The sequence below is a fragment of the Euprymna scolopes genome, chromosome 39, assembly GCF_053919585.1.
Source record: "Euprymna scolopes isolate OS-2025 chromosome 39, ASM5391958v1, whole genome shotgun sequence".
NCBI classification, from domain to species: domain Eukaryota; kingdom Metazoa; phylum Mollusca; class Cephalopoda; order Sepiida; family Sepiolidae; genus Euprymna; species Euprymna scolopes.
In genome coordinates, this window is record NC_136520.1 from 38,107,916 (window position 1) to 38,180,004 (window position 72,089).

The following is a 72,089-nucleotide window of genomic DNA, read 5'->3' on the forward strand; positions in this document are numbered from 1 at the left end:
CTTGATACGGACCGAAAACAAGCAAGTGGATATCTGAAGAGTTTGAAGAACTAAATTTGGGACAAAATAAAAGATGAGGGTGTTGGTGGTATGTCACCCTAAGTTTGGGGGAAAGAGCCAGAGACGAAAAAGAAAAAAAAAGTGGGGTGGGGGTGGGGGGGATCTGGGTGTACTCTATCGGGAGAGGAAGGGGACCGTTCGTTCACTAGGTTAGATAAGGGGAACAAGGCATATTTCGTTCTTAATAGAGATTGCAAATAAAAATTTAAAAGATTTAAAAATAGATAAAAAATAAAAACAGAATATTTCAAGGCTTTTTAAATAATCATTTGTGATTTTTTTCCAATCAAAATTTCAACGATAAAACAAAAAGCTTTCAATTAAATCCAAAAATGTTCTACAAAGACTGGAGGCTTTTACAGACCGGATGATATTGGCTCGGTGAAATCCAATAACGAGGTTCCCAAAACAGAAAACGAATAAGCACTTACTGGATATGTTTCACAAACCACAGAGATTAGAAAAAGTGGACAAGCAAGATAAGTTACTCTTCTACCTAGCTGAATAAGATTTTAGTAGTTTTAATCACTTTAAAACGTTTATTCGCTTCGAAAAATATATAGTGTCGCGTGACAGGTGATAAGAAAAATGGCCGCAAGAATTGATACCTAAATATTTAAAGTCTTGAAAATGACTTAAAAGCCTATGTTACAATAACATATATTGAGTAGGTTTCTAACAGTATTTTGTATAGCTTTTTTTAGTTTTAACTCATTTTCCGAAACTTACATATTCAACACAGTCCGCCGCCATTTGCATTTTTCGGCACTTGTACAATTTAGTCAATACATTAAAAAATGAAAATATCGAAAAAAAGGTTATATTGTACGTATCCGTTTTGGACTGAAGATCTTCGAAAAAAAAAAAAAAAGGGTTTGTATTACTGTACACAGATTCGAAAAAGTTGTAAAAAACAAATATATAACAAATAAATGTTATCAAAGGCAAGATAAGTTACTTTTCTACCAAACTGGATGCATTTTTATTTGTTTTTATTCAATGTAACATGTTTATTTAGCTCGAAAAACATGCAGTGTTTACCGATGTATTGGAAAATTCAAAATGGCGCCTGCGCCTGACACTCTCTTTAACATGGTAAGTTTGGGAAAAGGTGTTATAAATAATAAATTAGACAAAATACTATTAAAAAACACCGAATATATGTCAACTTATGTCACGGTAACATATAATGAGCGAATTTCTAACAGTATTTTGTCTAGCTTATTATTTATAACATCTTTTCCTGAACTTACAGTGTTAAAGACAATGTCGGGCGCCATCTTGAATGTTCCAATACATCGGTAAACACTGTATGCTTTTCGAGCTGAATAAACATGTTACATTGAATAAAAACACGAAAAATATATCCAGTTAGGTAGAAAAGTAACTTATCTTGCCTTTGATAACATTTATTTGTTATATATTTGTTTTTTTTTGACAACTTTTTCGAATCTATGTGTACAGTAATACAAACCCCAAAAAATTCATTTTATTTAATCGAGTAGTTTTTTTTACAGCGGAAAAACACGTTCTTATGAGAGCGCGTTGAAGTTAGCCATTGTGAAATTTGCTGAACCTGAACAGAACAGCATGCCACGGGGAGATAACACGGGGAGTTAAAGCACTGACACTCCCTTCCCATCTTTAATTCTAGCTTTTCTTCCTAAAAATCGAACCTTTTGCTCGGTATCATAACAAACTATTTTTTCGCTGTAAAAATAAACAACAAAAAACTACTTGATGAATTTTTTTCCCGTAGAACTTCGTTTCATAACGGATACGTGAAATATAACTTTTTTTTTCGATATTTTCATTTTTTAATGTCTTGACTAAACTGTACAAGTACCCATTTTTCCAATACACCGGTAAACACTGTATGTTTTTCGAGCCGAATAAACATGTTACATTAAATAAAAACACCAAAAAAATATCCAGTTAGGTAAAAAAGTAACTTATCTTGCCTTTGATAACATTTATTTGTTATATATTTGTTTTTTACAACTTTTTCGTATTTATGTGTATAGTAAAACAAACTCCAAAATACTGCTGAAAACCCACTCAATAAATTTCACCTACGCCCCCCCTCCCATTAAATTAAGACCAAAAAAAAGAGGGGGGGGGGCAGATTTGAATTCTCCCCATCCTCACCTCATAAAAAAATAGCGAGAAAATCTAAAAAAGAAATAAAAATAAACTGTCCTTGCGAGGACTGTACTCTACAATGAGGACCTCCCCCCCTTCCACAATGAATTAAAAATGGCGGCCGACTCTTTCTTTGACACGGCAAGCTTGGGAAAAGGAGTTATAAATAAAAAAAAAACTAGACAAAATACGGTTAAAAACCCGCTCAATATATGTTACCGTGACATAGATCGGCATATATTCGGTGGGTTTTGAACAGTATTTCGCATATTTTTTTTTTACTCCTTTTCTCAAACTTACTGTGTCAAAGAGAGAGTCGGCCGCCATTTAAAATTTTCTAATACATCGGTAAACACTGTATGCTTTTCGAGCTGAATAAACATGTTACATTGAATAAAAACACTAAAAACATATCCAGTTAGGTAGAAAAGTAACTTATCTTGCCTTTGAAAACATTTATTTGTTATATATTTGTTTTTAACAACTTTTTCGAATCTATGTGTACAGTAATACAAACACAAATAAAGTAATAGTTTAGAAACGTTAAAATCATTTTCGAATTGAACACGCTGAAAGTACAGAGGCTCCGGGATCTCTTGATAATAGGCGTTTCTAAATAACCTTATTTAGAAACCCATAGGGAGAAGCTAGCTTCGTTAACTATTCGGTAACATGACCATCTTCCTTAGCTACTTCTTTTCTTGGAGGACCTGTACGAGAGTGCCCCACTTTTCCCCAAAAACAACTTTTTTTTCCGACAATTATCATAGTTAAAGCAGAATTATTAGCAGAAAAAAAAAAATTTAATGACTTTTAAGAAGGAGGTTCCACTTTCTTATAACGTTTTACTTCATTGCTACCTGACTTACTGTCCATTTCTTTACCGACGTGTCACGTGATTAGTCACATGACCAGTGAGATTTCCTTAAATTCCCTTACACCACGGTGGTAATTGTGGCCTGGTAGACCAACACAAAACCTTACTTAAAAAAACAAAAACAAAAAAAAACAAACTTGATTTCGAGCAGTATTTCACAATACTGAAAAGATACTTTTCTGCATGCTTCATGTAGTAATATACGCGGCGGCCATATTTGTAAAATTTTATTTCCACCTTAACATTTTTCTTTAAAATGACTTTTTATTTTTGGGTATGAAATGAATACCGCATTTAAATTTCCGCGAATAAGTAGTCTTCCGGATATTAAGTAATGTAATTTTATTTTTTTTAAACAAGGAAGTCAGCACTTATCAAGGCCTGAAGGCCACTCGGGGATAAGGGGTATTGCGTGTGCAGTAATCAATGGGATAATATCGTAGTAATCGTTAGTAATGGAGATTTGATAAAGTGTCTTACTTAAGGGGGCGGTTAATCAGGAACTTGTTTATGTTGGACATGAAGATATCTAAGTTGTAGTCAGGTGGGAAACAGGCAAAGAGAAGAGAGTTCCACAGGCGTGCACTTCTAAGAAAGAAGCTTTGTTCAAAGAATCTACGTTTTGATTTAGGCACAGATATAGAGTGGGGAAAATTACTGACAGTGGTTTCAGCTAGACGGGTGTTTTTTGTGAAAGATTGGCAAGGGGGGACCAGAGATGAGCACTTTCCATGGAAATAACAATAAAACAACGACAGGCCCGCAACCTCCCTTCTGTAGGAGAGAGGTTGCAGGGAAGAGAAAAGGGCATCCCCTACTAGGCTACGAAGTCTATTTTGTACTCTGTCAAGACAGGATAGGCTGTTTTTAGCAGCTCCTGCCCAGATATGGCAGCAGTACTCCATCCTGGGACGCACTTGGCTTTTATATAGAGAATTGCATTAGCAATGAGATATCTACTGGATCAATAGAAGGATCCCACCATTTTTCCAGCGACCTTGGCAACTGACTTGATGTACATGTTCCATTTCAGATTAGGAGTAAAGGTACATTCCCAGAAGCTTGTTAAAAACATGGAACCTCCGTAAGATGAGTCATCCATTTCAATTGATGCCAGATGGTGATCAGAGCATTGATGATGTAAAGATAGCTTGGTTTTAGATGCATTAAAAATAACCAGCCACCGCTTCCCCCGTTGTACCACGTGCTCAAGATCAGAGGAGAGAGAATCAGAGAGAACTTTGTCATTTATGGCCTTTGATGTGTTGCCATAGATGGTCGTGTCATCAGCATAGATGTCAATGAATGATTTAAGTATGTGTTTTGGGAGATCATTGATGTAGATCAGGAAGAGAGTTGGGTCCAGGATGGACCCTTGAGGGACACCAGCATTAATAATGTGGGCTTCTGATTTCTGCCCATGAACCACTACCCTTATGAGCCTATCAGAGAGAAATGATTTAATAATTGAGAAAACATTTCCAGTTATACCGTAGCTGGAAATCTTGTGAAGTAGGCCTTTATGCCATACTTGATCAAAGGCTTTTTATATGTCAACAGCAATTGCCCTAGAAAGGAAGCCTTTGTCGAGAGATTCACTAATCCTATGAGATATAACCGTTAGCACATCTGCTGTAGATCTAGCAGAACGGAAACCATATTGCATGTCACTAAGAAAGTTATTTCTGCTGAGGTGGTTGACTACTTTATTTAATATGGATTCCAGCAACTTATTCATGACACACAGGAGACTTATTGGTCTGTACTGAGAGGGAGATGACCTGTCACCTGAATTCTTAAATACAGGGCATACTGATGAGGTTTTCCAGGGTGTTGGGAAGCAATTCTCCTTAAGACAATGCTTAAACAGTTTTGTAAGTCTGGGGACAAGTTCTGGTTGAAGCTTTTTCAACACTATAATTGGAATGCCGTCAGGGCCAGTTGCTTTACTGGAATCAAGGTTTTTGATTAGCTTGGCAACATCATGCACAGATATTTGTATGTTGCAGAGCGTGTTGGTTTTATAAGTGGTGGCACGTGCAAGTGCGCATATTTTTGCCGCAAAAATATGCGCGCTTGCACGTGCCACCACTTATGACAAAGAATTATAATATGAAGACGCTACATGGTCTTGTCGCTTGGAAACTTCAAATAGTGAATTTTATTTTTTATTAAAATTGTAATCCATTATTTTCTCCATACATTGTATTTAAATATTAGAGAAATTCGGAATCTTATCTTACTGTTTCAAAGGAGGTAACTATTTTACTAAGAATTGTAATTTCTTTAATTATTTTATTTTCATTTTTTTGTTTATTGCATTTTCACCCCAAACAACCCAAGTGCCACTTTGATGTAGGGGACTACTATCTGGGATATAAAATTGCAGGGATACTATGTAGGGAGTTGATCAGCAAGATGTCTGTTTACATTACACTTGAACTTCTGCATGTCAGTTGTGTCGGAGAAGCAGGAACCTGGAAGTCTAGCAGTTCTGGGGAAGAAACTACCAAAGTAGAAGGCTTTCTGACATCTTGGATCTCTATTGTATAGGGGTGGGATTTTGTTGCTTCTCAGGTCTGTTGGGGGTATTTATATTCCGGGGGTACAAGGGCTTGTAGATCATCGGAGTATCTACCATTTAAATACTTGTAAAACAGTGGGATGCAACATTTTGTCGATGGGACAGAGGCTGAAGCTCTGCTGACAGTTTGGTTAGCGACTCTCTTTTGAACTTTATCCAGGAGTGAGAGACTTGTAACATGCAAAAACCCAAATGTGACAAGCCCTTCTACCCCCTCAATACATGGGCGAATTGTGGCCTTGTAGAGGTATAGGATACTTTTAGGAATAAGTAATTTTCTAGCATGGCCAGGAGAGCCCACCTTCTTCGCAACAGCTGTGGCAATGCCCTCGATGTATCTGTTCCAACTCATGTTCCCTGTGAACATTAGGCCAAGGAGTTTGAATAAAGTACTTTCAGGTAATGTATCATTAGTCATAGCTATTGGTAGTTGAGAAGGTTTCTTATGATCATTAAAAGAAATGAGCTTAGTCTTGGAAGCATTGAACGTGACCATCTATTTTGACCCCATTCCACTACAGACTAGAGGTCTTCCTCTAGGGTTTCTGCCATTGCCTTGAATGTGTTCATTTGTTTTCGTCTCGTGCCTGTTATAGAGCATGGTGTTGTCAGCAGATATGCTCATCTCAGAGACAATTTTATCAGGAAAGTCATTTATGAATATCAGGAATAATAAAGGTTCAAGGATCGACCCCTGAGGTACACCTGCATTCATATTATTTGGACATACGACCATTGAGGACAACCTGGATTCTTTTCTTATTTAAGAAAGATTTAATTATGTTAAGTATTCATCCAGTAATATCATAGGATCTGATTTTCATGAGAATACCATCGAAGAACATGTCAAAAGCGTTGGATATATCTAGGGCTACTTACCTCTGCTCCCCTGCATTATACAGTGCATGGTATATACGTTCAGAGATTACAGTTAGGATATCTGCAGTAGAACGGGCTTACCTAAATCCATATTTTTAGTCGGCCAGAAGTTTAGTAACTGTAAGATGGTTGGCTAGAACTTGATTAATTATGGACTCAAATATTTTGGTGAAAAGAGGAAGGAGGCTAATGGGGCAATAATTTAATGGGTCAGTTCTTTCGCCAGAATTCTTGTAAACTGGTACCACAGAAGCAGTTTTCCAGCAGTCAGGGAAGCAAGATTCGTTAAGGCATTTGTTGAAAAATTTGGAGAGAACTAGAGCAACCTCAATGGAGCATTTTTTTTTTTTTTTTAAATAGTACAGTCAGGTGAGATCAGGTACACATTCTTTTAAGATGTCTAGAGTTTTTTTTATGATATTATGTACTTGAGAAGGGATGATTTCCAGATCATCTAGCGTGTTTTTTTTCTGCAAAGTAAAATCAAGGAGGGAGTGGTTTGTTGGATTCAAAGTAGAGTTTGAGGCAAACAGACGGGCAAGTATGTTAGCTTTCCCGGTTGCCGTGCAAACAACCTCATGATTAATTTATTTATTGCGGACTATTATTCTCATCTTTATTTGTTGTTGTTTCACAACATTTCGGCCAACCAATAAAGATGAGAATAATAGTCCGCAATAAATAAATTAATATAAATAATACTCATCTCAATAATGAATTCCAATTAAAATAATAAACCTCATGATTGTTGGATAGTGGAGGAATTGTTGATTGCCCATTATTTACTACACTGTTGTAGATTTTCCAGAAATCACAAGTTCTTAATTTATGTACTTCAATGCATTTTCTGATGGTTTCAGTATATTCTCTGTTATCTGTCATTATTTCTGTATCACAATTACTTCTAGCTTCTGTAAACTTTTGTCTGTTTGTACTGGACTTATGTTGGATAAATCTGCGGTATGCATGTTGTCTTTGAGCAATGGCAGCTGCGCAAGAAGTAAACATGTTTTTCCGCTGTAAAAAAAAAAAAAAAAAAAACTATGTAACTTTTTTTTTTATTATTTTGTTTAGATGAATTTGGAATAAACTTGATATTTGTATCGAAATAATTATACCCCTCAAAAAAAAAAAAAAAAAAAAAAAAAAAAAAAAATTAAAATAAATTATTACTGGTTTCATCGTGTTACATATAGTGAAGGATTGTATTTTTTTTTTTTTTTTAAATGTAAAAGCACACGAACAAAATAATGGATAACCTATTTTTTTTTTTTTTGTTCGATTGAAACACAATTTCAATGCAATTGTTAAAAGAAAAACTTAAAGTATAAGTTTAATTTTGCAGGCGATAGAATATATTTATTTATTGTATAGGGAAAATATAAGCCAAGCGGATTAATATTAATATATATATATATATATATATATATATATATATATATATATATATACACACACACACACACACGCACACAAAAATTCGATAGTAAAAAAAAAAAAAAAAAAGTTATTTCCATTAACCATTATAGTACTGATCAGCATTCGTAGAATTGACACAGAAAATAATGTACACACCAAATGATGACGTTGCCAGTATTGTGTAAAACGTTGGCGTTCCTACACAACTTTGGAGGTGCCTAAATATAGCTTTATTTTTTTCTCATTTTTTCAGCGAATTTTTATCGAAATGCTTTGTTTTCTTTTTTCTTTTTTTTTTTGACCTGTACAATGTGAATGTTATTGAAGGAAAAAAAGTTTTGTAATAGAACCACAAACTGATTTTATATTGTTCTGTAATGAAAACAAACCAATAAATGTCACAGTGGTGTTTATCTGGTGGGTTTCTGCCATTATTTATTTATTTAGGGTTTGTAGATCCGAAAAAGTTGTCAAAAAACAAATATATAACAAATAAATGTTATCGAAGGCAAGATAAAGTTACTTTTCTACCTAACTGGATAATTTCTTTTAGTGTTTTTATTTAATGTAACATGTTTATCAGCTCGAAAAACAATGTTTACCGATGTATTTGAAAATTGCAAATGGCGGGGCACTCTCTGGTAAACACGGTAAGCTTGAGAAAACGAGTTAAAAAATACACAAAATACTTTTAAAAACCCACCGAATATATGTCAGCCTATGTCATGGTAACATATTAAGCGAGTTTCTAAAAATATTTTGTTAGTTATTTTTTAGTTTTAACTCATTTTCCCATGTTTACCAGAGAGTGCCCCATAATTTGCAATTTTCGAGTACATCGCTAAACACTATGTTTTTCGAGCTAAATAAACATGTTACATTAAATAAAAACACTAAAAAATTACCCGGTTAGGTAGAAAAGTAACTTATCTTGTCTTTGATAACATTTATTTGTTATATATTTGTTTTTAACAACTTTTTCGAATCTATGTGTACAGTAATACAAACTCTTTATTTTTGTGACTCTTTGAGCTGTTATCGGGACTTCAAAGGAGAGAATATCATGGCGTTATCTTTGTACCCGGCCCCAGAAAAGAAAACGGTTAAAAAAAAAATCTCCGAGCATAAATGTTACCAAAGGCAAGATAAGTTACTCTTCTGTCTACTTGGATAAGTTTTTAGTGTTTACTTATTTTAAGCAGTTTTTTTTTTTTAAAGTTTGAAACAAGTAGTGCCTAGTTGTTAATTTAGAACAAGATCGCGAAAATTTTCCGGAGTTTGACGAGACGAATGTTTATTTTAGTTTCAAGAACAGCCGACAGATGTCACTTGTCAGGGGTCGATAACTCTTCCTTTTCAAAGTGCAAATTAAAATTATATTTTTATACAATCTTTCAGTAAAAAAAAAAAAAAAAAAAAAAAAAAAAAAAAAAAAATTCTTAAACCTGTTTTTTAAAATTGTTTTCTTACATTTTAGAACCTTATAAAAAAAAAAAAAAAAAAATTCTAAAAAACAATCTGTTTCATGTTTTTATATTTTATTTTCGGTACTTGTACAGTTTAGTCCAAACATTTAAAAAAAAAAAAAAAAGTTATATTGCACGTATCCGTTATGGAACGAAATTCTCCGAAAAATTTCACTTAATTTCATCAATTTTTAAAAATTTTATTTTATTTTTACAGCGAAAAAAACAGGGTTTGTATTACTGTACACACAGATTCGAAAAAGTTGTCAAAAAACAAATATATAACAAATAAATGTTATCAAAGGCAAGATAAGTTACTTTTCTACCAAACTGGATATAATTTTCGTGTTTTTATTCAATGTAACATGTTTATTCAGCTCGAAAACCATACAGTGTTTACCGATGTATTCGAAAATTCAAGATGGCGTCTGATTCTCTTAACACTGTAAGTGTGGGAAAAGATGTTATAAATAAAAAACCGGATAAAATACTGTTAAAAACTCGCTCAATATATGTTACCGTGACATAGGTTAACATATATTCGGCGGGTTTTTAATAGTATTTTGTATAGTTTTTTATTTATAACACCTTTTTCCAAACTTACGGTGTTAAAGAGGGTGTGAGAGACGCCATCTTGAATTTTCGAATACATCGGTAAACACTGTATGGTTTTCGAGCTGAATAAATATGTTACATTGAATAAAAACACAAAAAAATATATCCAGTTTGGTAGAAAAGTAACTTATCTTGCCTTTGATAACATTTATTTGTTATATATTTGTTTTTTGACAACTTTTTCGAATCTATGTGTACAGTAATACAAACCCAAACTATCATAATTAAAAAAACAAAACAAAAAGCAACGAAAAATCGAATCGCTGCCAGCTGCCTATTTTTAAATTTTTTGTTTTTGTTTTTATGACTCCAAAAAACATCGTTAAAATAAGAACAAAAAAAAAATTGTAATTAATTTGTATGAACATAATAAACGCTTTAATATAAGTGAAACCACTAAGAACTTAGCCAGTTAGGTAGAAAACGGACACTTGGAAAATCGATTTTATTTAAAAAAAAATAAATAAATAAAATAATTAAACAAGTAAAAATATTTAAAAAATATTAGGGGGGGCTATAGTCTATTTTAAAAGATAATATCTCCTTCAAGAATGATCATAAAATGTGTTTTCAATCGATATTTATTCAATAAGGGACCAGTTTTCCTATCTAGCGAAAGGGGACCACTCAGTTTTCCGGAGACGAGTTTTCCGGGCACGCCATGAGGCTCATCATGGCCGCTATTCTTTTTCTTGTTCTCGAGGCAGTCATCTTTAGGGTACTTGTACAGTTTAATACATTAAAAAAAATGAAAATATCGAAAAAGTTATATTGTACGTAACAGTTTTGAACTGAAGTTCTCCGAGGAGAAAAAAAAAATAAATAAAAATAATTAATTTGATCGACTATTTCTTTTTTTTTTTTTTCCACTGCGACCCCCCCTCCCAATAACGTTTTTATGACAGTGCGTTGAAGGTAGCCATGTTTGAATTTTTAGAACACGCCAAGGGGAGATAACTCAGTCTAAAGCGCCGACCCCCCTCCCTCCTCATCTTAAATAGCTTTTCTTAAAAAATCGAAACATGGCTACCTTTTGATTGGTATCAAATTGTTTTTTCACTGTAAAAATTACTTAAGTGAATTCTTTTTTTTTTTTTCGGAGAACTTCATTAAACTGTACAAGTACCATCTTGGTAAGTCTCGATACTTTCTCAAATCGGAAATTAAGCAAAATACTGATGGGAATCCACCCAATGTAAGTAACATTTGTTACTCGGTATTTATGCATGGTAATCGTGAAGAAAGAGAGCCTGTTTCCTCCGTTTGACTATAGGTGGCGTTACTGTCTGTCCACCCAGTTATGGAAGCACAAAATGTATATAATGGCAACCTTGAAATAAAAATAAATGTTTTTGTTATACTTTAATTTTAAACGATTTTTTGCAAACATATTTACGTTGTTTTTTTTTTTTTGTTTTTTTTTTGCAAACATTAACGTGTTGTTGCTTGTTTATTTTCAAACATATTTACGTTTTTTTTTTGTTTGCAAGCATAAACTAAATATTTCTTTTTGAAAAGTTTGCTTATGCGCTTACTACCGCGCTATTTTTTTAATAGTTTCAAGTAAGATTATCCTTTTTCAAATATATAAATACTCGCGGAAAAGGTAAAATAAGTGCAGAAAAATAAAAAAAAAAAGGCGGGGGGTGGTCCATAAAAAAGATAAAAAGCGTTGATTTTTTATAAGAGCGTAAAAATTACTCGCGGAAAAACGGTTGTACCCATAAATGTTTAAAAGAAAAATATATCAAAAACGGTGCCCGGAAAACTCGTTCCGGAAAACTGGTCCCCTTTCGCTAGATAGGAAAACTGGTCCCTTATTGCATTATCGATTGAAAACACATTTTATGATCATTCTTGAAGGAGATATTATTTTTTTAAAATAGCCCCTCCTAATATTTTTAAAAAATATTTTTACTTGTTTAATTTTTTTTTTTTTTTTTTTTTTTTTTTAAATGAAATCGATTTTCTAAGTGTCCTTTTTCTACCTAACTGGCTAAGTTCTTAGTGGTTTCACTTATATTAAAGCGTTTATTATGTTCATACAAAGTTGATTACAAATTTTTTTTTGTTCTTATTTTAATGTTTTTTGGAGTCATAAAAACAATAATTAAAAACAAAACCAAAAAATTTAAAAATAGGCAGCGATTCGATTTTTCGTTGCTTTTTGTTTTGGTTTTTTAATTATGATAGTTTTTTGTTATGTTTTTGTTTTCTCTCATACAAAATGCACTCATGATGCGACCATGCGTTATTTAAAATTATAATTTTATCAATTATCAACATTTATTGTCGTCCTGTCAAATTTTGCAAAAATTAACTAATAAATTAAAAACGAAATATTTTTTTGGCGCGAGGGATGCCATGTGCTAACAATCTCTCGTTAACTAATTTTTAATTTTTTTAAAATTTTTACTTCAAAATTCTAAAATCAATCATTAAGAGAAAAAGTAATCACTAAATAAATTTATTAATCAATTTTCGGGTTTGTATTACTGTACACAGATTCGAAAAAGTTGTCAAAAAACAAATATATAACAGATAAATGTTATCAAAAGCAAGATAAATTACTTTTCTACCAAACTGGATATAATTTTCGTGTTTTCATTCAATTTAACATGTTTATTCAGCTCAAAAAGCATACAGTGTTTGCGGTCGACTCTTTAACACGGTAAGTTCGGTAAAAGGTGTTATAAATAATAAACTAGAGAAAATGCTATTAAAAAACAACCGAATATATGTAAAGTTATGTCACGGTAACATATATTGAGCAAATTTCTAACAGTATTTTGTCTAGTTTATTTTTATTACACCTTTTTCCGAACTTACCGTGTTAAAGAGAGAGTCGGTCGCCATTTTAAATTTTCCAATACATCGGTAAACACTGTATGCTTTTCGAGCTGAATAAACATGTTAAATTGAATAAAAACACGAAAATTATATCCAGTTTGGTAGAAAAGTAATTTATCTTGCCTTTGATAACATTTATTTGTTATATATTTGTTTTTTGACAACTTTTTCGAATCTATGTGTACAGTAATACAAACTCATAAATTCTTTTTATATTAATATAAAAAAAAACAAAAAAAAAACGGTCTCGTTTATGAACATACTAACCGCTTTAAAATAAGTGAAACCACTAAGAACTTAACCAGTTAGGTAGAAAACGAACACTTAGAAAATTGATTTTATTAAAAAAAAAAAAAAAAAAAACACATTAAACAAGTAAAAAATTTTTTTTTTTTAAATATTATGGGGGCTATAGTCTATTTTAAAAAACAATATCTCCTTCAAGAACGATCATTAAATGTGTTTTCAATCGACATTTATTCAATAAGGGACCAGTTTTCCTACCTAGCGAAAGGGGACCAGTTTTCCGGAGACGAGTTTTCCTAAATTCAAAAACATTTAGTTTATGCTTACAAAAAAAAAAAAAAAAAAAAAAAAAAAAAAAAAAAAAAAAAAAAAAAAAAAAAAATTAAATAAAAATAAAAAAGTTTAAAATTAAAATATTAACAAAAATATTTTTATTTCAAGGGTGCCATTATATACATGTGCTTCCGTAACTGGGTGGACAGACAGTAACACTAGCTGTATTAGAATTTTTGTAGGAATTTTTGACACCCCTAACACGAAACTGCGAATAAAATATAAAAATCTCGTAATTTCTGTTAAAAGTGGGTTATTTATTTTCTTTATGGATTATACTTCCAAAATAAACTATTACAGTTGTTTTAAAAGTAATAGAAATATATATTTTTTTTAAACAGTAATGAATTTTCCGAACTCAATATTTTTCAATTTTTAAACTTTAAAAATCTATCAAAATTTTTCTATTGATTCTATTTTTACGATATTTTCAGGGTCAATGTGAAATTTTATGTTCTTTCCAATAAACCGAATATATTTTAGACAAACTTTTTTTTAAATTCACGCCCCCCCCATTTGTGTAAGTGTCACACATTTTCAAGTTTCTCTTAAAAAGTAAATAATTTATGTTGAATAGTTTTATATATCACAAATTGAAGAGAAAAGGTCAATAAATATATTCAAATTTAAAACAAAAAAAATCCGTTTTTTTCTTTTAGAAATTTACATGTAAAAAAGTCCGAAGTTTAAAACCTTAAATAAAAAAAAAAAAACAAAAAAACTTTTTTTTTTAATAAGACCTTTGTCCTTGCTACTTTAATTGAAAATAAAAAATTAGGGCTTGAATTACATTTTTCGAGGAGTTATAAGCTTGGAAAGATGGGGTGGAATTATTATTTTCACGAAATTTCTGACACACCTACCGGATCACTCTCTGCACTAGTACCAACCAGTTTACATGTTTATTGCAACTTTTAAAACAGGAACTGTCTTCATAAATACTGAAACTAACGCATTTCAGGTGAAACATTTCATACTTACGTGTCATTCATGATTCAAGTATAAATTCCAGAAGTCTATAAAAATCCAATAGATATGCTACGTTTTAAAAAGAATTATCCACAAGTGGTTTAAAAAATCGGACTGGTAATTTAAGTCAAGGGAGATAAGCAAACATGTTATACTGAATTAGTCGCACAGCTTTCCCCGCATAAAAAAAGGCATAGTGTATCATAGACGTAAGGGGTTACTATTTGGGACCACATTTGCAGGGATGCTATGTAGGGAGTTGAACAGCGAGATGTTTATTTACATTACACTTGAATTTTTGCATGTCAGTACAGTTAGGAAACCAGGAACCCGAGGGGGAATTCCAAAGTCTAAAAGAAATTATTTGAGTAGGCTTTCCGGGGTTTGTATTACTGTACAGATTCGAAAAAGTTGGCAAAAAACAAATATATAACAAATAAATGTTATCAAAGGCAAGATAAGTTACTTTTCTACCAAACTGGATACATTTGTGTTTTTATTCAATGTAACATTTTTTCAGCTCGAAAAACATTGTTTACGGATGTATTCGAAAATTCAAGATGGCGTCTCACACCGTAAGTATGGAAAAAGTTGTTATAAATAAAAAAACTATACAAAATACTATTAAAAACGTGCCGAATATATGTCAACCTATGTCACGGTAACATATATTGAGCGAATTTTTAACAGTATTTTATCCGGTTTTTTATTTATAACATCTTTTCCCACACTTACAGTGTTAAGAGAATAAGACGCCATCTTGAATGTTCCAATACATCGGTAAACACTGTATGCTTTTTGAGCTGAATAAACATGTTAAATTGAATAAAAACACGAAAAATATATCCAGTTTGGTAGAAAAGTAACTTATCTTGCCTTTGATAACATTTATTTGTTATATATTTTTTTTTTGACAGCTTTTTCGAATCTATGTGTACAGTAATACAAACCCGCTTTCCGACATCTAGGGATCGGTCGGTGCACGGGTAGAATTTCATTTTCTAATCTTAATTTCGCCATGACATGCAAGTACGTAAGGTTCTAACCTGGAATGCGTTAGTTTAAGAGATCAATGTAAACGAACATCCACTGAAATCCCCCGGAACACAAATTCATTCAGTTTCAAGAATGTGTCCCACAACTGGTATTTTGACAAAAAAAAAAAAAAACTTTGTAAAAGAAATGTACAGGTAAGTTAAAATTCCTCCCGAAGAAATCAACACGTAGAATCAAAAAGATGGTAATATATTTTATTTTCTTGATACAAATAACTAGTTTTTCTTTGGGGGATATTTTATTTTCTAGAGAGTCCTTTAAATTTCCATTTCCTCGATTTTACATTTTAATTTAATTTATTTTTCTTCATAACTTTAATATTCTTTAATTTTTTTTTTTTCGATAGGCAGATCACAGGGAAAGGGGGACGAACCTAACTAGAAAAATGATTTCACGTTAAAGAAAATATCTAAACGGGCCATGGACGAAGTTTTAAGTGAAGCGAGTTAAGTTTTGTCTAGGTTTTACGTATATTGCTTCTGTTTGTCTTTTTCCTAACAAGATATGAATGAAAGTGGTCAGTATTAGAGTTCATGGAATGTGAAAGAGATATTGTTGTCCTTAGAGTTTAGTATAGAACCGTATTACTTTGTGCCTGGGGTTGGGGGTGGTGTGAGAATCATGTTACCAATGCTTTCAGAGTCTGAATAGGTTTTCTGTAGATATGTTTGTTGGGCCGAAGGGAGGAGGGCAAGGCTTTTCTTCTGTTGTTTCAAGAGCAAGTTCTGGTAATGTTGTTGGTGATGTGCGCTTATGGCCATTGGACTGCAGCGGGGATAAGCAATTAGGGTAGCCTTGCCCTGCAGAGGAGGGCTCTGGGCTTGGAGATACTCGCCACCCATCTCGGGGGCACCATTAGGGGTATCCAGATTTTCGCTCGGAGCTTCAATCTGGTAGTTCTCCATGTACGACGACGGCTCTACACTGTAAGGGTGTCCAGCAGATTGCGCGTACACGATCTCGGGGGCATACTGGATACTCGGGTAGTTGGCGAAATAGTAAGTCGGGTTACCAGCTATATACTGGGGAGATGCTGCCGCTGAACCTAAACCCCAATGACTAGCTGGTTGTAGCCATTGCGTCGCCCCAAGAGGATTATAGTAAGCAGCTGGGCTTAGATAGGCGGCTTGGTGTTGAGGGAGGACAACCGCGCCGGCAGGATAGTTAGAGGCTTGGCCATGAGCGGATAGTCCGTAGTTTAAGGCTTCCTCATTAGATGTGTGAATCAAAGGCATCCCGTTTTGGTAGGCATAACTTAAGCTGTTACCATAGTACAATGGTGTGTTTTCTCTTGGGTCGGCAGTCACAGTGTTCTGGGGTGTAAGATGTCGCTTGACGGCCGGTCCGATGTTCAACCGCCGGTTACGGAAGAATATCGGTTCGCTGTCCTTGGAGAGGAGCCGCTCGGCCTCGTCCTGCTTCTCGAAAGTAATGAAAGCGTAACCGCGAGAGCCACCTGCTTTGTCCATGATTATCTTGGAGTCCTTCACGGTGCCGTATGTGGTGAAGAAAGTCTTTAGTTCGAGCTCGGTGGTGTCGCGGGGTATGCCTCCGACGAACACCCGCTGAGGTATACAGGTTCCGAAGTGCGCACCGGTCGTTGTCACGGTAGCGCACGAACTGTTGTTGGCCATCGTAGATCCCGACGAGGAAGAACTCAGGTAATAATTCGAGCTGCTGGAAGAAGGCAAAGCGGCGACGGGCAGCGACATGGTTTGTTAAAAATAAAATTAAAAAAAAAAAAAAAAGAGAAAGAAAATATTAATTATTAAATAAAAATAATTTAATGTTTTTGTTTGTATGTGTGTGTAAAGTGTTATCCTTCCTGTTTAGAAGGACCGGGTTTGAGTGGGTTGGTTTATATGAGTAACTTTCCTACGACAATGGCTTTATGGGAAAAATAATAATAGTGGTCGTAGTAGTAGTAATAATAATAATAAATCTAAAATCGGTTAATCTATTTTATCCAATCTTTAGCTATGTAATAAGCTGTATAGCGTTTTTATGCAAATTTAGATAAATGTAAACAAACAAAAAACAAATAAAAAAATTAAAACAATGTGCGTAATAAATAAATAAATATATATATATATATATATATATATATATATATATATAAATAAATAATACACGGATTGATGCGTTATAAAGAGAGGGGTTATTTTGTCCCTCCCCCAAAATACGTATTTACGAACTTTTAAAATAAAACAGAAGTGAACACGAGAGAAAAAAAAAAAAAAAGTTATAAAGTAAGTAAAAATAAAATAACCCTACTAACATCTTTACAAATGGCAGTAATATAAGTTATATATATCTCTTAAATATAGGTTTCAGTTATGTCTATTAAGATACCGGTCCTAAGTATAAAAGGTAATATATTTCTTTTTTTTAAACCGTAATACGTACCTTTTTAAAAAAAAAAGGTAATCCTCCGTTGGGTTGGACTCTTGACTAAATGACACGCAAGCACTCAGAGCAGTTTCTCGAAATGATTCACCCTTGGTCGGGTTATAATGAGAATACGCTAAGCAAAGTCCATGTTTTGTATTTATAAACTGCAACCACATGGGTTTCAGAATCAGAAAACCACATGTTCGCAATTCATTCTTTCCTATCGGAGGGGTGGGGGATGAAAGAAAAAATAGTATTGTTTCTAATTATTAGTAATAAAAATTATTCATGGCTCTAATGTGGCCAATTTAAATTCCTTATAAGTTGAAAATATTCAAGTTATTAGAAAACATTTCTCAAAATAACGAAAGCGGTATTGTGTGTTATAAAAGGAAGTCAACAGTGTATGTTTATCGAATTGTAAGGTAGCGCAAAGGCGAAGTAATTAACTATTTTTTTTCATCTTCAAGCTATTCTTAAAAACATTGGTATATTATAATAAACATAAAAAATAATACGGTAACTTACTATATATTATAATTCTGTCCGATGTACTTCTGCAGACTTGAAATTAAATAATAATCACAAAAAATAACCCACGCGTCGACGTTCGTAGCCTCTCGTATGAACTGCCGATAATTGTAACCTACACTTAAAATGTATTTTAAAATTTCCGTTCTTTAAATGTTAGATTTTAATATTAAAATTCTTGAATAATTTTTTATGATTGAAAAAAATATAAAGATATTTTATATATTTGCAATTTTTTAAAACGAATGTTGAATTATTTTGCATTTTGGCGAATTAAAATGCATTTCAGTATTTGCTGCGTGAAATCGTTTTCACCTTAGTGAAAAATGAAGTTGTATCCAAACATGGCGGAAAGCGACTATTTCATTGTTGGCAGCCGAATTTCTTGTACGACACTTTATAATGAGAAGATGGAAGGTGAAGTCGCGGCTTTCGACATTGGCACAAAATTATTAATTATTAGTATCCTTTGGTTCAATCTGGGTGAAATAATCTCCAGATAGCATGGTACATTTGATTTATCGCGTTTTTATTTAAAACCGAGCCGGTCTGAGAAATTGGTGTATGCGAAGTGGACACAAAGTGGGGGATCAGTCTTTAATGGTTTCTCTTACGAAAATTGATCCCCCATGAGGTTTCGGATAAGGTTAATAACGCACATGGTGTTTTCAGATGTCATTTATTTTGCATGAAGAAAAAAATTTTTTTTTTTTTTTTCACAAGTTTTGTTTTTATTTTATTGGTTCCTAGAATTTAAAAATAGATTTTAATGATAATAATACATTAAAGTTTACACGTTAAAACTGTACAGTACACTTGTATGTTAGAAAAAAAAAACTACTCAAATTACAATTGTTTTCAAAATTTTTATGTTAAATTCATATTTATTTTATTAAACTAAATTTTAAGTAATAAATTAAATGAGCGTACTGGCAAGTGACACTTGTGGGTTATTTTAAACTAATAAAACTAAACGTCTAAAAATAGAAATATATGTACAAAAAAAAAAAATACTAGATAAAAAGAAAATAACCTATTTTCGAAATATTTTGTATTTTTTCATTTTTCATTACCAAATGTCCTAAGAAGACTTTTTTTTTTCCAAATGCTAAAAGAATTTTGATTCTTGGACCAGAAGGTCAGAGGTTATGTCGGAGCCTAAAACCTTAGGAACCTGTCTCGATTTAAAAACCCGACTAATAATCGTTTGGTTTTTAAATCACAACATAACAATTAAGCTAAAAGGAGAAACTCCGAATAATACAATAAACAATGTCTATTTGATACTTGTGCAGAATACGGACTGTGCTTTTTTTTTTTTTTTTTTTAATTCAACTGTTACGATATCTATTTATGAAATTGTTAGATGAAAGTATAGAATAGTTAGAAAACGCTCTTCATAACGTCATTATTTCAGTACGGTCCGTATTCTGCATCAGTACCGTCAATTCGCTTAAACAAATTCCGAAACTGGAAAGAAATCACATTTTTGTTCCTTTAGTCAGGTCAGCTGATTCGTTAAAAAAAAAAATGTCCTGAACCACTTTTTTTAAAAAAAAAAAAAAAAAAAAAAAAAAAAAAGATAAATCCAAAAAACGATTTGATTACCGTAAATGTTTATCTTAAATCTTAATTAAAAAAAATGTTTTAACTTTAAAATCAACATTGTCATTAATATTTTATTCCATGTGTTTTTTGTGACCACTTGTCTTTTCTCGCCTCTACGTGGTACGTGACTTATATATTTTTTTCTAATTGAAATAAAAAATTCAATAGCGTAAATTAAGAGATAAAAAATCTACTTGAAAAATAATTACAAAATACAGAATGCATTTCGGTTTCTCCATAAACAGGTCAGCTTTGTTAATATTTTAATAATAGTTAAAATAATTTATTTTATTTTTATTTATTTATTTTTTTATTTTATTTAGCTTTTGGAAATCCAAAATATAGATGCATTTTTACTGTCGGCCTTAACACCAACAGTTTATGCCATTTCTGAAAATTGCATATTTCCCCCTGCTGGCTTTAGTATATTGCTGGTGCTCTGTGCAGTTCTAGGCGGTCCCGGTCCACATTCCCAGGCCTGTCTCCCTCTTCGAGAAGGGATTACGTTATTGCTAATCGCATAAGGCACCTCTATCGAGGAATGTCGACGGGGTTGCACAGGCATTTTTGTTTTTTTTGCACTTGTGCCACCGCGCTATTTTTAAATAGTTCAGGTTAAATTCAAGCTTCACGATGTCTTGCTTTGTACTAGTGCAGTGGTGCAGTGCAGTCAGTGCACTACTGCAGTGCACTTATTGAACCGTGCTGAAATAATAACGTTAACATAAGGAAGGGAGGGTGTTTGGTAAATGTTTATGACGTGCCCCAACGTAGTATAAACATCCCAACCTCCCCATGTTAAAAACGGCTTTCGGAATACCCCCCCCCGCCAAAAAAACTTCGAAAGCCGTTCTTAACATGGGGAGGGTGTTTATTCCGAAAGCCGTTCTTAACATGGGACAGGTCGTAAAAAAATACCTGGTGTTTTGTGCTTACGATTTAATAAAAGCAGATGAGGTTTGTATTACTGTACACATAGATTCGAAAAAGTTGTCAAAAAACAAATATATAACAAATAAATGTTATAACATTTGTTATATATTTGTTTTTTGACAACTTTTTCAACCAGCAGATGTCTAGGTGTATCAGAATTTTTGTAGGAATTTTTGACACATCTAACACGAAACTGCGAATAAAATATAAAAATCTCGTAATTTCTCTGTTAAAAGTGGGTTATTTATTTTCTTTATGGATTATACTTCCAAAATAAACTATTAAAGTTGTTTTAAAAGTAATAAATATTTTTTTTTTTTTTTTAAACACTAATGAATTTTCCGAACTCAATATTTTTCAATTTGTAAACTTTAAAAATCTATCAATTGATTCTATTTTTACGATATTTTCAAGGGCAATGTGAAATTTTATGTTCTTTCCAATAAACCGAATATAATATTTTAGACAAACGTTTTTTTTTTTTTAAATTCACGCCCCCCCCCATTTTCAAGTTTCTATTAAAAAGTAAATAATTAATTTACTCACAAATTGAAGAGAAAAGATCAATAAATAATATATTCAAATTTAAAACAAAAAAAACGTAGTGTTTTTTAGAATTTTACCTGTAAAGTTTGAAGTTTAAAACCTTTTTTTTTTTTTTAAACCACGTTTTTTTTTTTTTTTAATGGAACCTGTGTCCTTGCTCCTTTAATTGAAAAAAAAATTAGGGCTTGAATTACATTTTTCGAGGAATTCATGCCTCCCATTTTGAAATGTCTATTAAAAGTAAATAATTAATTTATGTACCAAAGTCTTATATATCGCAAATTGAAGAGAAAAGGTCAATAAATAATATATTCAAATTTAAAACAAAAAAAAAACTGTTTTTTAGAAATTTGCCTGTAAAGTCCGAAGTTTAAAACCTTTTTAAAAACAAAACCACTTTTTTTTTTTTTTTTTTAATGAAACCTTGGTCCTTGCTCCTTTAATTGGAAAAAAAAAAAAAAATTAAGGCTTGAATTACATTTTTCGAGGAGTTATAAGCTTGGAAAGATGGGGTGGAATTATTCACTATTTTCACGAAATTTCTGACACACCTAGCAGATGTCACAAAACTTTAAACGTGAAAAAATAATGCGGATCAATGAGTGCACTAGCACCCCCCCTTTTTTTTTTTATTAAATTGTTAGGTGGAAGCACAGAATACTTACAAAACACCCTCCCCTTCCCATGTTAAGAATGGCTTTCGAAATAATAACGATATTATTCCAGCAATCCAGCACGGTGACAAAAGTGCACAAATACCGGCCAGAGTGTTCTCTTCCAGGACTCTGGCTGTTAAATCCCATTATCTGACTCTTGCCACATCTGTGGAAGAAGTAAAGATACTTGTGCATGTGCACATATTAAACCTCGCTATTTTTAAATAGTATTCTTTCTTTTTTTTTTTATTATTACATCATTTTCACCCCAAACAAGGCACATTGTCACTTTGGTGTAGGGGGCAACAACTACTGGGGTACTATGTAGGGATTTGGGCAGCAAGATGTTGGTTCACATTGCATTTGAGCTTCTGCACGTCAGTACAGGTGGGGAAGCAGGGGCTGGAATGGAATTCCAAAGTCTAGCGGTTCTGGGCAAGAAACTACTGGAGTAGAAAGATCTTTTACATCAAGGGATCTCTAAAGTGTGGGGGTGGGATTTTGCAACCTGTCGGGTCTGTCGAGGTGTTCACGTCGTGGGGGCACAAGTGCTTGCAGTTCGTCAGAGCATTCACCATTAAAATACTTGTAGAACAGGCAGAGGGATGAAACGTTTCGTTGATGGGACAAAGGCTGAAGCTTAGATGTCAGTTCAGGGCCTATCAGATTTGCGATTCTCTTTTGAACCTTGTCAAGGAGCGAGAGACTAGTAGCCGATGCACCAGCCCAAATATGACAGCAATATTCCATACATGGGCGAATGGTTGCCTTATAGAGGTACAGGATATTTTCGGGTGTTAGTAGTTTTCTAGCACGGTAGAGAGAGCCCACCTTCCTTGCAGCTGCCCTGGCAATGCCCTCGATGTAATTGTTCCAACTCATGTTTCCTGTGAACGTTAGGCCAAGGAGCTTGAAAGACATACTCTCTGATAAAGAGTCGTTGGCCATTGCTATAGGTGGTAGAGAAGGTTTCTTGTAATTATTGAATGAAACTAGTTTAGTCTTGGCGGCATTGAACGTGACCATCCATTTTTGTCCCCATTCCACTACAGATTGGAGGTCATCCTCTAGTGTTTCTGCCATTTCTTTAGATATGTGTTCATTGGTTTTCCTGTTGTGCCTGTTATAGTGTGGTGTCATCAGCATATATACCCATATCAGAGGAAATTTTGTCGGGGAGGTCATTTATGAATATCAGGAACAGTAGAGGTCCAAGGATAGACCCCTGGGGCACTCCCGCATTTATATCATATTGTTTAGATGTACGACCGTCGAGGACAACCTGGATTTTTCTCTTATCTAAGAAGGATTTAATTATGTTAAGTATTCTACCAGTGATACCGTATGATCTGATTTTACTGAGGAGACCCTCATGCCATACCCTGTCAAAAGCCTTAGATATATCTAGAGCTACCGCTCTGCCCTCCCCCGCTTTGTCCAGTGAATGGTATATACGTTCAGAGATTAGGATGTCTGGTGTGGAACGGGCTTGTCTAAATCCATATTGTTTGTCAGTCAGAAGCTTAGCATCTGTAAAGTGATGGACTAGAGCATGGTTAATTAAGGTCTCAAATATTTTGGCAAAAAGTGGGAGGAGGCTAATGGAGCGATAATTTAATGGGTCAGTTCTTTCGCCAGAATTCTTGAATACTGGTACCACAGAAGCAGTTTTCCAACAGTCCGGAAAGCAAAATTCATTAAAGCATTTGTTGTAGAGTTTGGAGAGAACTGGAGCTACTTCGGCTGAGCACTTTTTTAATAGCACAGCTGGGATGAGATCAGGTCCACATGCTTTTCAAGTGTCAAGGTTTTTTATGATAGTATGCACCTGAGCAGGGGTGATTTTTAGATCGTCTAGCATGGCATCTGTTCACATAGGAAATTCAGGTAGGGGGTGGTTGGAAGGGTCCAGTGTGGAGTTTAAGGCAAACCGACTGGCAAACATGTTAGCTTATTCTAAAGTTTTACAATATCTTTTTTTATTAAATTATTAGGTGAAAGTACAGAATAGTTACAAATCACTCTCCTCTCATGTTAAGAATGGCTTTCTAAACGTTATTTCAGCACGGTTCAATAAGTGCATAAGCACAGATAAATAACTTAATCATGAAAACTCTCTTTAAATTTCTTAGCCAATTAAAATTAAATTTGAAAATTTTCGAAACTAGATTCAATAATTGATGGTAAATTTTTTGCGACAAATTTAAATGCTATATTCGTTTTCAGCATACCCCAAAACAAAATCCATTGAATTAATTTTAAAGGTAATTGCTAAGGTGGAAAGTAAGTAAAAAGTGTTAATTTCCATGATGGGTGCTCGTAAAAACTCAAGCTACCGTAAATGGATAAGATTGCTTGTGTAAAGCAACGGAACGGAGACACGAAAAACGAAACCCTATATTAAAAAAAATTACTTTAGTTTTAACACTTGTGCTATTATGAAACATAAAAAAAAGAAAAAAAAATTTGTATTATCAAATAACAAAACAAATATTTTATTCAGAAAAATAATAAAACGTATTTTATTCAAAATAATTTAGTTTTAACACTTTTTTTATGACGAAACAAACGAAAAACAATTTAATTATATAAATTATATTAAGTCTCTAAGTTTTATCACCTAATGTTTGCATAAATAATGTATCATAAAATAAGATAAATATCCTATTTGTTTTATTTGATGATACAAGTGTTTTTTATTTTTTGTTAACACAAGAAGTGTTAAAACAAAAGTAGTTTTTTTTGTTTTTTTTTTTTTGTACGTGACTCTATTCCGTTCAGTTGCCTTACACTATCAACCTTATCCACTTTTGGTAGTTTATTTTTTTTTTTTGGGGGGGGGGGGAGGGGGGATTACTGTAAAACATTATCGTTAATTTAATTATAAACTGTTCTTTGTAAAAAGTATTAAAAAAAATACTAGGGTTTATATTACTATACACATAGATTCTAAAGTTGTCAAAAACAACAAATAAATGTTATCAAAGGTAAGATAAGTTACTTTTCTACCTAACTGGATATTTTTTTTAGTGTTTTTATTTAATATAACATGTTTATTCAGCTTCAAAAACAGTGTCTACCGAGGTATTTGAAAATTAAAAATGGCGCCAGATTCTGCTGAACACAGTAAGTTTGGGAAAATGAGTTAAAACTAAAAAACTATACAAAATACTGTTAAAAACCCACCGAATATGTCAGCCTATGTCATGGTAACATATATTGAGCGAGTTTCTAACAGTATTTTGTATAGTTTTTTATTTTTAACTCCTTTCCCCAAACTTAACCTGTTAAACAGTTTGGCGCCATTTTAAATTTTCCAATACATTGGTAAACACTGTTTTTCGAGCTGAATAAACATGTTACATTAAATAAAAACACTAAAAAAATTATCCAGTTAGGTAGAAAAGTAACTTATCTTGCCTTTGATAACATTTGTTTCTTGAGAACTTTTTCGGATCTGTGTGTAGTTATACAAACCCGAAAACTACATTTCTGATTTATTTATGTAAGAAAAAAAAGAGGCTTCTGCGATTTATGATCTGTGCTAAATTAACGTTATTTAGAAAGCCATGGGTGACTTTAACGGCGATTCAGATGTATATGCGACTCTTGAGTGCAACCATACCCCGGTGTCAGGTGAAAGTCTCGATGTGAAAATGTTTTGATTTACCAAACTGGATTTCCTGTTTTGTGAAAGAAAATATGTTAAACTTTTGAATACGTTATTTATTTTAAATATATTTCCCTGATTTATTTTAAACTAAAACGAAAAGTCCAGTTTGATAATCGGAACATTTTCACATCGAGGTTAGGTTTTCAACTGACATCGGTATAGTCGCACTTAAGGTCACCCATGCTTCTGAATCGTCACTTTAATTATTCTGGGTAATGTCCAAGATCAGTGCTCGGAAAAATCCAGGGTGCTTCTACACTTTATCGCCAAAACTGGAGACGTCATTTTATTTCCAGCACCTCTCGATTAGAATCAGAGGGAAAAATCAGTATTTTAAACTATGGCCGAAGTTAGAAATAAATAACAAAAAAAATTAAACTAGATAAACTTCCGGAAAGAATTATGAAAAAAAAGTGAAAGGGAACATATATCCGTGATTGTGTAATTGAAAATGTTTCTATTAAATTGATGAAAACGGGAAAGTTTTTCATTTAATTTTAGGTTAATGTATTCTTTCCAGAAGTAATCGTTCTCCAATTTAATTTTTGTGTTATTTATTTCCATAGCCATAGTTTAAAATACTGATTTCTCCCTTGGATTTTAACGGCAAGTACACGAAATAAAATGGCGTCTCCAGTTTTGGCGATAAAGTGTAGAAGTACCAAATCCAGCTACCTGAAGTGATTATAGAACATCTATGGAACTGAGTCAAGGCACAAAAAAAAAAAAAAACGAAACCATATATTTATTACTTTAGTTTTAATGCATCTTGTGTTATTATGAAACGAAAAGAAAAAAAGACTTAAACACAAAAAAAAAAAACACTTTGTGTATTATCAAATAATAAAACATTTTATTCAAGTTTAGTTTTAACACTTGTTTTACGACAAACAAACAAAAAATTATTTAATTATATAAAGTATGGTCAAAAAAACAAATATAAACAAATAAATTTTATCAAAGGCAAGATAAGTTACTTTTCTAACTAACTGGATAAGTTTTTAGTGTTTTTATTTAATGTAACATGTTTATTCAGTTCGAAAAACGATTACTGTTGAACGATGCCGGAGAACAAGAAAAAGATGGCTGCGATGTCTTTGAACACTTTTGACAATCACTTTAAAATAAGAAATAAAACAAAATGATGGTAGAAACTAACCTAATTAATGTTCCTATTTACAATGCCTCCCCACGGGACAGTTAGACACCAGGGTCGTTTTTTTTAACGTGGAGAAAAGGAACAAAAATAAAAATTTTCTCAGTCGTGAAGGATTTCTCCTCCACTGACAGAGAACAAGAAATTGAAGTGCAGCATCTGAAGAACAGATACTACACTTTGATCTTGTTTATATATTTTATTGAGAAAGAAAAAATTGAACATAAAAAACGTACAAAAAATTCAATTCAACAAAATTAGGCACAAGGCCCTACAAGAAGTTGGGAGGGGGAGGGTACAGGGTCTTTTTGACTATGTAACAGATGAGACTTTGAAGTCTTACTCTTGACTGGCAACATTTACCAAAATACCTCAATCACTCTGTGGATCCTAATCTAACTAATAACCCCAGCGTTCAATGTAAAATTTAACTATGTACAATTTGTATATTCATTTCTGTATGTTGTGTGTGCATTTTTTTTTTTTTTTTTGTGTGTGTGTGTATGTGTGAGAAAATAAAGTTCGATTTCATTAGAAAGAGTTCTTGAATTAATTGGCATAAAATGTTCGTGGAGTGGGAAAAAACTAATGAAAATGTTCATTTCAAAAATAAGGAAAAAACTACTAATGTGTTGTTAGTAAGACCCCCCTGTACTATTCTATGTGGCTAGATCCCCCACTGTTTTCCGGGGAACCGAAAACAAGCAGAGCATCCCTAATGGGGTTTGGGGAAGTCGCCTTAATGGAGGTGGGAGAAAATAAAGCAACGGATGGAGGGGGTAGGAAGGTGACCTCTGAGTAGGGGGATGACCGGGGGCATCAGAAAATAAAGATGAGGAGCAGGGGGTTTGGGCAGACTCAGAGGTTCTCTAATACCAAAAAATAAAATCAGGAACAGGATCTCATTTGTACCACCAGTCAAGAGTTACTTTACTGAACTTATAATGCTAACCTGCCATGCCTAAGGAGGGAACACGTATTGAAACTTGGCTCCTCGACGGATGCACAAACTAGTGCTGTGCACCCACCTCTTGTCAAATTCCACTCTAGGCAACCTCTTCCAATCGCATCTGATCTTTACTTTAAGCAAATGTTTAAAGTAAACGATCAGATCCCGATCAGGAACAGATGTCCCTTCGTGGACCAACTTGAGGCGCGCGATCCAAATGGTCATGCGCGCTACTGCTAGGATCGCCAGGAAAACCAAACTTTCCTCCCTGGGGAACGGCGGCTCCATGTTGTACACAAAAGTTCCTACGTCGAGATCGAGCAGACACTCGGCATCGATGCGAGCTGTTACCCCCTCGACGTACTTTAATAGGGGCTGTATCCGGCTGCAACTAAAAAACGCGTGCTCGATTGTTTCGGGCTCGCGTTCGTCACAGCACGGACAGAAGCGACTCTTTGATCTTGTCCCGAATAGTGACATTTATTAAAGTAAGAATTCAATTAAAAACATTCAATGTTCTCATGTGAATGATGGAGGACACTTACACCGTTCACAATGCAGCAACTGGAACTAAAATCCAGTAGCTTATCTTTACCTTAACCATATTTTTATTTTACGAAAAAAAGGCAATCTCAGGTTAGCACCACACTTATAAATTAATATATAAATTAATACCTCGGCCATTTACCTTAGTACTACTCGTTAAAGTTTGCTGAAGTCGATCTTTGAGGTACTTTTATTTCCTGAGAACCATCTAGTTACATTTTATTTTTGGTAAATCAAACTCTTCTTTGATTCCTAAAATTGTAAAAAGTGAGTCATTGGTCTCTTTTTCTTAATTTTTTTTTTTTTTTATTATTATTGATAATGTTTCGTATTTAAAGTAGATGTGCATGTTTAGCAAAATTCTTTGAATTTAATGTGGTCTTTTTTTTTTTTTTACTTGGGGGCTCACCAGTTATCAAGGTCCGAAGGCTGCTCTAGGATAAGGATTGATAAGTATTAGGTAGACGTTGAGACAACACCTTGATTAGTAAAGGGTCTAATTATATAAAAGGATGATCCAACAACTTATTTACATTAGACTTGAAAACAACCATGTTATAGTCAGCTGGGAAGCAGACCAACGGTATTGTGTTCCACAGACAGATCTAAAAAAGGAACCTTGCTCATGAAATTTTTGTTTAGTTTTAGATATAGTGATGGAAATTGACAGTTATGGTAGCTAGACGAGTACTTGTTGCAAATATTTTGTGGGGGTGGGGTCATAGAATTAAGCATTCAATGTTTTTAAAGTGATACATCATGGAAAAAATTTTTTAAAATTTTCTTTAGTTATTATTAGGGCTATGACAAGAGAATATTCTTTTCATTATTTTGAATCTTGAGTATATATCAGTTAATGTCTTATGTTTTTTATTATAAAGTGATGTGGTTATCGATTGATTAACTGTTGGATATATACTTGAGAGCCAAAACAATAATATTCTCTTGTCATAGCCCTAGTTATTATTCAATTTTCAGACTCCTAGACTTTGTCCACAAATAGTTAGGTTTAATTGTTGGTAAATATGACCCCCCCTCCTTTCAACATACAATTAATTTAATTACTAGTTAACCAAAATTTGTTGAATAAAATTTGCAAAAATCATTATGAATGAAAAATATGGATGAGGAGTGGGGGAGGGGGTTGCTACATTTCAGAAAGTTTGGACTTTTCAAAATGTTTGCCAAGTGCCCAAATTTCTAGCAGGAATTTATAAACGAGTTATTGCTGTTATGTTTTCCGCTTACCCTGGAGGGTTTGTATTCCTTGACTCAGCTCTCTAGAATCTACGTCTTCGTCTGGTAACCACAATCTTAACGATATGAAATTCATCAACCTGGATTATGTGAAGGATGTTAACATGTTGTCAGATGCCAAAGAATCACCTCCCCACCTGTTGCCCCTCAATTTAGCAAAGGTGAGTTGGAAAGATGCAAATCAAATGCATCATGGGATTTTCTTTTTTCATTTAATCATTTTAATATCTTTTTTTTTTCTTTTCTTTTTTTTTTTTTTTTTTTTTTTTTTTTTGCTCAAATAGACTTCAAAACGTAATATTTTGAAAAGAAAAAAATTGCAATTTTTATTTTAACACTAGCTGTATATACCTGGCATTGCCAGGTAAAAAAAAAAAAAAAAAAGCATTGCCGGGCAGATGGTTTAGTCACATACTATTTAAAATACACCAAATATCTTAAGTTGTCAGAATTTTCCTGAAAGTTAACCATATTTTGAATTTTTGGAAGAATAAAATGAAGACGTTTTCGTCTATGAAATTCAAACGGAAATAAAATGTAGCTTAAAGGGAAATAACTCATAGGTTAAATGGAACTTCGTTTTTTAAACCAGCTGATATTAGTTATAATAATTAAAACTAGATTACATAAATCAACTTTATATAATATTTCTATCCACATACAGTACTATTTCGCTGTTTCACAGCTCGTCAGTGCGGCTAGACAGGCAACTACCTCAAGCCAGGATTGAAACCTGACCGCCTGTACGACAGTCAAGGCTCCTAACCGTTATGCTAATCGGCGAGTCGTGAATTAACAATGTTTTGACATCGTCCGAAATACCTATTGCAGAACAAATATGTTCTATTTTTTATTACCGTTTTTATCTGCTTAGTTACACATATTTCGGTTACTGAATTACTGGATCGTTTAATACGATTCGGTAACCGAAACATGTGTAACTAAGGACATAAAATGGTACTAAAATAAAACATATATATATATATATCATGCAGGTATTAAAATTTATTTGTGAAGCAGTGTACCTTTTGTATATATATTAACCAAGTTGTGAACAGACAGACAGGAATACGACTTTATTTAGCATTACAAGCATATGCTGTATTTTCGTGGACATCAGCAATGTGCTTCAACAAGTCATATCTTTTTTATTTATGGGTCAATTTTGAAAAGAATTACATTTATGGAAAGAAAATAGAATAAGTATGCCAATGATGTTAATTTGTTTTGCTTTTATGTGTTCAATGTTTTTATGCTCCAAGTTAAAAATGATAAAAACCGGTAAAAACTGATGACAGCAAAAAGGGGAAACTGTTTTTTCAATGTTTACGTTTCATACGTGTCGTTTGGATACACATGAGCAGGGTATTGATTGGATATGGCTGAAATTTTATAGGCTATATAAACCTAGAAGTCCATCTCTACTAGACTTTGATTTATATTTTTATGACCACAGGAAGCAGTTACAACCAAGCAAAGTTGAAGAATATTTCAAAATTTATAAGATAAATTGGCATATATCATCAATTTTCATGTAGATAATAGTTTCAGAATTATTTTCATGTATATGTAAATATTTGATAATTATTAATTGTGCTGAAATTTCTTTAAAATGTTATCTTTTATAGAAATTCAAATCAACTTAATGGGAAAACGGCTCACTATGTGCTAATGTGCTGACCAGCGCTGAGCTGACTAAAGTCAGCGCATTAACGAGTTTTGTTTGTATTCTCTTAAAAATAGAAAACTGTTTTTTCTGCTTTCAAAACGAAAGTTTCATTTTTTATTCTGAGTTTGTCAATTTAAAAAAAATTATTTTCAAATTTGATTACCAAACAAGACCAAGCCAAAACTATTTTTTTTTTTTTTTAACACTTTTCGTACATACATTTCTGTTATTATGGCATTTATAACTTCTTACTTAGACTTAAGGTAGAGTTATGTTTTTTAATGGTCAAATCTTAGAAAGTCCAAATTTTCAAAGCAATACAGCAGCTTCGATTGTCATACATTTAGTTTAATAAAAAATGAAAAAATAATAAAAATGAAATTTTTTCTTTTCTGGTTTTATTTCAGACTTTGGGTCTAAAAATGTGTTTTATATAAAATAGTTTTTATAAATTTTTGTTTGTCAAATAATTTACGCCACTAAACTACACATTTACTAAATATCTTATTTATAAAATAAAAATTTGTACTTTTAATTAATATATTTTTTTTTTTTTTTAATATTAGATAAATTTTCAAACTTTATCTCGGTGCAGTAAAATAATGGAAGAGAGATCATTAAAAAAAAAGTGTGTGTGTGTGTGGGGGGGGGCAATTCAAACTCATTACAATGAAATTCTCTACCAAACCAACTAATTTTTAGGTATTACGGAAATAAATGCTTAAAGAAAACATGTGTCAAGGGTTAGGGTTTTAAAATAATGTCAGCCCTTGACACGTGTCCACACTCGCTGTTTTTAAAATCACTTTTTAATAACAAAATATTTGGTTTCCAAACATAAAAATTAGGCCGTTCGATAAAGAATTTCATTGTGATGCATTTTTTTATATGTAAGTGTTGATTTTTTTTTTTTTTTTTTTTTGTCTCTTCTATTCTGTTGTTTTAATGACAATTCAACTATGTAAACAAAGAAATAAAACGGTAAATTTTTACCTTGTTTCCATCTTAACATTTTTAATTAAGGTTTTCGGGTATGCTGAAAACGATTATCGCATTTAAATTTTCCGCAAATAAGTAGCTTTTCAGATATTAAGCAATGACATTTCTTATGTTGGCCATCTTGATACATGCATTTGCGCATAGTTTCTCAAAGTTGAGTTTTTGCACTAGCGCGTACCAAGATGGCCACCAGCGATAACATAAGAAATGACATTGCTTAATATCCAGAAAACTACTTATTTACAGAAAATTTAAATGCAATATTCGTTAAGGTGGAAACAAGGTAAAAATTTACTGTTTTATTTCTTTGTTTACATAGTGGAATTTTCAGTAAAACAACAGAATAGAAATGACAAAAATTACCATCAACTAGTGAATATATAGTTGTTGCTTATCAGGATTCCTGGTATTGTGGAAGCTGCATTCGAGGAGTCATGCAGAGTAGGATTTATGGCTGCATCTCAGAAAATAGAGGTACATTTTTGGCTAGAAATGTAAATCAAGAGTTTAATTGGAAAATTGGACTGGTCCCAAAATACATAAGTTCTGGTCGACTATGCGAATTTCCATCTTTTACCGAAATTCAAAATCTATATGAAAAATTTTCTTCGATTTATTTCTGAGATTAATTCATATCTACTCAATATTTACTTTTCTCCGAGGGGAGTAATAAATACCGGCCATGAATGCTCTGGAGGCATTCAATGGCTACACCCCAGATTTAGCTCTTCTTTGGTAGAGAGGCAGGTAAATACCTACTCTCAATAAAGCTATATTTAAATACTACTATAATACTTAGTTTTGTTCATAAGTAGACACTCATTGTATGATACCATGTGCCAGTTAAAGAAAAAATTGAAATTTGTACCTCTTAATTTATAATTCATGGTTTATGGTAAAGAGATATGTCAGATTTGACTGCATAATCAGAAAGAGCACACAGTTTTACATAAGAGCACCAAGTTTCATAAGAATAGCTTGACAAATAAATAAATGGTGGTGAAATTATTGAATTTCTTGAAATGCAGAGGTCCATAATTTAGCCCACTTTTTCAATAGAAAAATGTCCATGGAAAAGACTAAATTTTGGTACTTAAAATTCTCATAACTTTTGAACTACCGATGGTATTTGCATAATAGTTTTAAGCATCTTTTACACAGCTCTTTTCATGCAAATTGATAAAATAACAATTATCTAAAAAGAAAAAATATTATAATAGATTTCTCTAACAACTGAGCCAGTTTTCATATGGCATAAAAATTGTAAAGTCATATGATTAATTTTATTTCCAATTGAAAGAATCGATGAGTTTTTGAGTTAGTATGTAGACTTAGAACAGTTGCGGTAGCAGGCTAAGTTTACAGAGGAAGGACAAGCAAAACATGAGAGTAAGTGATAAAAATCGACCGGAGAGAAAGGGATTAATAAAGACTTGGCCAGAGCTAGGTTAGTTTTCAAGTAAATTTCTAAAAGCTGTTAAACCAAATATGATGATTGGTGAAATCCTGCACTTAAGCTGCGTGAGTAAAATTGTTTTTACTATCTTGGGATGCAGTGAATGACACTTTTGGTTTTATCAACAAAATAAAGATTAAAACGATGATTTAGTAATTCGATTGAATTTTCCAAATTGTATTTAATAAAATTTTAAAAAAATTAAAAAAAATAAAGTTTAAAAGAAAATTGTTTGCACACTTTTAAAACTTGTACAGAAAAATTCAATTTTATTTTTTAACTAGCCTCGGTGCCAGGCATTGCCTGGGTGTTTGGAAGTGTCTGTTGGGCCAAAAAAAAAAAAATTGTAGTAGGTAGGCTTGAACCCGTATCACGAAGGAGGAAAAGAATGTAAAAAAAAAAAAGTGATGTCTTTGCTGTTGCGTCCATCGCCAAACCGGAAGTGACGTAGGTTTAAATTAAGGCTAGTTTGTCAAAAAGAGGGGATGATTTTCAAAAATACTGGCGAAAAAAAGCAACCTCTCCTTGTTGAAAAGTGCCCAGTTGAGGGTGAAGGAATTAATGTTTTTAGCTAATTTTTCGATATTTGTCGTCTGAAGAGTCAAGCTTCAAAACAATACCGATCTCGTGCAAATCTGTCGCCTGTCGAATGTTTTAGGCAGACATACATACATACAAACACAGGTGAGATTTATATTATAAATAATTTTTTAATTCAAGTTTAAAGGATTAGCAGGACTACCCAGCCTTGCCCAGATTTAAAGTGTAACCTATTTCTATTAAAGCTATCTCTCTACTTTTCTCTTTGTCTCTATCTTTCTCTCTCTCCAAATTCCTCTTTCTTCTTCACCCAGCCCATTCCTCTTTAGCTTGACACGCATGCACACACACACACAGACACCTTTGATATAATAGATTCTTTGAGTAATGAGTCGGAATTTTCTTTCCAAATTAGTACATAACACTAAACGACCTCCCCCCCCCAAGTCCACAAATCCTGGCCAGTTAACCCCCTAATTTTAGATTATATTTATCCAGGTCAATGCCGAGCAAGAAAATATCAACTTTGTGGATGTTTGTTTTGTAGTTTTTTTTACTTTTAGCTAGTAATACAAACATACATATACACAAGCCCTTTATATAATAGAAGAGAAAGAATGTAAATAATATTTTTTTTATAAAAATGGGTTATTTTTCTTGCTATCCCCCCTCCCCCCGGCCCCTTCCTGCGTTCCATCCAGAATGGCAATTTTTAAAAAAATATCAAATTATGTGATTCATAATATTCGTTTAACATTTATTTCACATGCTGGTATGCGATGGACAGCTTTTAGAAATTGACTTCCAAACTAACCTCTCTCTAGGTCTTTATCCCTTTTTTTCTCAAGTCTGTTTGCATCACTTCCTTAACCTTCCCAACTTTTCTACATCTACTAACTGAAGCACTGTCCTCCATTCTTTCAGTGTGACCATACTACTGAAGTTTCCTGTTTTGCATGCATTTTCCTATACTGTTATTATATTGCCAATAACATAGTACAACAATAAGAAATGAAAATGGCTTAGCCAGAAGCAAAGTTTTGTTAGTTGAAATGCTGTTTACGCTTAGCATTTAAAATTTCAGAAATGGTTGAAAATGTTGGCATAAAGAAAAATAATCACCTAAAAAGATGACTGAATGTGAAATGTGATCCAATCAAAGACCTTTGAGGTGTTAAGGAATTTGGGGTTAAAATTGTTGCCACAAGATAGACAAAAGATTGCAGTACTTCTACACTATTAGGACGAAATTTGCGGAAATCTTAATACTGAATTTCACATGAAAATGATATCTACGTATTCCTCGTATTAAGTTGATTATATCCAAAAATTACGAAAATTGATGAGGTAGAAAATTATTTATTAAAGAAAATAAAAATTCAAAAGGGAGGTAATTTTCTGTTTCGATTTAAACAGGATGGCTGCAATTTTTCACCTGCTAACTCGATTAAAGTTTTTTTTTAATACTTCAATAATATTCAGGCAATTTCAACTGCATAATTTGGAAACTACCATTGTAATTTATTAGAATTGACAAAAAAATTCAGTAGAAACAACTTTTTTCTTTTTTTTTTAACCATGTTTTTTTTTTTTTTTTTTTTTTTTTTTTTAAACCATGTTACTGATTTCTACAACTTTTTAGATACTCCTTAGATTATAATATCTACAATTTGCAAACGGACGCCGTCTTTACATTTACTTTGATCGACTTTTAAAAAAATCTCTGGTTCCCTGGGTTTGTTTCTCTTTCTCATTATAAATAAACATTATGGGGAAGCGGAAGCTTAACTGGCTTGCAGCCAGGCATTCATTTCTGTGCCTGCGTGAACGCATTCACTTAGCAGTTAACTTTTTGATTGACATAGCTAAATTTGAACGCTTTTTACTTCCTCTGGTGTCCTAGCGTAGTGGTAAGATGTCAGGTTTTCTTTCACTTTCTTTTCCGCCTTCACGTCACGGGTTCGAGCCTGCCTGCCTTCTAACATTTTTTTTTTTTTTACACACCTCCAAACACCCGGACAATGCCGGGCACACCTGCTAGTACATATATGTATGGCTCAGTCCCTCTCCATAAAGTTAACCTGTAGATTGTATTTTGTTTTAATGGATCATCATCGTCATATCGAATGAATCTGAAGATTCTATTGTTGGCATTGGTTTCCCCGATATTTTTCTAGTCAGAATTCTTTACAGAAAGACATTGGAGATTATGAGAGGGACCACGTGAACGTTATCAACATAAGTGAAAGTGATTTTTATAGAAACCAACTGGATTCAAACTTGGAACACCCAGGTTGTCAGTTCATATCATTACCACTAGACAACCATCACCTCCCATTTTTTCAATGAATGAAGTCATCTTTTTGTTACTTGATCAATTAATGATGTGCTAAAAGAATCTTTCTGAAGTGTGCATATCTCTTTGTGACATCATAAAGGATCTTTCTGATGTCAGATCCTCTAGTATGTGGAGATGTCATAGATGACATGTGACCGTTTCTATGTTAATGAATGACATCATTCCTTTGTGATATCATATAGTGTGCATTTCTAAGAGTCCCAAAATAATTCATTCTTTTAGGGTTATGTTCCTTGATAGAGGCGCTGGTTGAGTTTGAATGCTCAGACAATAGCATGGCAAAAAAAAATGAAGAAAGACATACTGAAGATGAAGTGTATCTTCGAAATATTTATAAATTTCAAACAAAATGTTTATTTTGTAATAATGCATTGTTTTGGCTTCAAACGTATCTAATACGTATTTTTTAATTCATTCTTTTGTTTTTCATCTATTAACAAAAACATAACAAGGCTCTCTAGACAAATTTATCTTTAGTTGACCTTTTACAACTAAATATTTTCGTTTACTAGCCAAATAGAAAAGTTACTAGCCAAACCCACATGATTTTTAGAATATGACATCTTCGTTCTGTGATGAGTATATACATCATAAAGATATTTTTGTATATTTTTAAATAAGTGTAATTCTAAATATACAACAAATTTTATGTTGATACTTGAAGGTATAAACATTCTAATTTCTTCAGATATTTTTTTAAACAACCTTCGTTAAAAAAAAAATATATATTGTTCTATTAAACTTTTCTTGTTTAAATAATTTAAGTTTGTTCATTTATTTAAAAAAAAAAGAGTTGTAAAGATATTTTTCACTTAGTAGGTGAGTCTTGGAAGATTCTCAGCGAAAAAAAATAAAATAGCCAAAAGATAAGCGTTTCATTATTTCTAGTCGCCATTTTGAAAAATCACTCGCAAATGCGACTGTTTCACTCGCAATGTAGAGCCCTGCATAAAATGGCTGACTTGTTTACATATAGACTGAAATGCCTTGTGATTGCTTTTAATGTCCTAATTACATTTTCTTTTTTTTTTTTTTTTTTTTTTTTTTTTTTTAAGTTACTTTTGGCGCATTTTACTATTGCATTTTTTGGTTTCAACAAATAACCAATCAATCTATATAATTATAAAACTCTGTGGATCTTGTTTGTCTTCAATCGAGCGATTCCATCTTTTTAAAACAGGGATGACATATGTGTATATAACAGGAACGTGCCCAGGGTGATTGAAACAAAATTTCTGACCACGGTTATGGTCTTTGGTGTGGTTTCAAGTGAGGACCACATCATGTCACCTCACATCTTCAAAATCGGCTTGAAAGTCAACACCAAAGTGTACCTGGATGTGCTGAAGAGTGTGGTGATCCTCTGGTGCAATCAGATGGTCACTGGCAGACCCTGGGTATGGCTGCAGGACTTGGCACCGACCCACAAGTCCAAAGAGACCCAACTTTTGCTTCAGAAGGAGTGCTATGACTTTGTACCCTTTTTATTGGCTCTCCTCCTTCTACTGAACCTGCTGAACTACTTTGTTTGATCATCACCAACATGACCTCCCATAACAATGACGCCTGATCGCTACCATCTGCCAAGTTTTCGCTGAACTCCTGCCGGCGCTTGTGGAAAAAGCATATTCTCAGTTCCAAACCCATATTGAGGCGGTGATTGAGGCTGAAAGCGGCTACATTGGAGTGAAATCAGAAAAACAGAAGACTGTCCTTTGCTGGAAACACCATTTGATCAGTGTACCCATGACTTAGATGAAAACCACATTGGTTTAGTCTCGTTCTAGAATCAGGTTCTTATTGAAATTTTTTCATACAGGGTGGAACACTAAAGAAAACATTAAGGTAACTTAATTACTACATAGTTAAGTTACCTGAATTGATTTTTGTACTTAATAATTATAAATATAATTAATAATATTAATTCTACATAATTACTTCATAATTAAATTACCTGAATTAATTTTTCTACTTATTAATAATAATTAATAATACTAATTCTACATAATTACTACATAATTAAGTTACCTGAATTAATTTTTCTACTTATTAATAATACTAATTCTACATAGTTACTACATAATTAAGTTACCTGAATTGATTTTTTTTTCGGTAAGGATGTGTTTTCCTGATACTTTGCAATTATGCCATTGACTGTGTCATCTCGAATGCCTTAAAATAGTTATTTACTTGGTTCCCCACTGAGCAAATTAGGCATAAGGCTGTTTTTTAATATGGAGAGTAAGGGGAGGCGGACCAGTTCTCTTGAGAGGGAACTGGATAGTGACAATTGGTATGAAGGGTTTTCCCTACATTGACCAAAACTGATTGCTCAAGAGCAATTGTCTTATATGTGGGGGCAACCCCACATATAACTTTGATTGCAGCGTCTGCCGGAACAGATACTACACTTTGAATTACTTTGCATCCCGGGCAAGCCGGGACTTGGTGACAATGCCTTAAAATAGTTTACTGATGTCACTGTTAATCACAGCAACGTCATCAAGGACTTAGATGACACAGTCTTCCTTGATGAAGCATTTTGTGATGTCCAGTGTGGTATTAATGAACTTCAACGTGTTGTATTGCAGATTGGGTTGAAAATCTTTACCTTATGGGCTACAAAAAAAAATATTTCTTTGTTTCTTTTTCTCTCTTACTTTCCCTCTCTGCCCTGCTCTAACCAAGTCTGTTGATCTGTTCCACAAATCCAAAAACCTCCATGAAAAGTCTCCAGAAAAAATACACGATTAAACCCAGAAGTCCAACTTCCAACGTAGGCCCCACACTACCATGTCTCCTCCTCCAACATCAGGGGTTTACATTTCAACCATTACGAAGGTTTAAACCAGACCTATTATTCCTATATATTATTCCTAAACCAGACCTATTATTCCTATATATTATTCCTAAGTGAAACTGGCATTGAACCGACTATTTCCCTAGATGAGTTTGTCATGAGCTTTAGCATGTTGAATTGCAGATTGGGTTGAAAATAAATGCCTTGAAATGGCACAAAATATTTGCTGGCTTTCAACCAATAAACAAAGGTTAAGGGTTTCAAATATCTTGGCACCATCATCAAGGCCACAGTTCAAGGTGAAGCTGTTATCAAAGTGTGACTTTATACATGTTTTCTGCTGACTCAGATTTTGCCCAGAGCTACAAACTAAGATGAGGTGCAACACGAAAGTATGAATCTATCAAGTAGTGATGGGGCGATTCCAATATTTTTCCCGATTCCGATACAATTACCGATTTCTTAGTAAATTCCCGATTTTGATACAATTACCGATTCCGATTCTTTATAAATCTCTAAATATTTACAATAAAGTTGTTATTTTTATCCGATTACCGTAAAAACACAATGTTCAGTGTGCAGATATTTTGCTCAAACATGAAAATACACTTGTATAATGGGGTGATCTATAGATTTTATTTTTACTGATAGTTTAAAATCAATAAATATTTTATTATATAATTACTACCAGCTGCAGAAGATTTTGTTTCAAACAAAATCAAATAAAGGGATAATTGAAAGAATCGTTTTGGCATCGGAAAATAAGTACAAATTTTTCCGATTCCGATATCCCAAAAAGTTCTGATTTTTTTATTTTTATTTTTTTTATTCCTTATTCCGATTAATTGTTCCAACACTACTATCAAGTGCTGGTGTAAAAACAGGCTCTTTGCTGGGCCAATTGGAGTAGAAGACATGAAACGGCTGGAAACTTTCTATCACTACTGGCTGCATCGCATCCTCCAAAGTTGCCAAGCTTTCAAGTCTTCCTTGACCATTGCAGGTCAGGTCTTCCATGGGTGGCCAATGCCAAACAAGCCATCAAGTTCTATGATACAGACTCTGTTTATGCACATATGATTGCGCTTGACCACGGCCACCAAGAGTAAGAAGAAGGCCTCTACGTAAATACCCCCGACAAGCAGCAAAATCCCACCCCTTCACACTCCAGTAGTTTCTTCCCCAGAACCGCTAGACTTTGGAATTCCCTTCCAGGTTTCTGCTTCCCCAACTGTACTGACATGCAGAAGTTCAAGTGTAACGTGAACCGACATCTTGCTTCCCAACTCCCCACCTAGTACCCCTGTAGCCTGTGTCCCTAATAGTAGCCCCTTACATCAAAGTGGCAATGTGTCTTGTTAGGGGTGAAAATGTAAAAAAAAATAAATAAAATAAAAGGGCCGGTTAACTGAAAAATGTCAGCAGGCAATGTAAGACTGTCAGTACTATATGAGGGCCATTCGAAAAAGAGCAATAAAACATTTTTAAAAAGAAAAAGGAACACAGTTCGATTAATACTTAAACTGAACTTTATTCAATACTAGCGGGGGGTACCCGGCGTTGCCTGGGTGTTTGGAGGTGTGTGTGGTTTTGGGTAAATCAAAACAAAAGAATAATAAAAAATCATTGCCCGGGTGTTTGTTTAAAAAAAAAAAAAGTTTTGGTAGGAAGAATTGAAGTCGAAGCTTTGAGGCGCAGTTGGAAAATAATAAAGTGTGAAAGAAAAAAGGGCGACGTTAACCGTTCGCCGACCCAGAAATAGTAACGGAAAGATAATAAAGTTAACTCCGTTACTTCTATTTGACCTCATTAATGAGGTCAAATAGAAATAACGGAGTTAACATTTACTGTGGGGCAGGTTATTTTTTTTTTTTTTTGTTTACTCAACTTTGGCTGGTTTTGTTTCCCCAAGATGTTGGGGAGAAACCAGCTCCCCATAAAAAGGGATTGTTCAAATTGAATAGCAATCGTCTGATATAAGGAATTTTCCTCGCATTAAAGCTGATGGCTTACGTTCGCGGTGTGATTGCCGAGAACAGCGTCTTCGCTTTCAACTAGTTTCGCTTTTTATACGAAAAAGCTGAATCAACACGTGAGAAGCCAAAATAGCAATAATTTTGTAAAAGTTGCTGTAAATAAATCTAGACGCGACGCGTGTTCTCAAATCCTAGATATTATTATCTAGGGGGTATATGAACACTTCTAAGTGATAGTAACGACCCCGGGACCGTCGGCGAAAAAAGCCTTTGAGACATACAAGAATGAGCGCACCGCATTTGCCTTTTATATATCAATAAAATATAAATATTATCTATTTGCCTTTTATATATATAGATAAAATATAAATATTATCTATTTGCCTTTTATATATATAGATAAAATATAAATATTATCTATTTGCCTTTTATATATATACAAGAATAAAAAAGCATTGGAAATGCAAAAGGATATAGGGATGGTACGCCAAAAAGTATACAAACAAGATAGCTATGAATGGCTAGGCACATGGAAATAGAATTGCATCCAAAGTATAGCCCTATAGCTTTTCTTCAATCTTCATTCCGTGCCATCATTACGGTTGTAAAAAGCTATAGGGCTATACTTTGGATGCAATTCTATTTCCATGTGCCTAGCCATTCATAGCTATCTTGTTTGTATACTTTTTGGCATACCATCCCTATATCCTTTTGCATTTCCAATGCTTTTTTATTCTTGTTAATTAGTATTTTTATTTACAGTCTTATTTTTAAACTTACATTCATGATAGTATTGTCTTTTTTAGGAGGCGGCTCATTGCCGCCTCCATTAGTAGCAGGTCGCTTCCTGCTGGGTTTTAGGTCTTTTTATAATAGTTTGTGCATGAGGCAGCTTTTTTTCCCTCGGAATCCCTGTTATACCGTGCTTTTGAGTCAGCACATGAGGCAGCCTTCTTTTTTTCTGGTTCTTTGTTATAAAGAGCACGTGAGGTAGTTTTTTTCCCCTCGGGATCCCTGTTATACCGTGCTTTTGAGTCAGCACGTGAGGCAGCCTTCTTTACCTCAGGATTTGCATGATACTTAATTTTTATTATTTCAGCATTTTTCTGATAGTATTCTTTTTGCTCAGATAATACCTTGACTTTGTTTTTTTCATAGTCTATATTTCTCTGAGCTTTTTTACTACGTGCTGACTTTGGCATTTTTTATTAAATGTAAACATATAGCACTTATGTGTATCTTACTATAATATCACTTATCTTATAGCAAGACAACTCTCGTAGAATTGAGATACTGCCCCGTCACCAATAGTTAAAGTGTGGAACGGTATATACACCAATAGTGTAGTTGTTATCTTTATATGAAGTCCTAATCAGTGACAGTGTGAGGTTACTTGGTTAATTTATTGTAGTTTATTTTAGAAAACTTACTTGTTTTTATTAGTAGATTGTATATAGTAGCCACAATATCTAGTTATTTTTGTGGCTAGGGCTTGGATTTTGATTCTTTTGGTCAGCTTCCAGTGAGTTCTTAGAAGATGACTTTCTTGCAGTTTCTTTTGCGGTTAATTTAACTTATTTCCTTTGGCGTTTGGTGAGTTCTTAGAAGAACTGGTCTGATCTAATTTTCTTAGCGAGCGAAGAGATTCAGCTGCATTTAACAATGGTTGCTATAGTGTATTTTTGCGCATGCGTGAGAATTTCAAGTTTCCTCCTTATTTTTCAATAGTTTGACAGTAGTCATGTGTCTTTCTGCCAAGAGCGACAGACGTCAGTGTTAGCCGTGATCGTCTAGAGGTTAGGACCCCACGTTGTGGCCGTGCTAACCTAGGTTCGAATCCTGGTCACAGCATTGACATTTTGTACATATTTTACAGTCCAAAATCTGAAGAATTATTTGTTTTTATAACATTGTTTTTTGACGTCGTACTTGCTGATAGGTTACTCTTATAACAATTTTGATCAACTGAGATAAAGATTTTGTGGTTTCATTAACGCTGGTGGGTTACTGTTTAAAGAAAAAACCTTAACGTTCACCTCAAATATTCAGCGTCCAAGAAATATAGGCCACTGGCAAACTGGAACGTCTGTGAGCATCCGGTGTATTATTTGGAGCTGTCCCTTTTGAGAGAAGTTCCGTGTTCGAAGTGGTCTGTATACATTGGGTATATAGTGTTTAAAACTTGTTATTACATGTAATCTTATTTAATTATGGAGTTAGCTAAAAAGCGATGGGTCACTGCACTTCTCCGTGTAAAGAGCAGTTGATTGATGCTTGAATTGTTGTCAGAGACCGTTCGTACACCGAGATACATCGTCTCAAAAGAAAGAAGAAGAAAGAAGAACAATTGGCCATTTTTGTACCCTTTTTTTTTTGCTCTCTTTTGACATTTTAACCGACGTTCTGACACTCGCTGGATTCGTAAGACGCTTCTCTGTAAGAATATGTGCTTTTTGAAACTTATAAGTTGATTTTAGTTGAGATTTGGATAGTTTTGTTTTGTAGGCGTATAAAGGCGTGTACGGGCCATCCCTATATAGAGTGCTACCGCCTCTCTGATATAGATAAAATATAAATATTATCTATTTGCCTTTTATATATATAGATAAAATATAAATATTATCGATGTAAAATTAAGTAATTTTAAAGCAATATACAATTTAATACTGATAGAAATGAATTTAGGGAACAAACAATTAAAGAAACATTTAAACACAAATATTTTTTGGCCTTCGGAACAAGATCAGTGTAGGTTACGTCAACTGAAACGTGAGAATAATATACAGACGAAAACAGTAGTCCCAATAATCCAAGTAATACAAATTATAAATCCTTATCTAAAAAAAAAAAAACATTCTAAAAATATCAATACTTGTTTCGAAAAAAAAATCTTGGATGTTTTCAGTTTTTAAATTCCAAAGAAGTTACGTACGGACTGACAGAAGTGCTGGAAGAAGTTTAGATAGTACAAGGGTCAAAACCTAAACGGTCCATTCTTCCAGGCCTTACTTCCCATCTTTCAAGCGGAGTAAGTTTATTGCTTACCGCCTGAGGCACTCTGACCTGGAGAATGCCAGTGGGGCTTCCGAGGCAATTTCTAAAAGGTCGGTTCTTATCTTTTTTTATTTTTATTTTTATTTTTTTTCCCCACCTTCCGACCTTGTCGCATCTTCCTGCGATAAGGAAGCAACTAACCTGCACATGATGAGCATAACGATGACCATACACAAAATGTGTAAATTTCAAATGAAAAAAAAATTCTGTATTTTATTTGTTTCAGTTGAGTAATCGCGTTCGGCAAAATGTTGAAGAAAAGAGACAAAAAGTCAATAATGTTGGAGTTGGTGTCTCGCCCGAGGGACAAGCAGTATTTAATGCAATTATCAAAACGTAAGTATAATTTTATCTTCTCTCGCCATCTCCAAATTTTATTTTTCGCACTAATAGGGCACCAGGTTGTAAAATATGCTTAAATATAATATTTTAATTTATGCAGATTTCGTATTATTATTACAGAACCAATTCTCTATTGTTTATTATATTGTACCCAATATATAGTAGTGATTTGAAAAGTAAAAAAAAAAAAAAAAGTGCCTTGGGTGCCATCATCTAGAATCAAAACCAAAATCCTTATCCTTGAGTGGCCTATCGGCCTTGATAAGTGATGACGCCTATGTAAAAAAAAAAAATAAAATAACCATTTAGCACTCTAGCCTTAGTTGTTACCATTTGAGCTATCATCAGATGGATAAGAAATAGTTAGAAATGAACTGACTTCAATGTATAAACACATGTCTGTCCATGTGTACAAGAGCACTTTCAGTCAACTTACGCCTGCCAAAACCCAATTTTTCCAATTTTGACCTAACCAGCTATTTTTTTTACTGGCTTATATTTAAGTCACTTTATGTGATTTCCTTCCTCATAGGTTCAAAAACGACTGAGCCTATCTTTTGTGAATTTCATACAAAACTGATTTATATGTCTGGTAGTGTTCTTAGATATGGTTTGTACAGAGATTCATCAGATAAGTATAGAAATTCGAAAAAATCCAATCATAATAGTTCTTCTTCTCTTATAAATAAAAAGAACTTTTACAGGGGAATATTTTACTTTACACTAGTGTAACCTTGGCCAGTGTAACGTAAAATATTTCCCTGTAAAAATTATTTTTGTTTATACAAGATTATTTTTAAGATCATTAAGCCCAAATATCAGCTAACATGAAATTGTAAACAAACGGAATTTGATGAACGACATTATCATTATTTATTTGCGAATTAGTCCACCAGGCAAATTATTCCTCGTAATATATACTCTATAATAAAAATCTCACCTGTCTGTTTAAATGTATGAATGTCTGCCTAAAACTTTTGACAGGGGCAATGGATTTTTACGAGATCGGTATCATTTTGAAGCTTGACCCTTTCGACGACAAATATTGAAAAATTGTCTAAAAACATTAATTCCTTCACCCTCAACTGGCCACAGTTTTACAGTGAGGAGTTGCTTTGTTCACCAATATTTTCGAAAGTCATACCCTCATTTTGATTGGCAAGCCTTAATTTAAACCGTCGCCACTTTTAGTTTGGCAATGGACGCAACAGCAAAGATGTCACGTTTTATTTATTTATTTATTTTTTTTTCACATTCTTCTCCTTCTTCACAGGACTGGTTTGAGCATGCCTGCCTACTACGACTTTTTTTTTTTTTTTTGTTCAACACACACGTCTAGGCGCCCAGGCTAGTATTCAATAAAGGATAATAATGCATACATAATCTGCATAAATTAAAATATCATGTTTAATCGTATTGTATGACCGGGCATCCAGCTAATATACATATATATATCTATAAAAGTGAACGTGTCTGTGTGTCTGTACATTTCCCTACGCAATAACTCTGTCAATTTTTAGTCTACAGACTCAAAAGTTGATATACTGGGTACTGAGATTTGGGAAAATCTATGTGATTGGTTTTCGGCCAGAAATGTGGTTGTTAAGGGGTCAAAGTTCAACGATTTGACCTTTGAGAACTCTACAAAACTCCTCCGACAATTTTGCGTCTAAACACTTGAAATTTTAGATATAGATTCCTTGGACATGGATCTAACTTAATAACTTGATTTGAGCCCAAAACAAATGTTAAGGGGTCATAATAGGGGTCAAATTTAAAAAAATTGACCTTTTTTTTTTTTTTTTTTTTTGCTGTACTAAGAATATAAGAAACATGCGTTTTCTCTTTTTATTGTAATTTTCCATTACACCAAATTGAGCCACAGCAACGCGTGGCAGGGTACAGTTAGTATATATATATATATATATATATATATATTAGTGTGTGTGTGTGTGTGTGTGTATAACAATGGTCCACAAGCAAAAGCAATCATTTGACGTGCTGCTCTGTGACTTTGTGTCTTGGAGGAGATGCAGTTTTAAAAAAATGGAGACAGACATAATGAGTTTTCTTGATTAGATTATCATCAAAATGTTGTCCTTGAAATATTTTTCAAAACTTTATTTTTTTTTGTCTTCAAATAATCAGAATTACTGCAGAATACTGCATAATAATTTGTCTGTGGCTTCAAAAAATATAAAAAATAAAAAAATAAAAGTCAGTCATAAAAATATGTATCACCACCTGACAATGTAAGGATGGGCCCAAATCTTATCTGTGGCTTAATTCTTCATTATTGTATTATAAAAATCATAAACTGCAGGATTCATTAGCATGAATCCCGCATTACAATGAACAGAATCAGTTACAATGAATAGAACTGAAGTTATCATCAAAAACGATTTTCACCTTTTTGGTTCCCTCTGCAGTAACCACGCCTTGAATTTTTTTTTTTAATTTTGTATAAAAATTAGTCATGGTGGTGAAAGTAAATTTTTCACTTGTGGCAGGAGATCCCGCATGCTTGGCTTATGTTATAAATTCTTATTCACTCCAAACAAGGCATATTGCCACTTGGATGGAAGGCGCTACTTACTATTTGGGACCATGCCTGCAGGGGCACTATGTAGCAAGATATCTATTCACATTATATTTAAATTTCTGTACATTTTAGTACAGTCAGAGAAGCAGGAGACGGGGGGGGGGGTCCAAAGGCTAGCAGTTTTATGAGAGTAGAAGACTTCTAGCAACCTCTACAGTAGAGGGGTGGAATTTTGCTGCTTGTCATGCATATTTACATCAAGATTTTCCTTTAAAATGGATACCCTGAATTGGAACAAAAATAAAACTTGCTTTGGTCTAGAATGATTTTTTTTATTCACTGATTAGGGACAGAATAAACTAAGTGTAGCATTGGAACAGATACTACATGTTGTTCCTAGCCAAAAAGGCCAAGGAAAATTTTTGGTTGTTTGAGGCACAAGAACCCAAGTTTGCCCAGCTGGGAAAACTTGAGTCCTTGTACCGGAAAAATATCCAGTAAATAAAACGTTTAGTAAATCGTTATTTTTTTTGCATTTCCATACACGAAACACAGATATAAATATCACTAAAACATCTGCTGGGTCATAAGCTTCATTTCGATACCTTACTTGCCTGGGTGTGTTGCCTGTAGGCTGAGATAAACCGCGTCAAACATGCACACACACACGCACATTAGGAAAATTTATAATAAGAAATTACCTTTTTTTTTTAGTTCTTTAACTTATTGGACCAAGTGAACTGCCATTATTTACAACGTTTTAATCCTTCAGGAATGAGCCAGTTTTCCTAGAATAATCAATACTTGTTACATATAAATAATCATTAATCTAAACTTCTTGATTTGGACAAAACTCTTACATATATGCAAAACAAAAAAATGGTAATTTTTGGAGCATTAAGGAGAAAAACCTGGAGTTTTCACAAAATTTGAATGGAATGTTTATTACTTTTAATGACAATCATCCTGGTTGGGTTGATCCAGCTTTTTCTTGAGCAAGTACAGTGTCTAACATCGCTGCCCACTTTTGCAGATTCTATAAGTGTTAGAAACACTGTATTTGCTTTAAAGGAAGGATTACAATTACAAATAGTAATTCCTTACATCCAAATGGCAATGTGCCTTGCTTAGGGTGAATAAGTATAAAAAAAAAAAACTTGGTTGTATTAATTTTTTTGTGAGCTGTTATCTGTCATCTTTATAGTTGTTGTTTCCTCACATTTTGGCCAACTCATCCTCTGGCCTTCTTCAGGTGTTTAACTGCGACAGAATAGGAATAAGTTTTGTAATTGTATATCCAGTAATTACTGCCTTCCATAGTTGTTGTTGATTTACCACATTTTCGGCCAACTAATCCTCTGGCCTGCTTTGGGTAGGATTGAAACCGCTATCTTCAGACAATGCTCACCTGGAACTGTAGAGATTCAACATCTCTATTCACTGCACCATTCCTATTCCATTGCGGTTAACCACCTGAAGAAGGCCAGAGGATGAATTGGCCAAAACAACTATGAAGTGAGGATAACAATCTGCTAAAAAATGAATACACAAATTATGAAGCCTCATCTCAAAAGATTCCAAAAAAATAAGAAAAAAAATCTAATATATAAAAAGCAAAATAGACACGCGTATTTATGTATGTCCACGAAAGGCTTTTTTTCATTGGGGTTCTCCGTCGATTAGATTCCGGGAGAACGCAATGCCAACTCCCGGCCTTCGCTCCAGGTAGTATCTGTTCTGTAATTGGTCCTTGGTCAATGTGGGGGAAACCTTTCATACTGAGACAATTACTATTTATTTGGATACTGCCAGAGTGCCCCCTTTTTTGGGGGAGCTGATTTTCGCCAATATTAAAAACGATGCTTTCATGGGAAGTTTAAAAGCAACGCCATTTCTGCAAGTCATCTTTTTGATTAACTACGTTAAATTTGAACGCTTTACATGTAGTAGAGGTATTTAAAAAAAATTTTTTTTTTGTGCTCAACACACACCTCCAAACACCAGAGCAATCCCGGGCAATCCCGCTAGTAGTATATAAAAACTTGGTTGTTTCATGCTATTTCTTGCTATACCTGATGCTTTTCCTCCTCTGTGTGTTTTATAATTGATATGTTGAAACGCAGGGATCACAAACCACTTCCGGATTAAAATTTTTTTTTTCTTCAGAGTTAGTTAACAAAGCACTCAACTAGCTACAACCGCTATCATCAAAATTTTGGTATCTAAAAATATAGCTGTTTTTAAAAAAAATTTTTTTATATCCAATTATAAAAATTGAAAAATCCTTGAATTTTCCCTTGCCTTGAAAAATCCTTGAAAATATGGAAAATTTCTTGAAAATATCTTGAAAGGCCTTGAAAATTTGTCAAAATATTAAAAAATAAAATCAAAATAAATACTATTAAATTATTTTTTAAGTATTAGTAAAAATACCATTAAAATATTTTTTAAAAATCTATACTCCTATAAATAGGGATTTTTTTGTGTACCGATATTCATATTAAAAACCCTTTTTCCTATTTATTTAAAAAGAAAATACAACTTTGCTATATATGGATCATGGAATTGCATTCATCTGACAGAAGATCTAGCTAATTTGCAAATTCTTCTAACCATTTATTTGAATTAATTCCTTATTAGTTTTTTTAGTTTTCTTATGGAATTATCATCTTTAGTTAACTATTACGTGTAATTATATTCATGCAGATATTCTATATGATTTATACTTGTGTAATATTTGAAAAATAAAGGTTATAGTAAACACCAACCTCTTTATATATTTATGTATGTGTATATGTATACATGTTTAAAAAGTTTTGCCTATCAAACTCTTGTCAGTTCTTGGTCTACAGACATGAAACTTAATATATAGGGTATTTGAACCCATGAGAATCTTTATATCTGGATTTTAACCAGGGAAAATCTGTGCAAAAGTGAAAATTAAAGAAATGGAATTTGCCAGATGAAGGTCGACTATGCAAGCGTAACATCCAAGCTATTGATTCATGTTTGAATTTTTAGCCTTGCAGCAAACATGTCTTCATAGCTTAGGCATTAATGTCAAAGGAAAAAGTAAATCATAAAGAGAATGTTTTGGTTTCAATTCTCAGTGGTGGTACACGAGTAATTTAAAAATTTTTTTTTTTTTTTTTTTTTTTAACTTTGTAAATCGTTACTATATATATTGAGTCCAATATAATCTATAATATAAATCTCATCTGTCTGTTTAAACGTACGTACGTACGTACGTACGTATGTCTGTCTGCCTAAAACTTTCGACAAAGGGGATGGATTTTCACGAGATTGATATTGTTTTGAAGCTTGACGTCTCGAACGACAAATATCGAAAAATTGGTCAAAACTATTGACTCCTTCACCCTCAACTGGGCAGTTTTCTACAAGGAGGGGTCGATTTTTTGCAAGCCATTTAGTCATCGTATCGGTTGGATTGACTTTGCCTAATTTTAGTGTTCCAAACATCTAGTCGCGACATGGAGTAGCAGATTTTCTTTCACTTTCTTTTCTGTCTTTGCATCACGAGTTCGAACCTGCCTTCCTACTACCACTTTTTTTTTTGCTCAACACACACCTCCAAACACCCGGGCAACGCCGGGCACCCAGGCTACCATATTTAAGTATATTTTATGACCGGGCAATGCAGGGTGGCCTGCTAGTTGAAAATAAAATTGAAATACATTGTTTTGCATAGTAGTATTGGGGAATCAAGAGTTACGTCCCATTATCACAAAGGGACGTAACTCTTTTTTTTTTCTTTTTTTTTTTTGGCGTGGCCGGTCTAGTTTTTCAGTTATCACAGATTTTTTTCTCACTTGGGTGAGGGGGTGGGGGATTCAACAGCCCCTCGATTTTTGCTTACATTTATAATTTGTTTTTTTTTGGTATGAGGAGTAGTGACGGCCGTCATAAATAAAAATGACTTCCCTAAATAAAAAAAAAAAAATGACTTCCCTAAAATAGAATAAAAATAAAAAAAAAAAAACTTGTGGGGACGGGACTTTCCAATGGCGCCCCCCACCCTCCCAAAAATAACTTTGATAACTAAGGAGGCCAGCCAGGCTGAAAAATGGCCAAAACGGCAGCCATCTTGGTTGGAAATTTGAAAGCCATAAAGAAAGTTAATATTTGAAATGAAATAAAATCATTTAAAACTACTTAAAAATACCAAAAAAATGATTGAGTTAGATTCCAAAGTAACATTTGTTGTATATTTGACTTTTTATCTTTTCGAATCACTGGATTGTAAAACAACCTCAAATTTTGTTTTGAAAATTGAATTTGAAAAACTTTGAAAAGTCATTAAAAATCTGTACGAACCCTATATAATGCACAAGCACCCAAAATGCTTCCACTAAATACACTTTGGATAATAACTTTGATTTTGTTAATTTTAAAAATTTGCCACTTTGCTGATATTGTAACCAATGCAGTCTCTCTTTTATGATTGTACTATACTGGAATGACATTAACTCTAGGCGAGTTGAACTGACTTCTTCTAAAGGGAGAAATTCCATGGGAGTATGAAATTCACAAGCAGTCTCCAGTAGCATTTATATCCTGTTAGAGATGATGATGTTAGGTTTTTACAGCTCTTGTAGGGAGGTATCAACGTTCTCCTATAGACAGCACCTGGTATTTCCAAATAGTAACCCATTTGGTGCTGATCAGGTTCAATGTTGCTTAACTTTAGTGATCTGACAAGAACTGCTGTCAGCGTGATTCTATTTTTTATCATCTTGATCATGAAAGATTCTTTTATGGTTAAAATTTTAATGGAATTTCATTTTTCCAAAAATTTATATGGATCTAGTAGTTTGATAGTAACCACTGTACAAACTTGTAGATTGATTAGTTAAATGGTTTTTTGATGTATCAACATTTTTATCAGAATACGTCATACAATATGGAGAAAGTAATGCACAATTTTGGTTCATGTTTATTTTGTCAGGCAGACGTATGCAGTTTTGCAATTAACTTTGTTCTTGTTTGTAACAAACCTGGTCTCTTGTGTTCAGCAAAAAACCTGTTATCAGGTGTTTGTAGACCCAACTTTTTATCCATATCACATGCTTCCAGATGTGATCCCTAAAAAATTAATGCTTTTTTTTTTTTCTTTAGCATATCAGAAACGAGATGGAGTGGTAAAAATATAATCGTCATGGAGAAGGTTGAAATAGATCCACCTTATGGTGTAGAGAATTGCCGCGGCCAAGAAGGAAATCCAGTTCTTATACATGTCAAAAAAATAGTAAGTTTTTTGTTCTTTACCAGTCTACATGGTTGTTTGATTATATTGTTTTTTTGTTTAACCGTAGAGATTATAAAATCTGCACTTAAAAAATTTCATGTTAATTATATCTAACTAGTAGTATCTGTAGAAATTATTTATTTTTTTATTTATCTATTTTTACATTAATTCCTCTTCCAATTTTTACACCAACAGTATTTGTCTATTCTCCCATGTTGACTTTAGTAATGGTCCCCTGGTTTAAAAAAAAACAAACAAAAAAACAAACTCCGATTCTCTGTATAAAAATAATATAAATACCTTCTATTAATTTTTGTTAGCACTTAATATATGTGAAGTAGAATTGTTTTTTTTTTCCTTACATATGAGACATAAGAAAAAATAAAAATGCAGTCTACATTAGAATATAAATATTTAATTTTTTTTTTTTTTTTTAAATGCCTAGAAGAAAAAAATAAATTGAATAATAGAAAACGAACACATTTTAAAATGAGAAATTACTCGATAGACACCATCTCTACATTCATTTATTGAAAAGTTTTGCTTTAAAAAAGCCCCCCCCCTTCCACAGAAAAAAATGTACACTGCATAAAAAAATATAGATCCCCACCCACTTTTCTTTAAATATTTCCTTAATATTTAAAATCAACGAATAAAACAAACAATTAGGGTTGTGTATGTTTGTGCAAATGATATGTGTGTTGGTAGTCAACCGGTGTATATTGAAAAGTGTCCCCTTTGAGTCTGGCAGGGTCCTTCCATACTTTGTTCAAAAATATAAATATCTGCACATTTAAAAAAATTTTTTTTTTTTAGTTTTTCGTCCCCTGACAAAAGGAGGGTGGACCTTTAAATTCACCCTTGTCTGTTCATCTGTCCGCACTTCTCAATAACTACTCAAGGGGTGCCTTTTGGGTTAAAATGGCTAAAATTAACACTTTTGTGCTTATTAAAAAAAATTGATGCCTTGGATTTTTATAAAAATTTCTGAAAAGTTGTAACTAACTGATTTCTATATAATTTTCTTTGTCTATACTTTGCGATAACTTTTGGGTGTGCTCCAGGGGCTCTTTCAGAGCAAATAAAAACACTCCATTTTTGGGGCTATTTTACTATATTTGTCCCAAATTTTCTGTGTATGTCTATTTAGCAGTTTTGCATGATGCTGAACTCAAATTTAAATATGTTAAGGCCTTAGAGACTTCTGGGGCTAAATAGGGGGTGGGGCAATGCTGAACTTAGTCATATTTTTATGCCTTGTTCACTGTGCACTCACGGGGGACTATGCATGCTTCACTTGTTTTTTTTTTAGCATTTAATATACGTGAAGTAGAATTGTTTGATTTCTTTTTTTTTCTTTGTTTTGTTATCGTAGTGTTTTCTTTGTTCTTTTCAGTTGACCAAGTATTTGAGTAAGATGTCCGATTCGCCAGGTGCTAATAACCTCAGGAAATCCATGTCTCCATCTCCATCATCCTCATCGGCGGCCTCTTCATAACGAGCTGCCCCAACTTTCTTAGCGTTTTTTTTTTCTCTTTCTCTTTTCCTCTCTCAAAGCCTTCCATTCTTTCAACACCTTCCACTTTTTCGTTTTTTTTTTTTCTTTTCTTTTCTTTTAACAAAAAATATCTTTTAATTTATTTTAAGTTTCCTTGAAATGTTATAGGTAAAATAATTTTAAAATGTTTATTTTTAATTCACCTGTTTTCATGTTTACTATCTTATCCTCCCCTAATATTTCTTCATTCAAAATACCCAGTTCTTGTTGCCCCCTCCCCTCTCTATTTAATTCTGATAAATTAAAATCCCAGCTGCCTTTGCCAATTCGCACTAACTAATTAACATATTCAATCAACAGTTGCATAATTATAACAAACTAATCACACAAGGTAATTTGCAAGTTATTTAGAACTAGCTTGGGTGCTCGGCGTTGCCCGGGTGTTTGGAGGTGTGTTGAGCAAAAAAAAAAAAAAAAAAAGGTGTAGTAGGCAGGCAGGCTCGAACCTGTACCACGAAGGAGGAAAAGAATGTGGAAAAAAAACAAAAAACGTGATGTATTTGCCGTTGCGTCCATCACCAAACCGAAAGTGGCGAAGGTTAAACTTTTGCCACTTTCGGTTTGGTGATTAAGGGTAGTCAATTTCGAAAATATCGGCCATAAAAGCGACCCCCCTCCCTGTAGAAAAGTGCCCAGTTGAGGATGAAGGAATTAATCTTTTTAGCCAATTTTTTGATATTTGTCGTCCGAAAGGTCGAGCTTCAAAACGATACCAATCTCGTGAAAATCTGTCGCCTCTATCGAAAGTTTTAGGCATACATACATGCATACATTTAAACAGACAGGTGAGGTTTATATTTTAGATGTTTGCCATTATTCCCAAACAGTTTCAACTAAAATCATGATTAGTAAAAAAAAAAAAAAAAAAAATTGCTGAACACATTTAACCCATTAGTGTCCTAATTTTTTATTTATTACCAAAAAATATTGTGTAAATACATTATAATATGAAAATTACATTGAAAACTTTACTTGATTTTTTTTTTTTTTTTTTTTATAGAATAGTAAAAGCATTTAGTCATATTATATATAAAAATGCGGTTTGGTTATAAGGACTACTTAACAAAAACTGTTTCATTGGATAATAGATGCTACTGATTGTATCCTTCCCCTCTAGATTTCAACAGTATAGTGAAAACGAAGACTGTTGCCAATATACATCAAACAGTAGACGTAATATTTGAAGGACACTCCAATCTTTAACTAACTGTAGACATCTCTGAAAATACAGATGTTGTTGAAATATTGTTAATTATCTTTCTGATCCCTTCCTCCTCTATCTGCACTGATTTGTAAAGGAAGGAACTTCCAGATTTGTTATTGACATTAGGTATTACTCCCAACTTTTCTACCAAAATAAATTATTTCACTTTGAAAGCTTAACACAAATTAAGTGAAACTGAACATTACTATTTAGCCTCCTCTCCAATCAGTCTAGCAGAGATTCGACCATTGTGATGATGGTGACGGCATTTTTTTTTTTTTTTTTTAATTTTATTGGGTTGTGGTATTCTGTATCCTCCCAGGCCTTACATTCTTGCTTTGGGAAAGAGTTTACATCTATCTGCCTGAGGCACCCTTACTAATACTGTAAGTTAAAAATAAAATAAAAAATCTTATTAGTTATTAAATTCTTTTAAATTAGCTATATCAGACATAAGTAAACCAAGTAAAGTTTGCTTTCATAAGGTAAATAAAAAAAAGTCCAGAGAATTTTTTTGTTTATCTAATGGTATTCAATAACGATAGAGCTGTTTAGTGGTTATAATGATTTTTTATTTACACAAGTATTATTTGGCTGTACATTTGCAAAATGTGTTTCAGTCACACATACACACGCATGCATACTAATTGAAATGTTATTTTGAGAACCAGTCAATTTGTAAATATGTGGTATGCTTCAATGACATCAGATATGGTTTAGTGCAAAACGTTCCTTTCTAATGGAGTGAGATCAGATTTACATTTGTTTTTTTTTTTTTCTTGTCTGGACTATTTTTCTCCATTTTCTGAAAGGAAACATTTTTAAATATCAAGGAGAAGTAAAGAAACAGAATCCTTACAAAATGATTCTCCTCTCAGTAATAAAGATAATGACCTTGACTGTTAGAAGGTGCTTGGATCCTTGTTCCAAACCGACCTAGAGTTACTTAATTTGTGTACGCTTGCATGCGTGGGAAGGAGGATAAGGTTAGATATTAACAAGGACTAGTGGGACCTGTGGAAATTCCACAGTGGACTCTTTCATATGTAATATATTGAAGTTGGTATTCTGTGGATGTTCAGCGTGAATGGAGATACCCTTATATTGTAGCTCATTTGTTAAAACTGCAAAAGTATTTATCTAAGGTAGCAGGGCTGTCCGGCATACCTCAGTCATAAAATAGTCTTAAATATAATATTTTAGATTATATAGATTTTGTATATATTATTATAGTCAATTTTCCATTGATTCTTATATATTATAAAGTTGTGATTTAAAAAAAAATATATATATATATATATCCATATGACTTGGGTGCATCAGTTTGAACCAAAACCAAAACTTTATATGAGTTCCTTCAGCTATAACCGAAACAAAAACTTATGAAGAATTCTTGGTAAAATTATTTCTTAACCAGAAATGGAAGGTCATAAGAATTAAACGAGTCACTTGAAAGAAGAAAAAAAAAAAATGTAAGTGTAACATACAAAATAACACGCAATCATATTAATATAAAGATGACTATTGTCTTACATTGATACACAAGCAGTTCAGAAATGGTTTGCGTTTGAGCCTGCAATTTTTGCAAAAGTTAGACACACACACATAGTGTCCCAATAACATGTATACACACTTTAAATGACCATAAAACCAACATTTATTAATTAAAAGAAAATTTTCATACATTAAAATACTGTGAATAAACATAGGAACCAACAAATTATCAAGTGTTCAATTTATTGGCCATTGTGGTTCATGAACAGCTGACAGTGCTTACTGATTGAATCCAAAATGTTCCTAATCAGTCCAATTATGTTGGCACATCCTCTTTCAATGTCTGCCTTCAATAACTCATTATAACTGGTTTTATGATGTGAACGTTGTGCTTAACCTACCTCCCACAAAAAAAAATCCACATGGGTCAAATTACATGAGCGTGGACAGTACTTGATACTTCCTCTTTGTCCTATCCATTTGTTTAACGGCAGGTGACCATCAAGATAGGCTCTTACGTCATGATAGTGGGGAGTTACTCCATCCTGCTGGAAGTGTCATTCTTTATTTTTAAACATCTCTTGGTAATATGGCATAGCGTACTTATGCAGCAAGTTAAGATAATTTAAAGACTGTATACATTTTATTGGCACACCCTGTATATAGTCATCCACAGATACTGTTTTGCTGTATTACAGCTCTTCGGTATGGCTAGACTAGCACTCCTCCTGAACCAAGGATCGAACCTGCAACCATCTAGTTGATAGTTAGCAATTCTGCCTTCTGACCCATAGGATCAATGCTCGCATATGATATCATCAAATGTCTATTCATACTAACATTTGACCACCGTTTTTACAGTGCTCGATTTGTTTGTTTATTTACAAAAAACGAGTTTCACATTACACTAAGCCAGCAGCAGGTGAAATTTACGACAGTGCTCAACCCAAGGAGAGTTGGGGGGGGGGGGGCTTTAATAGTCATCAACAGACACTGTTTCGCTGTATCACAGTTCCTCAGTGTAGCTAGACTAGACTGTTTATTTATATAGTATTATTTAGTTCATAAAAGATAAAACAATTTCCATAAGAAATCTCAAATGGGGACAGCTTAATGTGAAGCAGAGCACACATAAGAGTTAAAAGAAAAAACAACACCAACTTAACCCAATCTCATAAATTTATTTCAACCCTTTCGAGTCTTTTCAAATGAGACCTAGTAAGGTTAGCGACTGACTTAGAAAGTATCCCCCCCTCTCTCTTTTATATACACATGTATACACACATATTAATATTTTTATTTATATAGACAAATGGTCGCTACACTGAATATGCTAATGTTTCAGACGAGTGGTAAATCCGAACCACAAGCTTTCTTCAGGAGACGTAATAAAGCCTGTGTTCCCATGAAGAAGTCTGGCTCTTAATCAGTTCCGTTTAGTTAGGAACCAGACTTCTTAACAGAAACACAAACTTTATTATGTTGCCTGAAGAAGGCTTGTGGTCCAGACTGACAACTTGTCTGAAACATTAGCATGTTCAGTGTAGCGACTATGTAATATTTTGCTCTTTTTTATTGAGCACTTTTAATAACCTCATTTTGATTCACAAGTTTTCCCTCCTGAACACCTTTAATTTGGTGTGTGTATGTATGTATATATATATATATATATATATATATATATATATATATATATATATATATATATATGCACACACACATACTCAATGTCTGCCCCTCAGTTTCCCTCTTAGACTAATTGTTTACCAAGGCATGGCAGTTCATAAGCGAAAGTGGCATAATACTTACAACGCTGACTGTGATATGGTTCCATCATAACTGATGAATCACTTGTGTTAATGCCCTTAGAAAAAGGGAGTATGAATCTATCTTTACCTTTTGTGAAATAAGTAGGGATATGTTGAATTTTGTCTAATCATTTCAGAAACTTTTTTTTTTAAACTAAACAAATTTTAAATCCCAATTACTTCAAGAGAAACTTTCTTTCCTAACATCTTTTGTGGTTCATTTTAATAGACAATTTAGCTGTGTGAAGAATTTTTTTTTTTTTTTTTTTTTTTTTTTTTTTTTTTTAAGCTACGCTAATATAAACAGTTTATTTATTCAGACTGGTGTTCTTGATAATTCCGGAAATGCAAAAGGAGTACTGGAGGCAAGAAATGAAAGGTGGAGGATTTTTTTCTTTCTTTCTTTATCTTTTTCTGTTATCTTTCCTTATCTTTTTCTTTTATCTTTTTATTCTTTAATTATTTAATAAAAGAATTATTTACTTTCTATCCCTTGTTTTCTGATCCCCCCCTTTTGTTTTTACTTTTGTTTTATTTTTAAAAACAAAAAGTAATTTTCTCCTTTTTTTTTTTTTTTTTTTTTTTTTTTTCCATTGTAATTGTTGAGTCCCGGCATTGAAGCTGATGGGACAAAATACTGGGGATTTTTTTTTTTTTTTTTTTTTTTGTATGAATGGGTTTATCTGCTGTATTTCGCAATCAAATTATTAAAAAACACAAAAGCAAAAAAAAAAAAAAAAAAAGTGCAGAAAAAAGACTTTAATCATTTTGCTTGGATATGAACATTCTGGGGTGGGGGTGGGAAGTAAATCAATTGATTATACTTATATTAATTAAAAAGTTGGGTTGGGTCAGGGTTATAAGTAAAGGCAATGAAATGTTTAAAAAAAAAAAAAAAATAATTAAAAAAAAAATTTAAAAAAAAAACTTATTAAAAAAAAAAAAAAAAATTAAACTAAATCCTGCGTTTGTTTTTATTTTCTTCCTGGCATGAAAAAAAAAAAAAATCTACATTTTGTGAAAGCTTCAAATCCATATAATAATAATGCTCTTAATTATGTTATTTAGCAACATTCATTGGTTATAGTGAGCTAAAGTACTTCCTAACTTCCAGAATAGTGCTACTGGGAGCGGTGACAAGGCAAATCAATTCCTTCGTTTTCTTTTCTCACACTTATCTCCCTTGTGCGTGTACTTTTTTTTTTTAAATTACGTTTTTCTGATCATTTTTTTTTATTTAATAATCATTGAAATGGTTTTCAGTCTTATTTTAATGAAGAAATTAGTTTTATTTTTTATTTTTTTAAGAATTATTGAAAACACTTTAAAATCTTTTTAAACTATTTAAAAATATGTATTGGATATGTTTTTTTTTTTTTTTTTTTTTTTTTTTTAATGATGTTTGAAATTTTATTTGGATTTCAATAATTTTATTTTTGTAAACATTATTATATAAATTCAAATAAAAAAAACTTTTCATAAACATATTTTTTATAAAATCTTCTAATATATAAAAGGCAAAATGTGTTTGTGTGTGTCTCTCAAAAACTTTTGACACCTGCAATGAACACTGACAAAATCTGTATTGTTAGAAAGATCCATTTCTTGAACGACAAATATCCAAAAATTGGCCAAAACATTCATTTTTTGACCATCAACTGGGCTGTTTTTTCCAAGGAGGGGTCAATTTTTGCACCAACATTTCTGCAATGTCATTCACACATCGCGATCTTGATGCACATATAAACAATGTTATTTCAAGGCCTTGTGACATCACAGGTCGCGTGGGCAAGACGACTAAAGCGTTTGCTTTTTTCATCTTTTCCTTTTAGCATTACAGGTTCAAGCCTAGCTACTGTGGCTAATTTTATTTAAAAAAAAATGTTTTTTTTTTTTTTTTTTTTTTTTTTTTAGGCTGGGTTGCTCAATACCCTTATGATAAAACCTCTCCAAACCTGGACGACTGTGACTTTTTTTGCTCGCTCGCACAGGTATCGCTGATATTTTCATTTTTTGAGGGGTTTGCTTGCTCAATAGCCTTAAAATACCACCTCTACACACCTAAACAACGCCAGGTACCCATGTTTTTTTTTTTTTTTTTTTTTTTTTTTGAGAGACGATCAGGCAACAACACCCCCTGCCACGTCGTCACAATTTTTTTATTTATTTAATTTTTAAATTAAAAGTGGATTTTATGATTGGGGTGAAACCTATCCTGTTGCAATTATTTTATTTATTTATTTATTTTTTTTTTTTTTAACGATCCTTTCAAATAATATAGAAACTTTAATTTTGTTATGAAAAAGTGTAAATAAAGACTAATTATGTTACTTTTTTTCTATGTAATTTTGTTAATTTATATACTTTTCATACGATATATCAAATCATATCATACATATAATGTTCTTTTTACATTTTAATATATCACTTCACAATAGAAATATTGAAGAACAATAAAAGTGAAGGAACTGATTTGCCTTTTCACTGCTTCTGGATCATCATTGAACAATATAAAGCTCAAGAACCCACTAATCACCAAACTATTGAATAGACTAAACTCGATGACTACCCACAAAGAGGTAATCATGTGCTGGATTCCAAGCCATATTGGAGTGAAAGGTAACGAAAGAGCAGACTTAGCAGCCAAATCAGCTTTAAACCTAAACCCTGAACCCATCAATATTCCTTACACAGACTTAAAATACAAAATCAATAAACTTCTATGCAAAATGGCGACAGCGCTGGAATAATAACACAGCAAGCTCTTCCAGATTAAACCCACCTTAGGAGAATGAAAAAAACAAGTGATTATAGCCAGAATACACATTGGGCACACAAACCTTACTCACTCCTACATACTCGGGCAAGAGCAACCACCACAATGCCTAACATGCCAGAAGACCTACACAATAAATTTGTGAAATGTGGAGCCTGAAATCACTACTTAAAAACCAACAATATGAAAGACATTTTTAAAAACACCGGCACAGACAACATTCTCTCATTTATGATAGAGATACAACTATACCAAAAAAATATAACATCAAGGCCTTACAAAAAAAAACCCCCAAAAAACTTTCAACTAAAACAGATAAAACTTGTCCCCCCCCCCCACCCCAAAGAAAAGAAGTACTAAGCGAACAATGGAGGTCCATATGCTGGTTAAATAAACAAACCACCAACCACTTCTGGTAGCGTTATGCCGGAAGTTGGGAAGAACATTAGCTGACTGTAACCCATTAATCTGTTCATCCTAGTATTCGACTCCGCTCCGATCTCTGGTTCCTCCCTTCACAGTAAAAATTTGTCCTGCCACAACAGCAAAGAATTTGCTTTCTTCTGTGCACCCAAACCTAAGCTAAATTTCCACAAACGGTTTTGTTTTCTTTCTAAGCATCTCCCGTCTGTGGTACACATTATCATGGTACTGCTTATCTGCAGAGTACAACATGGTAGTCTGTAAGTCCAATGTCAATAATTATTAAACATTCCTTAAGGAATCAAATTTTTGTACATTCCCTTCAGTTTTCAATCCTCTCGTAGCACTGTGCATCATCCAACTCATATATAGCGTAATCACACCGACACACCGTTTCTTGCTAGGGTAAATTTTTACATAGTGTAAAAATTTACCTTAACAAGAAATGGTGTGTTGGTGTGACTACAACTCACCGTTCACATTCAAAATATTGACTTAAGTTTTCGTGTATGCTAACAACTAATATCACAGTTAAATTTGGGGCTGATATGAAAACATATGATATCCAATGTAAAAGCTAATGTAATCCCTGGTAGCCATTTTGTTTTCACAAACAAGCAGTTAGTAATGCTCATGTGTGCAACTGAAGCAGACGACAAAGCAAATATTTTTTTCATCCTCTCCAAAAATGGGGTGTTTATTGCAAAAGCTGGTTTTTACATTCATGTGCATAACTAATTATTTGGTTGTGAAAATATGGCTACCAGGGATTACATTAGCTTTTACGCTGGATAACAAATGTTTTCATATCTGATAGACGACATCAGCCCCAAATTTAACTGATATTCGTTGTCAGCATACTTGAAAACCTATAAAAGTCAACATTGCGAATGTGAATGGTGAGTTGTAGTTAATGTCAAAAAAAAAATACCGGTGTTAGATTACCAAAATTAAACAACATTGAGCCTGGTCAGTGAGATGGGTGACCAATTTGGAATACCAGGCACTGTGTGTAGGGGGACGTTGACACCTCCCTACAAGAATTGCAAAAACTTAACGTTGTCATCTCCCCTAATGGGAATATATATGCGACTAAAGACCATTTGTGAATTTCGTACTCCCATGGAACTTCCTCCTCTGGAGAAAGCCGGTTAAACCAGCTTTAGATTTTTTATTTTTTGTTTCCATCTAACTAAATACCATTATCCTTGAATTGTTTTTGGCCTTAGTAAGTAAAGAATTCAGTAAAGATTTTTTTTTTTTTTTTTTTTACAAGATTGTAAGCATTGTTTCCCTTATTTTATCATTTAGTCCTCACATTCCATGAGCAAGGTTTTCGATAAAGAGGGAAGAATTAATGTTTTCTAGGTTGAATTCTAATCTAATACTTATTGTTGGCTAGTTTTTCACTTTGAAGAATAGTTTTCTTTTTTTAAGCTTTTTACTTATCTCAACAATGTTTAATGGAAATTGTGCAAATAAAACAAGTTGCTTCTTGTTTTATTTGCAACGATTTCCATTAAAAAAAAAAAAGCCATTGTTAAGATAAAGGCAGGTTTCCATATATGAATATTTAACCTATACAAAATGAATATAATTTGGTGCTTGTTTGACTAAGGCGGAAAATTTTTAAAGTATTTTCTTTTAAACAAAAACAATATTATGTAATTGTTACCGCAGCAAATAACAATATACCCAAAAATTATGAAATTCGATCTAGTAAATAATTTTTTTATATATAAAAATAACTTACCAAAAGATGCATATTTCACCATGGTCAGCGCCAAGAACAAATTATCTCCCTTGTTTTCAATCGACCATTTATCCTTGCCGTTATATCTATGCATTTTTATTTTATTTATTTATTTTTAACTAGTAGCAGACGTTCCTATTTATTTGCTTCTCTACAAAGAAAGGGTTAGACACAAGGTTGATTTTTAATGTAGGGAAAATCCAGCTCACCAAAAAGGGGCACTCTGGATAGGAACAAAATTAAAAATTGTCTGTCATGATGGGTCTCTTTTCCACTGATTGAGGACAGAAAAGGTGAAGTGCAACATCAGAACAGATACTACACTGTGATCTTGGCCCGAAGGCCACTCAAATTTTGTAATTTTTGGATATATTGCTATTTTCGAGATAATAATTACATGATTTTTCTTTTTTTTAACAAGGGAAGTTGTTTAATTCTCTCCCACTGCAAAAACTTAAGACACCAGGGTCGGAAAGGGGGATTGAAAAGTCAGCACCCCCCGAAGAGGGTCAGTTGGACCTGCAAAAAGTGCCTGAGCATCCCCATCAGCATTCCGTGGTGAGGGCACCTCAAGCGATTAGCAATAAACTAACCCTCTTCTCAAAGAGAGAAAGCAAATCCTGGAAGGGTGGACCTCGTAGAACTGCACAGAAGTAAACTCCGACTGCAAAATCGACAGGGACCAGGTCATTATAGGAATGCTCTAATCTCCATTGTTTTTGGAGGCCCAGGATGAAAGTCAAGGGCTGAAGGTCACTCGAGGATAAGGGTTAATGAATGTAAGGTGGTAGTGTAATAATCGTTAATGGTGTAGATTAGGTAGAATTTAGATTATTTTAAGGCACTGTTCAACAAGAACTTGAAGGCTATGATATTGTAGTTGGCTGGGAAGCAGGCCAACAGAGCAGTCTTCCACAGGTAAGCAATTCTAGGAAAGAAGCTTTGTTCATGGGATCTGTATTTAGATTTAGGCACAGGTAGATAGTGGAGGAAATTATTGATAGTGTTTCCCGTGAAAGTTTGGTGAACAGCCATTTTAGGACGTATTGAGAGGGACGAGGTTACAACCAACCGATGCTAATATAATGTTAAGGAAGACATCTAAACGACACACTTTGCCATGCGTCTTCGGCGACACCCTCTTCCCGATAACACGCGCCTCTGAACCTTTTTTTCCCCATATAGCTGACGATAGAAAAAATGAAAAACGTTAAAAAACGCCAGCCTCAGATTTGTATAAGTGACTAAGGCAGTTGTGTATGTGCTATTTGTAAAGTTGAAAGCAATAATTATTATCATGAAAACAAGGATAAAGCAGAGACAGGCTTGCAACATCTCATCTGTAGGAAAGAGGTTGTGGGGATAAGAAAAGGACATCGCCCACTAGATTTCGAAGCTGGTTTTGAAATCTATGAAGGATAGGATTTGCTTAAAAGGACATATTTTTAAAAAATTCGGCTTTAGTCTAACTAAATGCAAACTTTAAACTCGATTTTTAAAAAAATTTTTATTTTTATTCTTTACAAAGAAGTCCCCACTTATCAAGGTCCGGAGGCCACTCAAGGATAAAGGTTAATGAGTGTACAGTAGTCAATGGAATAACATCGTAGTAATCGTTAGTAGCGGAAATTTGGTAAATTGGATTACTTAAGGGGACGGCTCATCAGGAATTTGTTCACATCGAACTTGAAGACGACCATATTGTAGTCAGCTGGAAAGCAGGAAAATGGAACAGAGTTCCACAGGCATGTAGTTCTAAGAAAAAAGCCTTGTTCATGGAAGCTACATTTAGGTTTAGACACAGATAAAGAGTATGGCAAGTTATTGATAGTGGTTTCAGCTTGGCTAGTGTTTTTTTTTGTGAAAGTCAGGCCAGGGGGTGACCATAGATTGGAGCTCAGACGAGCACTTGCTATGAAAATAATGATAAAGCAGAGACAGGCTAGCAACGTCTCTCTTCTGTGGAAAAGAGGTTACAGAGAAGAGAAAAAGGCATCTCCCATCTATTTTGAACTCTGTCAAGGCAGGATAAGCTGCTTCTAGCAGCTTATCCTGCCCAGATGTTGCAATAGTACTCCATCCTGGGACATACTTGGCTCTCATTGTTAATCCTTTGTTTTTTCCTACCCTCCCCGGCATTCGACGAACATAGTGTCACATCGTGTCACAATGTCAATTGGCATATCAGATCCTATTGTGTGTGTGAGAGGGGAGGAGCTAATGTATTTTATGTTATTTTTTATGTTTTCTTTTTTTTTTAAATTAACGTTTGCATCGCAATACTTTAATCCGAACAGATCATCCAAATCATAATTTATCATTGCCACAACTTGAGTTTTATTGTGTAGATGACATGTATCAGCGGTTTGTCTTGTTTTTCATCTTTCTCTTGTGAGGCATGTTGATTGATAATTCTGAAAAATGAGAGCACAGAATCATTTTGAGTTCCACAATGTTTGCAGAGTTTTTCTTTATCTTAAGCATAAAACATACATACATAATACTCATAGGAGAACCGGAGCAACTGTGACAAAACTGACTGCTCTCTCCAATCGTCCAAAAAATAAAAACAATTCTCTGATTTCCTATCTATCCTGTCCCATGCAGATCTAAATTCTAATGGAAAATTTCATCATCTTGCTTGAACTACCTTTATGTGGAAGTTTCCATTTTTATTCCTTTTTTTTACACATTTTTATTGATGTCTTTCTTTTTTTTTTTTTTTTTTTTTTTTTTTTTTTTGCCAAGATGGTAGATTTTTAATCTGCGCTGCTATCCCCCTTGTTGTCCGCATAATTTTTTTTTTTTTTTTTTTTTTTTTTTTTTTTGCCAAGATGGTAGATTTTTAATCTGCGCTGCTATCCCCCTTGTTGTCCGCATAATTTTTTTTTTTTTTTTTTTACTACTCTTTTTCACCCCAAACAGAGCATATTGCCACTTTTTTTTTTTTTTTACATGGGGGTCACCACTTATCAAGGCCCGAAGGCCACTCAGGGATAAGGGTTATTGGGTGTACAGTAATCAATGAGATAGTATTGTAGTAATCATTAGTATTGGGGGTTTTGATAGAGTGTCTTACTTAAGGGGCGGTTTGTCAGGAGTTTGTTTATGTTTGACTTGAAGACGTCCAAGTTGTAGTCAGGTGGGAAACAGGCAAGCGGCAGAGAGTTCCACTGGCATGCAGTTCTAAGAAAGAAGCTTTGAGGTATTTATTTGCTCCCCCACTGAGCAAATTAGGCACAAGGCCGATTTTTAAAGTGAGGAGTGAAGGGGAAATGGGGACCAACTCCCCGGGGAGCAGGGGAGCTGGATAGGGACAATTGGTGTAAAGGGTTGCCGCTACATTGACCAAGGTCTTATATGTGGGGTTGCCCCCACATATGGTCTTTGCTTGCAGTATCTGCCGGAACAGATACTACACTTTGATCTGTTGGATTTATTTGCTTCCCCACTGAGTAAATTAGGCACAAGGCCGTTTTTTAATGTGGAGAGAGGGGGAGGGAAAGGGGGATCCAGCTCCCGAGAGGTGGGAAATGGGAGCTAGATAGTAACCTGTGGTCTGTAGGGTGATCCCTACCTTGACCAAGTTCAGATATGTGGGGTTAACCCCACATATGGTCTTTGCTAGTCATAGCTAGTCTTTGCTTGAAGCATCGGCCGGAACAGATACTACACTTTATTTATTTGCTTCCCCACTGAGCAAATTAAGCAGGAGGCCGTTTTTTAATGTGGAGATAGGGGGAGGGAAAGGGGGATCCAGCTCCCGAGAGGAGGGAAGTGGGAGCCGGATTAGAAACTGTTGGTATGAAGGGTTGCCCCTTCAGTGACCAAGGTCAGATATGTGGGGTTGCCCCCACATATGGTCTTTGCTTGCAGTATCTGTCGGAACAGATGGTATTTATTTGCTCCCCCACCGAGCAAATTAGGCACAAGGCCAATTTTTAATGTGAGGAGTGAAGGGAGGGGGAAGGGAAAAAGGGGACCAGCTCCCGAGAGGTGGGAAATGGGAGCTGGTTAAAGGTCAGGTATGTGGGATTGCCCCCACATCTGGTCTTTGCTTGCAGTATCTGTCGGAACAGATGATATTTATTTGCTCCCTCACCGAGCAAATTAGGCACAAGGCCGATTTTTAATGTGAGGAGTGAAGGGAGGGGGAAGGGGAAAAGGGGACCAGCTCCCGAGAGGTGGGAAATGGGAGCTGGTTAAAGGTCAGACATGTGGGGTTGCCACCACATCTGGTCTTTGCTAGTCATAGCTAGTCATAGTTTGCAGTATCTGTCGGAACAGATGGTATTTATTTGCTCCCCCACCGAGCATATTAAGCACAAGGCCAATTTTTAATGTGAGGAGTGAAGGGAGGGGGAAGGGAAAAAGGGGACCAGCTCCCGAGAGATGGGAAATGGGAGCTGGTTAAAGGTCAGGTATGTGGGGTTGCCCCCACATCTGGTCTTTGCTTGCAGTATCTGCCGGAACAGATACTACACTTTTATCTGGTCGCGAAGGCCAAGTAATCTTGCAACGATGGAGTACTGTTGCCACATCTGTGCAGGAGCTACTAGAAGCAACTTATCCTGCCTTGACAGAGTACAAAATAGACTTCGTAGCTTAGTGTGGGATGCCCTTTTCTCTTCCCTGCAACCTCTCCCACAGTAGAGACGTTGCGAGCCTGTCTCTGCTTTATCACTATTTTCATGGCAAATGCTCTAGGTGAGCTTCAATCTATGGTCCCCCCTCACCAAACTTTCACGAAAAACACTCGTTTAGCCAAATCACTATCAATAATTTCCCACACTCTTTATCTTTGCCTAAACCTAAATGTGGATTCCGTGAACAAGTTTCTTCCTTAGAACTGCACACCTGTAGAACTCTCTTCCGATTGTCTGTTTTCCAGCTGACTACAATCTAATTGTCTTCAAGTCCAACGTAAACAAGTTCTTGATGAACCGTCCCCCAAGTAATCCAAGTTCCAAAATTCTATTACTTATGTTTACTACGCTATAATCACATTGACTAATGTATACCCATAAACCCTTATTCTCGAGAGGTCTCCGGGCCTTCATAAGTGGTGATTCCTGTGTAAAAAAAAAAAAGAAAAAAGTACTTGTAAAACATGCGCAGGGGTGCGATATTGCATTGATGGGACAGTGGCTGGTGCTTGTCCGATAGTGCAAGATCTATTTGATTATCCTCTGATTTTCTGTCTGACATGCAGCTCTAACTTCTGATGGAAAATTCTATCTTTTATCTTAAATTACCATTATGTGGAATTTTCCATCTTTTTTTTTTTAAATCTTATTTTTACACAAGAAACATTTAAACTCACGACATAAAAGGGTCACTCTCGAATTATCAACAAACAAAAATAACTATATTATATTTCTCTTATTCTGTCTGTTCCATCCTTTCTTCAGAAATTACTGAGCCGATCTGACTGGAATTTTGTATGAACGTTTGTTATGATAAAGTATGGCAAACTAACTATGTGGTATTTGTTAGGGATTAATTAGGGGATTAATTGGGCTTAGTATTTAATGCAAAAACTGAGCACAAATTTAACCGTATTCTGAGTCAACGGGCTATAACTTTTGTCCATTATTAATGGGCTAAAAAGTCTAGTTTTATTATATTTTCGGGAAAAAAAAGAAGCAAACCACTTATGTGAATACTTATTTTTGTAAAAGAAATTATTTCAAATGCAAATTTGTACAAAAATATTAAAAAACATTATTAGATTATCCGCTGATTTTTCTGTCTGCAATGCAATACCCTGATATGCAGCTCTAATTTCTGATGGAAAATTCCATCTTTTTTCTTTAACTACCTTATGTGGAATTTTCTATTTTTTTTTTTTTAAATCTTATTTTTACACAAGAAACATTTAAACATAGAAGGGTCACTCTCAAATCTGTTACCTTCTTCCTGATGATTTGGTTTTTTGACCAAGGAGGCAGATTTTCGATCGGCATTGCTGTCCACATAATGTTCACTCTTTATTACTAGTGTTAAAGTAATTTACATAAGCTCTTTAAACATATTTGGTATGTCTCTTGTTGATTGTGGAGTTGCAATCTTTGAGGTTAGATGTTAGATTTTATTATGGACGGAGCTGTCTTTTTTGTTTGTTTTTTTTTTTTTTAAGAAAGTAGATTTTCTATATAGAGCTCACCAAGATCGTACCTCAAGGTTGCTTGGTCTATATGAAGTCCTTTCGTTGGTTGCTTCTATTTGTTGACTTGCAGGATTAGTTTAACCTCTGACACCAGGAGCTGCAAGGTTTAGCAATTTTGCATCGGAAGTAAAGGGAAAGTTCGGCCCAGAACACACGAGTGGCATAGGATGATCATTACCATTTTTATACTGTTGCTTTTGTGACTGCTTGCCACATGACCACAGCATAATGGATCATGATGCTGACTTCTCAATTTTCACCAGAACCCTTTGAGCCACTCAACAGCCCGACAACTCCAAAGGCTGTGTGCCGTGGCTTGGTTCTCGATCTTTCATCATTCTTGTTCTGGCTGTGTCACCATCTTTTTCACACTGGCGACCGTTGATGGGGATGCACGATTCCACAAGTGAAAAAATAAAACACAACACAAGAAAAACACAAACGCTGATGCTTCACATATATGTCGATTGGACTGTGTGTATGTGTGTTCCTAAGTGCTAAGGTTCACATACGTCCTGTCGAGGCTGGGTTCATCTGTTGCACTCAGTTCATCTTGATCTCTTAAAGCTTTTCTGACCTGACCCAAGCCACAGTCTGTATTCAACTGTAGTCAAAGACCAATTGCTCTTGACTGTATTTAAAATCCAACTGTCCCCCTTAGAGTTTAGGTCTCAACTAAGCGTCCGCCTGACCCCCACCCCCTTCCCCCCAGTCAAGCGTCATTCCTATTGTTCCCTTGACTCACAGCAATCCTCCCCCAAAACACCTACAAGCACATTGTTTTGATCCTTAGTCCATTTTTCTCTATCGGTCATTCGATCACCCGGTCACTCATCACACCCTGAATTTAAACTTCACCCCGATTCCTTTCTCCTATCATTGCTTAAAAAATGCTATTTTATTTGTCACCCACCCTTTGTCATTTTCTACTCCTCAGCACTCAATGATTTCAGTCAAACATACTGTCACAACCACATTACTATAGCCTCTACCACAGTGAGGAACTGATGAGTTTTTTTTTTTTTTGTGTGTGTGTGGGTGTAAGCTGTCATTTCTATCTCTTCTCCCTCCCATTCCAAACTTGTTTCTGTAATAATTAAAATTTTTTTTTTTTACAAGAGGGTCACCACTTATCAAGCTCCGAAGACCATTCTAGAGTGTAGGGGATTTTTGAATAGCGGGTGTCACCAATTTGTAAACGAACGTCAGGGTTTACCAAACTGTAGGGGATTTTTGACGGCGGGTGTCACCAATTTGTAGACGAACGTTGGGGTTTACCAATTGTTGTCGACTTGCATAAATCCCCTGAAATAAATAAATAAAAAGAAATACACTACCAAATAATGTAAAATAAACTTTTGTTTATTTTCGTTAAAAGAAAAGAAATTACATTTTAGTGTGCGCCAAGGTGGCAGTCTGTATAAACGAAGGAAGGGAGGAAGAAGGTGAAGACTTGAGAGTGTGAGAGAAAAAGTCCGACTATGTGTTGTGGCGAAGCGAGAAAAAGAGAGTCAAGCAATGTTCTCTGACGTGCGAGAAAAGCTGTCATTTCAGCTATTGAATTTCTCTCGGCGAGTGTTGCTGTTGGTGTCGGTCATTCCTTTCTCTCTCTTTATATTTCTTTTATATTTTATATTTCTTTAGCGGCTCCCAGAGGTTTGCAAAAATAAGTTCTTTAAATCGAGTCCTGATTGGTCAAAAATTCATATTTGGGGGGGGGGGGAAGAAAAGAAAAGTGCTTTCAGCTATGTCTGCCATTTCTCAAGCGTCTTGCTTTTTGACCCAAGAGGTTTGGTGTGGGTGAATGCTGTAACTCCTGCGCAAATGAATTTATAAATTTTAATGTGTGTGCCTTAGAAAAATAAAATAAATAGAGGTGGCTGGTTAATATTAATGCATCTAAAACCAAGCTTTTATCTTTACATCGTTAACACTCTGATCCCCATCTGGCCTGACTTTCACGAAAAACACTTGTCTAGCTGAAACCACTATCAATAATTTCCCACACTCTTTATCTGTGCCTAAACCTAAATGTAGATTCCATGAATAAGGCTTTTTTCTTAGAACTGCACTCCTGTGGAGCTCTGTTCTGTTTGCCTACTTTCCAACTGACTACAATATGGTTGTCTTCAAGTCGAATGTAAACAAGTTCTTGATGA

The 72,089-nt window shown here is 33.9% G+C and overlaps 2 protein-coding genes across 5 annotated transcripts; one reads left to right on the forward strand and one right to left on the reverse strand.

Moving 5' to 3' along the window:
- Positions 1 to 15,676: 15,676 nt before the first annotated feature.
- On the reverse strand, positions 15,677 to 18,528 carry LOC145263758 (protein boule-like). Of its 4 annotated transcripts, none has more exons than XM_080120789.1 (2): positions 18,416 to 18,528; positions 15,677 to 17,173 (listed from the first exon to the last, which is right to left on the reverse strand). In XM_080120789.1, the coding sequence occupies exon 2, from the start codon at positions 17,128 to 17,130 to the stop codon at positions 16,081 to 16,083; it is 1,050 nt and encodes a 349-aa protein (XP_079976915.1). In that variant the 5' UTR covers positions 17,131 to 17,173; positions 18,416 to 18,528; the 3' UTR covers positions 15,677 to 16,080. The 4 variants fall into 4 exon arrangements, with proteins under 4 accessions (XP_079976915.1, XP_079976916.1, XP_079976913.1 ...); XM_080120790.1 differs by having other exon boundaries at positions 15,677 to 17,170; positions 18,416 to 18,439; XM_080120787.1 differs by lacking the exon at positions 18,416 to 18,528 and adding an exon at positions 17,903 to 18,318.
- Positions 18,529 to 18,600: 72 nt separating this feature from the next.
- Positions 18,601 to 59,298, forward strand: LOC145263760 (protein LSM12 homolog A-like). The gene is made up of 5 exons (XM_080120792.1): positions 18,601 to 18,880; positions 29,770 to 29,903; positions 44,822 to 44,931; positions 52,616 to 52,745; positions 54,142 to 59,298. Exons 1-5 carry the CDS (start codon positions 18,745 to 18,747, stop codon positions 54,241 to 54,243), a joined length of 612 nt encoding a protein of 203 aa, XP_079976918.1. The 5' UTR covers positions 18,601 to 18,744; the 3' UTR covers positions 54,244 to 59,298.
- The last annotated feature ends 12,791 nt before the right edge of the window (positions 59,299 to 72,089 follow it).

What these genes read in the sequence shown, in the direction of transcription:
- LOC145263758 (XM_080120787.1), bottom strand. Translation starts at nt 18,063, where the DNA reads ATGTGGTTGCAGTTTATAAATACAAAACATGGACTTTGCTTAGCGTAT. An exon ending in TACCTTTTTTTTTTAAAAAG is followed by an intron (nt 17,174 to 17,902) that starts GTACGTATTACG and finishes GCCTTCTTCCAG; the next exon opens with CAGCTCGAATTATTACCTGA.
- LOC145263760 (XM_080120792.1), top strand. Translation starts at nt 18,745, where the DNA reads ATGAAGTTGTATCCAAACATGGCGGAAAGCGACTATTTCATTGTTGGC. An exon ending in CACAAAATTATTAATTATTA is followed by an intron (nt 18,881 to 29,769) that starts GTATCCTTTGGT and finishes TCAGCTCTCTAG; the next exon opens with AATCTACGTCTTCGTCTGGT. An exon ending in TGCCCCTCAATTTAGCAAAG is followed by an intron (nt 29,904 to 44,821) that starts GTGAGTTGGAAA and finishes TATTTGTTTCAG; the next exon opens with TTGAGTAATCGCGTTCGGCA.